Source organism: Ammodytes marinus, assembly GCF_949987685.1.
Source record: "Ammodytes marinus genome assembly, chromosome: 7".
In the NCBI taxonomy this organism is placed as follows: Eukaryota; Metazoa; Chordata; class Actinopteri; order Uranoscopiformes; family Ammodytidae; genus Ammodytes; species Ammodytes marinus.
In genome coordinates, this window is record NC_137211.1 from 25961170 (window position 1) to 26033258 (window position 72089).

The 72089-nt window shown below is 42.3% G+C and overlaps 2 protein-coding genes across 2 annotated transcripts; one reads left to right on the forward strand and one right to left on the reverse strand.

Annotated features, from left to right (window-relative positions):
* Positions 1–24430: 24430 nt before the first annotated feature.
* dnajc16 (DnaJ (Hsp40) homolog, subfamily C, member 16) lies at positions 24431–32267 on the reverse strand. The gene is made up of 15 exons (XM_080030869.1): positions 32139–32267; positions 31560–31746; positions 31406–31472; positions 30577–30901; positions 30263–30447; positions 29538–29642; positions 29261–29419; positions 28998–29128; positions 28364–28547; positions 27256–27435; positions 27073–27149; positions 26841–26921; positions 26591–26680; positions 25981–26151; positions 24431–25867 (listed from the first exon to the last, which is right to left on the reverse strand). The coding sequence occupies exons 2-15, from the start codon at positions 31733–31735 to the stop codon at positions 25411–25413; spliced, it is 2388 nt and encodes a 795-aa protein (XP_079886995.1). The 5' UTR covers positions 31736–31746; positions 32139–32267; the 3' UTR covers positions 24431–25410.
* A 325-nt stretch (positions 32268–32592) lies between these two features.
* On the forward strand, positions 32593–36563 carry casp9 (caspase 9, apoptosis-related cysteine peptidase). The gene is made up of 10 exons (XM_080030872.1): positions 32593–32872; positions 32962–33178; positions 33276–33359; positions 33463–33518; positions 33804–33980; positions 34082–34171; positions 34553–34700; positions 35102–35296; positions 35475–35584; positions 35698–36563. The coding sequence occupies exons 1-10, from the start codon at positions 32741–32743 to the stop codon at positions 35812–35814; spliced, it is 1326 nt and encodes a 441-aa protein (XP_079886998.1). The 5' UTR covers positions 32593–32740; the 3' UTR covers positions 35815–36563.
* The last annotated feature ends 35526 nt before the right edge of the window (positions 36564–72089 follow it).

Genomic DNA, 72089 nt, shown 5'->3' on the forward strand with positions numbered 1-72089 from the left:
TTCACCGAGTGGCCACTAGGGGCAGGTTTCAAAACATGTAATTTCTTATCAACTCATTTTAAATTGGCCATTTTCACAGCATTATTGAACCCATTTAAGGCCTGGCACAACAAAAAAAACATTAGTCTGTATGTTTAGGTCATATCTAAGTTGGTCTTTGAATGCGATTGACCGCATGTTTTCAACCAGACGAGCAGGAGCTGGAGAGTCACGGTGTCCAGGTGGCACCTTCCTGGCCGGTTACGTACAAGACAGCTGGAATGAGTGGAAAGTGGTTTGCCCGGCTGCATTGGACATTGAGGATGTCGAAGAGGTATACATCGTCGCTGTCATGACGGTGGGGATACTTGCTTTGGGATTTTGTTTGTATGTTCTGAATCGCAGACTGAAGAAAATCACTGATGCACAAGCTGAATGGAGAGATGGCAGACATACGTCGAAAGTTATGGATGGAACACAAGCGGCAATTACCGCTGTTCGGGAGGAGATAGCAAAAATGGGATCCGATATAGCAGCTATCAAAGGAGACATCGCAAAGAAGGCTTCAGAGGAAAGAGAGGTTAACGATGAGTAATCAATTTATTGGGAAAATGGAAAGCAGGTCTGTTGTACACTGTCAGTGAATAAGGAGAACTAAAATTGTCTGTGTATTGGACTGCAGCTTCTTAAAAAAACAAAATTGTGTTTTATCTGTATCAGTAGCTGTGTACCTGTATCTGATGACAATGGGGGCGGGACCTGATAAGCCTTTGGCTTCTCCTGCTACCCTTCGGACCATAACACAAAGAAATATGTATGAATACGTCGACGAGAAAATTGTGTATCGTGTGTCCGAAAGAATAAATAACTCCAAATCTGACAAGATGGTGACACGCATAGGCCAGAACGATTGGATGCAGTTGGAATAACTTATCAGCCCGGATGCTACATCCATTTTGTATACCATCTGACCAACAGAAAATTGGTAGGATGGCCTTGAGGGAAAAGGAGCCGACGTAAGCAGAAGGTTGCTGGTTCGAGTCCCGGCAGGAGGGTACTACTACTCTACCATGGTACCCCAACTCATCATTGATCTAAATTGCATTTCATTTGAAAATTAAGGACCCAGAGTCTGAAGGAAGAGTGGAGACGCACACAATCCAAGTTGCGTGAAATCAAGTTTCCCGGCCTTTCCAAAATGGAGTACAGAGAACCCCTTTCAACTCAGCAGTAAATACATTTCCAGACCAGTGTGATATAAAATGCATTTTATTTCTCTACGGGCTGTCATGGTAGGCTGGTCAATGAGGCCCATTAGTGGAGACACCGGAGATATCTGAAATGAGATTATACATTTGAAATGAGTGAGTTTAACCGTTAAGTGCCATTTATCAGAAGTGAACTCAGAACATTTAGGCCTTAATCACTTATATGCAGAACTGTCCCTTACCGGTTCAATCCAGGCTGTATGCTCTAGTTGAGTTTGTGGCCAAATATTCCTCTGCTTCTATAGTTGAGATGGGTCCTAGTCACTCTAAAAAAGACAAACACCATGAGAACCAATCATATTTTTGAATAGATTGTGTCAAGTAAACTCACCCCGTTGAATCCCCTGAAGTGGTTGCAGCTGTAGTCTGGGAAGCAAAACCTTGGCCAAAATTGCTCATGCGCTGGTAGCGAGCAGAGGGGGACCTTGAATAAAAAGGCTCAGGGTCCTTAACCACTTGGGGATGAGGTTCGGGATCCTTGAGCACCTGGGGACGAGGCTCAGGGTTCAAGTCAGGATACCGGGGATCATAATAAGGCTCCCTCGAGTGGCGCTCAGGAAGAGGCTCGCGGTCCCAGAAAGTCACCTGGAGATGAGGCTCCGAGTCCTTGACCACCTGGGGATGAGGCTCCGTCTCCTTGACCACCTGGGGAGCAGGCCCGGTCTCCTTGACCACCTGGGGAAGAGGTTCAGAGTCCTTGACCACATCCGGATGAGGCTCGGGATCCTTCAACACCTGGGAATGAGGCTCTGGCTCATAGAGGGGAACGTGGGGCTGAGGCTCAGGGTCCGTCACTGGAAACGAGGGCTCGGAATCCCAGACAGGAAACTGGAGATGAGGCTCTTGGTCCTTGACCACTTGGGGATGAGGTTCGGGATCCTTGACCACTTGGGGACGAGGCTCAGGGTTCAAGTCAGGATACCGGGGATCATAATAAGGCTCCCTCGAGTGGCGCTCAGGAAGAGGCTCGCGGTCCCAGAAAGTCACCTGGAGATGAGGCTCCAAGTCCTTGACCACCTGGGGATGAGGCTCCGTCTCCTTGACCACCTGGGGATGAGGCCCCGTCTCCTTGACCACCTGGGGAAGAGGTTCAGAGTCCTTGACCACATCCGGATGAGGCTCGGGATCCTTCAACACCTGGGGATGAGGCTCTGGCTCATAGAAGGGAACGTGGGGCTGAGGCTCAGGGTCCGTCACTGGAAACGAGGGCTTGGAATCCCAGACAGGAAACTGGAGATGAGGCTCTTGGTCCTTGACCACCTGGGGATGAGGCTCAGGGTCAAAGAGGGGAAACTGGGAATACACAGGGGGCTCCACGGGCACAGGGGAATCGTCAGACACAGCGGGCTCCACGGGCACAGGGGAATCGTCGGACACAGCGGGCTCCACGGGCACAGGGGAATCGTCGGACACAGCGGGCTTATGCACAGAGTCCTTGACGGGCACCTGGGGATGAGGCTCTGTGCCCCAGAGGGGAATCTGAGAATATGGTTTATGCTCCAAGAGGGGATGAGGCACCGGCTTCTGGACGGGATACTGCGGATAAGGCACAGGGCGCTGGACGGGATACTGCGGATAAGGCACAGGGCGCTGGACGGGATACTGCGGATAAGGCACAGGGCGCTGGACGGGATACTGCGGATAAGGCACAGGGCGCTGGACGGGCACATGGAGATCAGGTAAAGGCTCCTGGAAGGAATACTGGGGATGAAGTACAGGGTGCTCGACAGGCACCTGGGGATGAGGTACAGGGTACTGAATGGGATAATGGAGATAAGGATCAGGATGCTGGATGGGATACTGGACATGAGGGTTGTGGTAAACGCCAAGATCCCAAACATCAAGTACATATCCAGGATAGGATATGCTATGAGCTGATAAATAAATCAAAATTGTTTAGTTAACTTTATTATTTGAAAAATAAAAGATCAAGGACTTAAACATATTGTAAGCCAGAATTCAAAAGTTTAGACAAGTAACCAACAGACCTACCTTCAACTGCTACCTGCAGCTCTCCAAGAAGCAGCCATAGCAACACCACACTAAAAAAACAGAATACCATGTTAAAACAAGAATCCAAGAAATGTAGGCATTGTTAATAGGTCAAGTTGAGCCAAGACAGAGCAATTGAAAGTTACCGTAGAGCAAGTCTCATGGCTTCAGCCATATATGATCAAAAGCAGACTGCAATGCTGCAGTCAGACTTCAACTGACCAAACAAACCACACCTGTGTCCTCCTTCCACAGTGGTGCAGTGATTGGGAGCTGGCAGTGCAATTATTTAACTTTCAATGACAGCCAATCACAGCTCTCGCTTCCTAATAGGTTGATTGGAAACAGGCGGAAGTTACAGGGCTGGGTTAATCATGAAGGGTATTGCATCAATTAAATGTTTTCCCGCGTTCCAATATCCATACTTTCTGCTATTAAGTATGGTATTAAAAAGATTTAGGATGTCCCAATTATTGTGGTCAGATATAGTATGCTTAAAAAACCCATATGTCTACTACATCAGGCCGAGAATTTAAATGTTGAAAACAGCTTGCTATTTGGGCGATTCTGACACACAATCTAGTGCGCACCGGAAGTATCGTCACATCGATGGAGCCTCCGTATTAAAACAACCAGGATGTGATGAATATAAAAGAAAGAGTATGCAATTTTGGAACGCAGGGTGTGTCAGCTTTTATTCTCTGTTCAGCTAAAGTGCAAGACAGCATTAATAGTATAGTCATTCTTTTCATTCTAAACAGACAAACTTGCAATCATTACTGCTATATAAAATGTTATGAAAATGCATGTTCCATTTAGATCTTCAGACTGTTCATTTCAAGTAAGTAGAGAATTATCATTAATTATACATTTTCAATTTAATCAAATGAACACCAACCATATTTTTAGAACCACAAACTCCCCATGCCTTGTCAGATAAAATAAAACAATTATGAAAACATATTTGTATCTATAAGGATTGTTGAAAAAATCATTCAACTTTACAACATTAAATTGTATCCTGTTCTCTGCCTTGATTTTGATGTCAGGTGGTTCCCTCTAGTGGCAGATGAAACACTTTTCTGACCTCTTTGGATTCCTTAACAATCTCTTTTTGAAAGTTATCAAAAATACACAACACAACACAAAACAGACAATTGATGAATACTATGCAGCTGCTTCAGTTGGCAGTTTGATGACTGCCACATAATTGGTGTTTTATTCCCAAATGACCAAAAAGGTATCAAACTATGGTTTTGAGTTACTCTAAGGGCTGTGATCAACTGTGTAAACAGTGAAACAAGTGTCACATAAATAAACCGCTTACTTCACCTTTAACTTGAAAACCTGCAGGTCAAGTGACTTGCCTGAGGGCACTTCAGCACTTTTGTCAGGAAGAAGCAATATCTTGTTCAATTTGACCAGTTGTCTATGGCTAATATTGATGTTTTTTTTATATCTTCATCATTACCATTGCATTTGACTAACACGAAAGATTCAAAGGTTTTTATCCGTCACATACACATCAGGATGCACGGTGGAATGTTTGTGTGGCATGTACTGTACTACTGTGCTCAATTAAAATAGAATAAAATAGAAAACAAAACAACTGAACTACTCAAATGTGCACAGAAATACAACTGAGTTCAGGGTGGAATCATATAATAATTATATACATGCATCACAAATCCATTTCTCCAACAAATCACAGCTGAGCTTTAAATCACTACACAGCCCCTCAAGCTTCCCTCTTTGAGCTAGTGTCTGTACGATGGAAGTGACATACATTTGATATTGTGACATTAAAGTGCAAGTATAACTTGAGTCGGACTGACTAACCATTGACAACTAAGCATTAACTATCAACCAAATTGGTTAAGCATTAAGTTTCTAACCAAAACTTCTAACGTTGGTTCATTTCAAGTAGCCTATACTCACTAAATATGTGGTAGTTGTGGAATGAGGAAGATTAAGCTATCAACATAAGGTTGTCTATATAGCCAACATTATTTCTCCTTCCTTTATAATAAATTTGTACTAGCCTGATAAAAGTTGTAACCATAAGGCCTGTTTAGCTATGATATTGTAAAAAAATAACATATATGTATGAATATGTCAAAGAGAAAATTGTGTATCCGAAAGAATAAATAAATATCTCCAAATCTGACAAGATGGTGACACGCATAGGCCAGAACGATTGGATGCAGTTGGAATAACTTATCAGCCCGGATGCTACATCCATTTTGTATACCATCTGACCAACAGAAAATTGGTAGGATGGCCTTGAGGGAAAATGAGCCGACGTAAGCAGAAGGTTGCTGGTTCGAGTCCCGGCAGGAGGGTACTACTACTCTACCATTCTGTCCTTGAGTTAGGACCCCCTCTGGTGTGAGAGGGGATATCCGATAAGATCAATTTCAAGGCAGCTTTGTGTGAAGAGAAATAAAGCGACGTAACTTAACATGGTACCCCAACTCATCATTGATCTAAATTGCATTTCATTTGAAAATGAAGGACCCAGAGTCTGAAGGAAGAGTGGAGACGCACACAATCCAAGTTGCGTGAAATCAAGTTTCCCGGCCTTTCCAAAATGGAGTACAGAGAACCCCTTTCAACTCAGCAGTAAATACATTTCCAGACCAGTGTGATATAAAATGCATTTTATTTCTCTACAGGCTGTCATGGTAGGCTGGTCAACGAGGCCCATTAGTGGAGACACCGGAGATATCTGAAATGAGATTATACATTTGAAATGAGTGAGTTTAACCGTTAAGTGCCATTTATCAGAAGTGAACTCAGAACATTTAGGCCTTAATCACTTATATGCAGAACTGTCCCTTACCGGTTCAATCCAGGCTGTATGCTCTAGTTGAGTTTGTGGCCAAATATTCCTCTGCTTCTATAGTTGAGATGGGTCCTAGTCACGCTAAAAAAAGACAAACACCATGAGAACCAATCATATTTTTGAATAGATTGTGTCAAGTATACTCACCCCGTTGAATCCCCTGAAGTGGTTGCAGCTGTAGTCTGGGAAGCAAAACCTTGGCCAAAATTGCTCATGCGCTGGTAGCGAGCAGAGGGGGACCTTGAATAAAAAGGCTCAGGGTCCTTAACCACTTGGGGATGAGGTTCGGGATCCTTGACCACCTGGGGACGAGGCTCAGGGTTCAAGTCAGGATACCGGGGATCATAATAAGAATCCCTCGAGTGGCGCTCAGGAAGAGGCTCGCGGTCCCAGAAAGTCACCTGGAGATGAGGCTCGGAGTCCTTGACCACCTGGGGATGAGGCTCCGTCTCCTTGACCACCTGGGGAAGAGGTTCAGAGTCCTTGACCACATCCGGATGAGGCTCGGGATCCTTCAACACCTGGGGATGAGGCTCTGGCTCATAGAGGGGACCGTGGGGCTGAGGCTCAGGGTCCGTCACTGGAAACAAGGGCTCGGAATCCCAGACAGGAAACTGGAGATGAGGCTCTTGGTCCTTGACCACTTGGGGATGAGGTTCGGGATCCTTGACCACTTGGGGACGAGGCTCAGGGTTCAAGTCAGGATACCGGGGATCATAATAAGGCTCCCTCGAGTGGCGCTCAGGAAGAGGCTCGCGGTCCCAGAAAGTCACCTGGAGATGAGGCTCGGAGTCCTTGACCACCTGGGGATGAGGCTCCGTCTCCTTGACCACCTGGGGAGCAGGCCTGGTCTCCTTGACCACCTGGGGAAGAGGTTCAGAGTCCTTGACCACATCCGGATGAGGCTCGGGATCCTTCAATACCTCGGGATGAGGCTCTGGCTCATAGAGGGGAACGTGGGGCTGAGGCTCAGGGTCCGTCACTGGAAACGAGGGCTTGGAATCCCAGACAGGAAACTGGAGATGAGGCTCTTGGTCCTTGACCACTTGGGGATGAGGCTCAGGGTCAAAGAGGGGTAAATGGGAATACACAAGGGGCTCCACGGGCACAGGGGAATCGTCGGACATAGCGGGCTGCACGGGCACAGGGGAATCGTCGGACACAGCGGGCTCCATGGGCACAGGGGAATCGTCGGACACAGCGGGCTCCACGGGCACAGGGGAATCGTCGGACACAGCGGGCTCCACGGGCACAGGGGAATCGTCGGACACAGCGGGCTTATGCACAGAGTCCTTGACGGGCACCTGGGGATGAGGCTCTGTGCCCCAGAGGGGAATCGGAGAATATGGTTTATGCTCCAAGAGGGGATGAGGCACCGGCTTCTGGACGGGATACTGCGGATAAGGCACAGGGCGCTGGACGGGATACTGCGGATAAGGCACAGGGCGCTGGACGGGCACATGGAGATCAGGTAAAGGCTCCTGGAAGGAATACTGGGGATGAAGTACAGGGTGCTCGACAGGCACCTGGGGATGAGGTACAGGGTACTGAATGGGATAATGGAGATAAGGATCAGGATGCTGGATGGGATACTGGACATGAGGGTTGTGGTAAACGCCAAGATCCCAAACATCAAGTAGATATCCAGGATAGGATATGCTATGAGCTGATAAATAAATCAAAATTGTTTAGTTAACTTTATTATTTGAAAAATAAAAGATCAAGGACTTAAACATATTGTAAGCCAGAATTCAAAAGTTTAGACAAGTAACCAACAGACCTACCTTCAACTGCTACCTGCAGCTCTCCAAGAAGCAGCCATAGCAACACCACACTAAAAAAAACAGAATACCATGTTAAAACAAGAATCCAAGAAATGTAGGCATTGTTAATAGGTCAAGTTGAGCCAAGACAGAGCAATTGAAAGTTACCGTAGAGCAAGTCTCATGGCTTCAGCCATATATGATCAAAAGCAGACTGCAATGCTGCAGTCAGACTTCAACTGACCAAACAAACCACAACTGTGTCCTCCTTCCACAGTGGTGCAGTGATTGGGAGCTGGCAGTGCAATTATTTAACTTTAAATGACAGCCAATCACGGCTCTCGCTTCCTAATAGGTTGATTGGAAACAGGCGGAAGTTACAGGGCTGGGTTAATCATGAAGGGTATTGCATCAATTACATTTTTTCCCGCGTTCCAATATCCATACTTTCTGCTATTTAGTATGGTATTAAAAAGATTTAGGATGTCCCAATTCTTGTGGTCAGATATAGTATGCTTAAAAAACCCAGATGTCTACTACATCAGGCCGAGAATTTAAATGTTGAAAACAGCATGCTATTTGGGCGATTCTGACACACAATCTAGTGCGCACCGGAAGTATCGTCACATCGATGGAGCCTCCGTATTAAAACAACCAGGATGTGATGAATATAAAAGAAAGAGTATGCAATTTTGGAACGCAGGGTGTGTCAGCTTTTATTCTCTGTTCAGCTAAAGTGCAAGACAGCATTAATAGTATAGTCATTCTTTTCATTCTAAACAGACAAACTTGCAATCATTACTGCTATATAAAATGTTGTGAAAATGCATGTTCCATTTAGATCTTCAGACTGTTCATTTCAAGTAAGTAGAGAATTATCATTAATTATACATTTTCAATTTAATCAAATGAACACCAACCATATTTTTAGAACCACAAACTCCCCATGCCTTGTCAGATAAAATAAAACAATTATGAAAACATATTTGTATCTATAAGGATTGTTGAAAAAATCATTCAACTTTACAACATTAAATTGTATCCTGTTCTCTGCCTTGATTTTGATGTCAGGTGGTTCCCTCTAGTGGCAGATGAAACACTTTTCTGACCTCTTTGGATTCCTTAACAATCTCTTTTTGAAAGTTATCAAAAATACACAACACAACACAAAACAGACAATTGATGAATAATATGCAGCTGCTTCAGTTGGCAGTTTGATGACTGCCACATAATTGGTGTTTTATTCCCAAATGACCAAAAAGGTATCAAACTATGGTTTTGAGTTACTCTAAGGGCTGTGATCAAATGATCAACTGTGTAAACAGTGAAACAAGTGTCACATAAATAAACCGCTTACTTCACCTTTAACTTGAAAACCTGCAGGTCAAGTGACTTGCCTGAGGGCACTTCAGTACTTTTGTCAGGAAGAAGCAATATCTTGTTCAATTTGACCAGTTGTCTATGGCTAATATTGATGTTTTTTTTATATCTTCATCATTACCATTGCATTTGACTAACACGAAAGATTCAAAGGTTTTTATCCGTCACATACACATCAGGATGCACGGTGGAATGTTTGTGTGGCATGTACTGTACTACTGTGCTCAATTAAAATAGAATAAAATAGAATACAAAACAACTGAACTACTCAAATGTGCACAGAAATACAACTGAGTTCAGGGTGGAATCATATAATAATTATATACATGCATCACAAATCCATTTCTCTAACAAATCACAGCTGAGCTTTAAATCACTACACAGCCCCTCAAGCTTCCCTCTTTGAGCTAGTGTCTGTATGTACGATGGAAGTGACATACATTTGATGTTGTGACATTAAAGTGCAAGTATAACTTGAGTCGGACTGACTAACCATTGACAACTAAGCATTAACTATCAACCAAATTGGTTAAGCATTAAGTTTCTAACCAAAACTTCTAACGTTGGTTCATTTCAAGTAGCCTATACTCACTAAATATGTGGTAGTTGTGGAATGAGGAAGATTAAGCTATCAACATAAGGTTGTCTATATAGCCAACATTATTTCTCCTTCCTTTATAATAAATGTGTACTAGCCTGATAAAAGTTGTAACCACAAGGCCTGTTTAGCTATGATATTGTAAAAAATACAACAATAATAACAACAACAACAACAACAATAATAATAATAAAATCTTGTACAAGATTAACCCTTATGCCCCGTTAAAAAAAAGTTACACTGGGACCGCTTCGTACATTTTGTGTATTTTGACCTTTAAACTGCATTAAAATGATGAAAGATCAATATTTTTTCACAATTTTTTTTTCCATTTTTTTCATGAAGGGGTTGTTATTCAATTCATGTTGTGATTTAATAAATCACAAATAAAAATTAACCCTTTAGATGCCATTTTTGATCATATACCACTAACCGCTTTTTTGAAAAATACACATAAATTCAATATTCAAATATTTTTTTTAACTTTGATTATTATTAGTATCACCGGCTCACCCATCTGAATGATAGGTGAGAAAATTATATTTGGTGCATTATTACTTTTTGTTTAATGTCAGATTGAATAAAAAAGTTACACTGGGACCGCTTCGTACATTTTGTGTATTTTGACCTTTAAACTGCATTAAAATGATGAAAGATCAATATTTTTTCACAATTTTTTTTTCCATTTTTTTCATGAAGGGGTTGTTATTCAATTCATGTTGTGATTTAATTAATCACAATTAAAAATTAACCCTTTAGATGCCAGTTTCGATCATATACCACCAACCGCTTTTTTGAAAAATACACTAAAATTCAATATTCAAATATTTTTTTTAACTTTGATTATTATTAGTATCACCGGCTCACCCATCTGAATGATAGGTGAGAAAATTATATTTGGTGCATTATTACTTTTTGTTTAATGTCAGATTGAATAAAAAAGTTACACTGGGACCGCTTCGTACATTTTGTGTATTTTGACCTTTAAACTGCATTAAAATGATGAAAGATCAATATTTTTTCACCATTTTTTTTTCCATATTTTTCATGAAGGGGTTGTTGTTCAATCTATGTCATGATTTAATTAATCACAATTAAAAATTAACCCTTTAGATGCCAGTTTCGATCATATACCACCAACCGCTTTTTTGAAAAATGCACTAAAATTCAATATTCAAATATTTTTTTTAACTTTGATTATTATTAGTATCACCGGCTCACCCATCTGAACAATAGGTGAGAAAATTGAATTTGGGGCATTATTACTTTTTGAATAATGTCAAATTGAATAAAAAAAGTTAGATTTCTACCATTGACTTGCATTATAAGAAAACTTTTTGGCAACCCGCCTTTAAATTAAAGTGAAACATTTTTTTTGCCTCTGATTTCCCATATTACTGCAGAAAACACAATGCAATTGGGTAAAATGAAAGAGAATAGTAAAATTTACCCATTTTATCACCTCTTTTATCATCAAAATATGAATTTTTATGATGAAAACCACTCACTAAAACTACAAAATAACAGCTTTTTTTTTTTTTTTTTGTGTGTGAGTGTGTGTGTATGTGTCTGTGTGTGTGTGTGTGTGCATGTGTAAGTGCATGTGTGTGTGTGAAAGTGTGCTTGTGTGTGTGTATGAGAGGAGAGAAATTACAAGGGGTACAGATTTGCTGCCCTAATATCGTATGACACATGCAAACACACACACCCCCCCACACACACACACATACACACACAATCTTATTTTGTCATGGACATGCAGACAACAGTCCCCCCCATCCATATCCAAACACATTTGACATTTTTCTTTAGATTTGTTGTCGCAGTGGCCAGTATTCCTGAAATTTTTTAAAATTATGAAAAATCCTATTTTTTTTCAGGTTTGTGTCATGAGGCAAGTTCTCCCCCAGTAATACACCATACGAAATTCATAAAGCAACTAGATAATAGTTAAAACCTAAAATGTGATGCCTTACCTTCAAAATGAATGCAAAACATTATATAAATTCTGATTTTATCTTGGCATGGCCAAGGAATCAAAAATACTGGTTTTATGGCTTTCTATGAGTTTACGAAATGGCATCTTTTTAGACAAGGATTTCAGTGTATGTGATTTGAGTACACACAGACACACTCCTGGATTTTTTTTTTTAACTTCAACCATTCTGACTAAAAGATGTGTTCACTAACTACACATCAAAACTATTTTATTGTATTTTTTAATTTTTTTAACTGGTTTGCAGCCATGAATTACACAAGGATGCCAATTTGTTGTAAAGGGTCACCATAGAGGTCAGTGGGGGGGGGGCTAAAACGGGGCATTTTTTTTATTGACCTTATTTTTACATAACCTTATCAAGTTTACTACAGAGAAATGGGAAATTACAGTCAAAAATATTTTTCACTTTAATTTTAAGGGGGGTGTCAAAAAATGTCGTTATAATGGAAGTCAATGGTACACAAAATGTACGAAGCGGTCCCAGTGTAACAAAAACATCTCACACAGTCAAAATGAAGTGGAAATGGATGAAACTCAGAATATCAAAACTTCATTGTAAAACACACCTCCTTACCAAATTTTATGGCTAGGGGACAATCACAGCCAAAATTATCTCAAAAATGCAACCCCAGATACACAAATCTCCACCAGCGGGGCATAAGGGTTAATCCCGCTGTAAGCCTATTTATTTAATTTTTTTCAGCTAATCATTAAATCCCAACAGGACAACTCGTACTTTTTGTAACCATTCTTCTGATTCTTCCTTTAAAATTCAACCAGCAGCAGCTATGAAGTGAGACATTACCTCTGACACACAGCAGGGACATCTCAGCGGGGTTTTCTGCAACAGTTCCTCCAAAGCCGATGAGCTTTCAGTGAGTTTGCAGCTCAGTTGCCTGTTGCACGGCAGTCACCTAGACTTCTCCTAATTGACGTTTGTTTTCCGCTTCATCACACCGTGTAAAGAAAAAAATATACAGATGAGAGACAGGTGGACAATCCAGGGGGTCCCGAGGGTTTCATGAATGACTGTCACTCACTGGCAAAGACCGACTGCCTACCAGCTGAAATCTGGTGGAGCGGGGCGGCTCTAATGCCACATTCTACGACTGCAGCGAATGTAGGAATTTAGAGTACTCATCACATGCATAGATACAGACTCGCATGATGTGGTAAAAAAAAAAAAAACACTGGACATATGTTTTGAATCTATCTTATTACCCAGGGGGCAAAACCCTCTTTTTTTGGAAAACAGACATAAAGCTGTGGAGGTTCTTTAAGAAGCAGTGTTGGACAGGAATGTTTTTAGACCTGATTTAGAAGATTGTAAGGTGCTAGACAACCTCAGATATTCTGGTAGCTTGTTCCAGGCATGAGGGGCGTGAGAACAAAACACTGCTTCTTAGTTCTTGCAAAGGGAACAGCAAGCAGACCAGCGTCTCAGGAATTGAGGGGTATGGTAGGTTCATATACCACTGAAGGAGGTCAGCAATATATTTTGGTCCGACACGTCCAACAGAATTTTAAAATATTTTTTTCACACACTGCATTCTCTCACTGCAGAGACAATCACCTGGTCAGGTCAATATGGAGAGAGTGATGAAATCAAAGGCAACATCCTCACCTGTAACAACGATCCAACTGGGTGGAGACTCACCACGACCTGTGATGTTACACTTGTACAGGCCTTCATCAGACTTGGAAACATTGTGAATGGTCATGTGACCTTTAGACTCATTCCTGATGAGAGAGCCATCTCTGTAGAAAAGAGCTGTGAGATTGGAGGGATTGTTCTCCATTTGACAGTGCAGACTGACATCATCTCCCTCCATCACAGGGTGAGCGGGACTCAGCAGGATCACTGATCCACCTTAACACAGAGAAAGCAATCAAGCGTAAGGAGGAGAGACCCTTTGATTCAGTTAAAAACACAACTTTAAAGGTGAGCAGTTCTGAAAAACCCTTGTTGTCAGTCAAAATTTGCCTGGAAATCCAGACACACATATAGAATGATGTAGAGGCTGGCGATGAGTAATAGACCTTCCCAACTCAAGGGGTGGGACCAACGCGTGCATTTCAAATACCACTGCACGCAATTGGATAGCACTGCAACCAATCAGAGCAATAAACAAGGTGACTTATTAAGCCTCGTTTGTTTAGCGAACAGCTAGGGCTAACTGGTAAATGTAACTTTTGCTGTGGTCTGTTGGCAAAACAGCAAATTCATATGTCTTGCTAATGAAAGATATGAGTGCCGTCTGCCAAAAAGTTAAGACTTTAGACTTTAGACTTTATTGTCCCCAAGGGGAAATTCTTTTTCACATCACATGTACATTTATGGGCTGCACGCCGACAGACAATAGACAGAAACAAAGTAAACATACATACAGGATATACAGACAGTGAGACGAGACGTAGACAGACGTAGACAGACGTGGCGTGCAGCCGGGCGAGGTGCGGTGAGTGATGTCGCAGCAGAGCATGCGCCAAGAGCCCATAAGTGTCGAGTCCAAAGCCATTTTAAACAACGTATCCGCAGCCATCTTTGTTGTTTACTATCACAACTTTAACAGCGCATGCGCAGCTCTGTCGTTATCCGCTTACGGCCGCCCATATCAGATAGTACTTTGGTAATTCCAAAGTATCCGTTAGTCAATGGACTCCTGTGGTTCGTCCCCAGACCATTTGGCTGAGCAAATTAAAATTTGCCTGCGGCAGGTCTGGATTCCCAGGCTAAGTCGAAATAACTTTTTGTCAAAATCAGTAAGCATTTCCTCAGAATCCACTACCTGTTCATACTGAAAGGAAATCTGGTGTTGATACACAGCCTAGGCTCTGTAAACAGATGTGTAATCAAAAGGGGCCCGGCCCACTGTAGCTAGCAACATGCCCTATAACAGAGCCTATGGCTGTGTATGGTTGGGTTGCAACCAACACTGCAAACACAGTATGTACAGGTAGCAGATCATGAGGAGATATTCACTAATGTGTCTTGACAAAATGTATCCAGAATTGCTGACTCCAAAACAACAAAGCAAATTAAATCCAGTCCAGATTCTTCTTTATAAAACGGGTGGCTTAAATCCAGCGATCTGATGGTGGTTCCTAACTGTTGTATAATGAGCATATACATAACTGCTATGACGTCCAATCAGTTTGCAGAGTTCCATATCACGCCGCGCCTGGAAGTAGAAATGACCCCTTAAAAGTAGCAGTTGTAGTAGCCTTGGAAACGGAGACAGGAAGGTAAACTTTCTCACATGGAAATCTAACTTGACCATGGAGGAGTGGATTTACCAACTGGGAAATATAACCTTCGACCTCCGGGGGGGGTCTTACAACCGATGAGTGGCTTCGGCAGCTTTCTCTGTAAGAAAACCTAAACAAATCACGGCACACAGAGCTAAGAAAAGAGTAAGTCGACCAACTGGAGAAAGAGCGAAACGAGCTGAACACCGTCAAGCAAACTAGGTGGGCAGTAAAATGCTTTGAAGAGTGGTGTGCTGCCAAAGATGTGGGTTTAAACTATGCCACAATCTCAAAGGAGCGTTTAAATGTCATTTTGAGAGATTTCTATGCCACGGTCAGAAACGGGAAAGGCGAACAGTATGGATTAAGCATTTACATAGGTTTCCGGGCAGGGATCAACCGCTACATTAACGATTCACAGCTCAGTTTTTCCTTGTGTCTCATCAGAAACCCAGACTTCACTACAAGCAACAATGTTTTCACTGGCGTGGGGAAAACGCTGAGGAAGAAGGGACTAGACACCACAGTCCACCACTCGGTGATATGTGAAGCGGACTTTAACGAAATGAAACAAGCACTTGATCCTGGCACTCCGAGGGGCTTGTAAACAAAGTTTGGTTCAAAGTTCAACTACACTGCGGGCGGAGGGGAAACAAGGGCAATCAACAGCTGAAACCGTCCTCTTTCGCTGTGAAATCTGATGAAAATGGTCTAAAATATGCCACCCTCACATCTAATGAGCATATGAAGAACCACAATGATCCCCAAGGTAAAAACAAGGAGAGTACAAGAGGGTTCATGTAGCAACTGCCAGGCGACCCTCTTTGCCCCGTCTTGTCTCTTCTAAAATACATCTCTCATCTACCTCCAAACGCAGAAGTCTTTTATCTCCACCGAGAAAAAAGATTTCATACGGTGCTGATGAAGTTTGGTAAGTAAAATAAATGATGACCATATTTTTTCAAGGCTATAACTACATTATGATAGCTACTAAAAACACATTTACTGTGGTACAGGTACACTCGAGGGCCAATGGGTGTAAATCACCTCGCTACACTGTTGCCGAGAATATGCAAGCAGGCCGGAACACAGAGATACACTAACCACAGCTTCCAAAGCACCACTATCCAGATGCTTTCAGGCGCAGGTCTAGCAACGAGGGAGATCATGGCCGTGAGTGGACACAGGTCTGAAACCTCTCTCCAGAGCTACTGGAAACCGAAACTTGGGGACTGGAGAAAGTGGAGCAACATCATTGCCGCCGCACCACACACTGGTCAATGGTTGCACTATCAACGGCAATTTACAAATTAATAAAAATGAAAAGCCAAATAATACAACCTTGTTTAGTGTCTAAGTTAAAATGTTAATTATTGTAAATAAAATGTCAAAGAATAGAACCATATTTTTACTAGTGTGTGTGTGGAGTCATTTTGCCATAATTTTAACAGTTTTATAAAAGCAATAGCAAAGTTCACTGAAGCCTAAACGTATGTTGATTGATGGAGAGGTTTGAAATGTTGTTACTCCGGGAGTGAGCAAAGCATTCGAGAGAGGCCCAGGACACAGTGAGTAAACTGCTCGATAGTAGGCTAATTTGCCGGCGAACCACGCTACCGTCTCTAGCCTAGCCTTCTCTCTGAGGGACTCTAAAGTGTGTTGCATAGAAACCGGCCATTGGCAGCCAGGAGGGACATTTTTGTATTCTTTAAAAAAAATGCTTTTTTGACTATGTCTTTTTTTTTAAATGTAGTGTGTCTATGACTTTCATTTCGCCATACTTGTAGCCATTTATAAAAGCAATGGATCACTTCAATCTGTGAAATGTGCTCATTATACCACAGTTAAGGGGCGTTGTTCGGCCCAACATTAAAAGCATTTCACTGGCTTCACATTAGCATTTCACTGGACAAACGTGAGTTGGCTTTTATTTTTGAAGTAACAGGAAGGTAGCCACTGACACAGGCAGGCAGCATCTTCACAGAACCCACTTAGCCCAGCAGCGCTCCAGTCACTAGCAACTAGCAAGACTGCCATCTCCACGCAGCTATTGGTTAAATGGCAGATTATACACGCATTTAAAAAAAAAGGAGGCTGACTGTCAATAACAATGCGAGGAAACGTCTCGGGACGTGTAAAAAGTCATGGAAATGTGTGACTGGTCCCACAAAGCGGGACATCTGGTCACCGTAGACTTTGGTGATGTTTTAACAATTTGAACCACAGAAACATAACGTCATCTTAATAGAAACCCTAATGTTGTTCATGAATTATTCTGTAGAGAAGCAGACATGCAGAAATATGATATAATTTTTATTTTTTTATTTCAGGCAGGAGAGGGGTGAGAGATAGTGAAAGGGACAGAAACAGGATTGGAGAGGAAATAATAGGGCGATATAGAAGGAAGTGTAGGTAAGAGAGTGGAAAGGCGAGGGAGATGGAGATGGGTGTGGAAAGAGGGATGGGTTAAGGGTTGGAGTGTGAGGTCTGGAAGAGGAGGGAACAACTGTTGTCCAACCTGAGCCGAACAACCAGCAGCCTCCTCCACCTTCGTGTCGCCTTCACACTACTCCTTCTTGCGTAACCTGCTCCAAAATCCCTCCTTCTTCAAACTCTTCTCCACAACTTTTTCTTTCTTGACGTTATCCTCCTCTTTTTCTTTTATCATAATTTCATCCTTCTTCTCCTTTTCTTTTCTTTTCATCTTTTCTTTTTTACAATTATTTTCTTCCACCACCTTCTGTTCAGTCTTTGTCCTCCGAACGCGAGACCAGAAGCTTCTGTCCTTCTCCCGTAAATGGAGCTCCTTCGGGTCTTTCTTCTCTTCCTCCACCTGTAAAACCTTCGTCAACAAGCTCTGTACCTTTCCTAGCAGTTTGTTCTTTTCTTCCTGGAACTGTTTTACTTTGGTCTCCAAGCTCAGATGTGTCTCCTCCAGGACTTTCTTCTCCTCCTCCACCTGTTTTACACTAATCTCCAAGCTATGTACTTTCTCTTGGAGTTCTGTATTCTCTTGCTCCGCTTGTATAACCTTGGTCTCCAACTTTTTGAGGATTTTTCTCCTCAATATCTGTTATCTTTTGCTCCACCTGTTTTGCTATATTCTCGTAGCTTAGATCTTTCTCCTAAAGTCTCTTCTTCTCCTCTTCCAGGCATTGTAGACATGTCTCCAAGCCCAGTACGTTCTTTCTTCTCTTCCTCAAACTTTTTCATTTTCGACTCGCCTAGAGCATGCACCCCCAACCACATAAGAAGCCCATGAGTGGATGAATGAAAAGAAAATCAAAGGATGGCCGACTTGCCAAAACTTATTTTGTGTTAATGATAAAGTTGCTTAGCAGTTAGCATACAAAGTGTACCTCTGCATTCATATGTTTGTTGATTACACAGTATAGTGGAACTTCTGATCTATGACAACAAGGAGAAGGCATTCATGTTGCCGCACTTGTTTTTGCGCATCTCCATCGGCTGTTATTTCCATTATACTGCAGAAAAACTTACTAGGTGGATTCATGAAACATGCAGAGAAGACCATTAGTGTTGTAAGATGTACAATATCTACACAGACTGATTGATTAACTGTGTGATCTCTTACCAGTAACTGTGATGTTGACGGTGTCACTGGTTGCTCCCACACTGGACTCACACCAGTAAACTCCACTGTCCCATGTCACTGTCAGACTGATGGTACAGGAAGCACCAGCTGACGTTCCCCAGTCACTTCCACACTGAGTCCTGGTGTCATCACTGGTGTTCCTCTTTACCATCCATCCAGCAGTGCTTGTGTTCTTTTCACAGCTCAGAGAGACAGACTGCCATTCAAAAAACTGAGAGCGATTGGGACTCACAGTCAGAGAGGCTGTAGAAAAGCATGGAGGAGGGGATGTGGTGGGGAAGATGCAAAGAAAACATTCTCACTGAAAAGTAAAAATCAAGCCATATGGTCCTGTATATCTAGCATTAACACACATATGGTTAGGTATACAGGAAGTCAACAGCGGTCTCTGATGTTCTTGTGGCTGAAGGAAGAGGACATAGTGGGTTAACCTTTCAAATGTAAATATATTTCTTACTGGCAGAGAGTTCTGGGTACTAAATAAATAAACCGCTCATATTCACCTTTAACACATAAAGCAGCAATGTCTTCAAGTTTTCTTTCAGGGTTAAGTTAAAAAGGGAGATGTTTACTCACCTTGGTTGGCTGTGCAGCACAGCGGTGAGGTCAGAACTAATAGAGAAATGACAATGGTTGGTTTGAGATTTTACATGCAACAAGACAGCTGACTCATACCTGACTGTTGAACCCTATAGTATACAGAGATTATTTGTGATACCCTGAATCACACAGTATTTACACCAGATGGGGAATTGGGGAATCAAACCTTCACTGTGCTCGTCAGTAATTGAAGTCCTTGTTCTTGGTGAAATTACAGAATATGGTAATAGACTTTGAGCAGGACAGAAACAAAAAGCCTACCAATGGGGCGCTGTAAGGGTGAGGGGGATGTAAAAAAAAAAAATTAAAGAAACACTTTAAAATATGTGGACAGGTAAGGATGTTTCTATGGACACAATTCAATATGATCCCCATGAATCAACACATCTCCCCTACAGACAGAAATCCAGTGCGATGGGGCTTAGGGCTAAATGCGTCCAATGAATAATTTCAGTATCAATAATCAATTTGATTCCATCAATCGATTCATTGTTAAGTCAATAAATCAGCAGGAAATATTTAAAAATGTCCAGTTCATCAGGCATATTCTCTCCATTTTCCCGTTAAAGATCTGTTAAGTTTATCTTACTTAACATGTCCATCCAGAATGTATCTCTCATTCCCAATACATGTAGGCTATTATACATTATTATGACTTTGCAGTAAAAAGTACAATATTTCCCCCTGAAATGTAGTTGAATAGAATTTGGCACAAAATGGAAACAGTTAAATACAATAGTCTACCAGTACTCTAAAATATCATGTCACTGAGTATGTTGATTCCTATGTTATACTGTACAGGTACAAGACAATAGGTCTATGAAATAAATCATGCACAATCTTGGAGGTGTTTCAAGTTTTCAACACACACTCATATACAATGTAAATTAATTTCCATACACATCTCCACCCACACAAAAGAAAAGAGTGTAGCCTACTTACAGAGCAGCCACAGTACAATTGTTTCCTCCATCCTAACACTTGATTGTGGCACCACACAACAGTATGCAAACAAGGAACACTATGCAAACAAGGAAAAGGTCTACCTTTGTAAAGTGACTTTTTATAAATGAGATTACAGAACAATAATCTGTCTCTTCCTGTAGGTTTCAGTGGTGTATTTGAGAGGAAGTGAAAGGGTGGGGGGTTTGGACGTTCGTGTCTGACAGCTTCTATCTGTTTCAACCACTGAAATGTGGTTGGAATTGGTCAGAAAGACAATAGAATACAACTCATAGCTGCACGCCAACAGTCTGCAAAGCAGTGTGGTGTTACAGTAAAGCAGGTTTTCTTATAGGACTGTTCTGTATCTGGCTTGATCTGGCTACATTCATTATTCCCTAATTCCTGAACAGTCTCCATGACCCTGCAGCTGAGAACCATAGCATGATGTCACCACCATGGTTTTGTGGTCTATTTGCAGGGCCTTTTCTTAATGTGTAATAACTTGTAATGTATATTTCGTCTTTCTTCTTCTGTTTTGTCTATTGGCATGTATTTTCTTAAGTTGCAGTGTGTTGGGCTCTCAGGGCCATCGAAACAGTGGAAAATAGATCAGATGCGGACTGATACACTGCACTTCATTGATGTGAGTTGGTAATAGATGGCCCAAATTCTCTTGAGAAAACTGGAAAAATAAACGGCTGTCTGTGAGTGCTGTGTAGCACATCAGTCCGCAAATCAGCAGTGAAAAAATCCTAAATTTAGCGAACAATTGAACATATGTTTTATTTTTTTAGGTGAGCATTTATATACATGGGAAAAAGCTTTTGTCAGCTGGCCCCCTCTGCAACAGTACAATGCTGACTTCAGCTACAGCGACTTCTTGTCCAAACTCTTTAAAATGACCACGCTGACTGCCATCTCCATAAGGTGACAGACTAACTATGCACAAGTACCTCATACAAACCCACTTCAATAATACTGAACTATCCCTTTAAATCACACAAATGAAGACCTATGTTTGAAGCCTTTTTTTTCGTAAAATAGCTGTTCCTTTCCATTATGGATCCATTCCTGCCCTTCTAATTCACAGTAGCCTATGCCGAGTGCATACTGGCTAGTTTTCCTAGATAGGCCTATTTAAAGACAACAGAATAGTGACACACAATTGTCATGACTGATCATGCCTTTAACTGCAAACAATTGTTTGGTCGCAATAGTATTTCCTAATCAGTGACAAAAAAGGTTGAAGATTTAAAAAACATTACGTTATTACAGCGGACAAAAGGTGTTTTAGAATGACTGTGTGATTTGAATACTAGAGCTGTAGACGGCTATATTGGCAATACAGCAGAGTGCACTTCCTCCCACGGGCGGCAGTATTTGCATGACAATTGTACACCTGTGATGACACACCTGGCTCACTTGGCAGCACATGGATAGAAGTTTCTAGATTGTTGGAGAGAGTATAGCTTTGATCATAAGCACACGTTAGCTCATTACATGAAGACATGTTGGCTTCGGTGGTTTGCAGAAATAATAGGCGTTTCGGATGCTTCTTTCTCTTTATAATAACGGTTATGGCTTGTGAGGCGGCGCCTGCGGAACTTGGCTCCGGTGAGTTGTTTTGAGAGAGAAGAATGGATGAGTTATGGTGTTATGTTGTGATGCAATCGTGTGATTCATTGATACAGGACACCTTTTCCAAGTTAGGCTGTCTGCCAAAACAACTTTACAACTTGTGGAAATGTCTAGTTCAGCCTATTCTCGACATTGACTTTCCTATTATTCTCGACATTGTAGCCTATTTTTACTTTATCCTTAACATTTCAACTGAAGTGCATTTTGAAGAAAAGAAGCTTCCTCTCTTTTTTTCTCTCTCCTGTGGACCTCATAACCTAAGCCTATGCTCTACTGAAGTGTTTTGATGTAGGCTATAGTAAGCTAGACAGGATTTCAAGATTCTGCTTTTAACTTATTACATATATTACATAGATCCACACCGACTATATCATAGTTGTCTTGTAGTATTTCTGTCTAATAATGTTTTAGATGAAGTAATTTCGCTTGTTGTGTTGTTTTTGTTTGCTTGAGTTGTAGGCCTACAGCCCTTTTAGGCATTTTATGTGTGGAAATGGGCTATTATACATTTTGATTGATTAATTTTGAATAAAATTGATTTATTTATTGTATTCATTGCTGTGGGTTTTCTCCTCTGTCCTTCAGTCTTAGCTCACCTGGGAGAGAATGTCAGCCTGTCATGTGGGGATCTCACAGACACACCCGGCATCATTGGGGTAATGTGGACCAGATCTGATCTACCAGAGGGGTTCTATGTGTTATTTTGGCGGGACAACCGCCCAGATCGGACCAAACAAGATCCAGCGTTTGAGGGTCGAGTGAGCCGGGGAGAAGGATGGGCCTTAAATATGACAAATGTGAGCAGCAGCGACAACGGAACATACAAGTGCCAACTTTTCCTAAAAGGTGGTGAAAAGAAAAGCGTGTTCATCAACTTTGCTGTTGGTAGCCAAGGTGAGTTTTAGTTTTACCATCATCTTCTGTGTCAGCACTTATGTTTTATGGGAGTAGGCTGTCAGACAGTGTCACTGAGATAACCTGCACAGATAGGACCCAAGGGGGGCTTAATCCCCTGCCCTTTTGACCCCAGAGTCCAAAATGCCCTTAATAAAAAAATAATACAAATACGAATAGAGACAGAAATGTACAGGAGGCTAGTGTACAGGAAAAATATGCCTTATCAATTTAAAGTATATTGCATGCCCAACTCTCAAATTAACTTTGAAGCGTGTCCTGACTTGTCAGGCATCCCTTCAGTCCCACTGTAGTTATTTTTTTTTGTATTGCAACACATTTGTTTTCAAGTTACGTTCATTGGAGATGATATCACTCAGGTTGGCACTGTTTTAAATATCAAACTAATTTGTAGAGCATGAACCGTGCCACATTTAGGAAGTGAACACACTAGAAAGGTAGGATATGTTTGAATTCCATTATACTGTATTACAACCTTCCTTTTTTTCTCAAACAAAGCACTGATGTAATGTGACTGAATAGTCTTAACAACTGAACACTGACTGCAGTGCTTTCATGTGAAATGTTCAAATCTGTGGTGTAGGCTACTTGTTAAATAATGTAGAATATAAATAAACAGATGTGTTTTGAGCAAAGTGTGTGATTATGGATGGCAGCGGTGTGACAACATCAGGGTGGGAATAGTGTGTCGGTGGGGTTTGTGCCCTTTTGTTCTTGCTTGAGGCCCTTCCCCCCAAAAATGCCAGTGCAAGGCCATGTCAGTAACATTCAGTCACTCATTAACATATGCCATCTTGCCAAAACCAAGATATTTTGTCATACACAACCAAGAGATTCAGCAGGCACAACCACTTGAACAGGTTATATGACCCTGTCATATAACCTGTTCTTTGAATTTGACCACCATCCACTCTTCCAAACCATCAGATTATCTGCTCTGCATCAGGGGGTTGTAAAACAAGGATGTCTCACCCTCTCAATACTTTATCAGTGAATGCACAGGGTCTGGCTGGTGCAGATTTCAACTTCATTCACTTACTTACACATGTCTACAGTGCTCTTCAGTGATGGAGTTTTAATAATGAGGAAATGTAGCTTTTCCTGCAGTCAGTCAATCAGTTGTAAACTAACAGCTATGTTTTCTGTTCCTCAGGTGGAATAAACAGCACAGACGGAGGAAACAAAACATCTGGAGGAAATGCCAAAGCTGGAATTGCAATTGGGGTTGCTGTGTTTATTGTAGGTTTTTCTATTGTAACTGGTTTGATCATTTGTGCCAAAATGAACAACATAAATATTTGTGCACGTTTGACAAGCAATATACGTAGAATATGTCATAACCTGTATGGTCCTGTAAATACAGCTGAAAGATAAACTTGTATTAATCTGCAATAAAACAACTCTTTTAATGATTTGTGTTGTTTTTAGTAGCACATTCTCAACAATGCTTTACCGTGGAAGTGCTGTACTGGAAAGTTAGGTTGGAAACTACAGTGCAAAGCCATGTCCTGCTTAATAAGCTGATAAGGAAGGCACACTCTTCACAATTTTTTTATTTTCTTTTTTAATAAACAAACATAAAGCATTATATCACAACCAACAAGAAGATCAATGAACTACTAAAGACCAAATGAAACATCCGACAGTAGCAGACAGAAAAAAAAAGACAAATTGTAATAAATCCATGTAAAACATTCACCGTATCATTCAAGTTACATACCCTTTAAAATACAAGTCCTATAGATATGATTATGTACAATATTTACATCACAGAGTACCAACAACATGATATTGATGCCATTCTTACACTTTTAAGAGTCAACAAAACAAATGAATGAACCAAGCAAGCACACGCTAGGTTTGACTTATCCTTCCTGTCTGCATAACATAATGATAATGTACCAGCTAATCGAGGCCATTTGGTAAACACTCAGAAAATAAAACAGACAGCCTGTTCTTTGTGTTTTGCTACATGAAGCTACTGGCTAACGGAGGTTTGTAAATAGACCATGGCTGCTAAGTTATTCTTGCTTGTAGTGAAGTACATTTTAAACCACAACCCCAACAGTTAACATGTAACTTAAACTATCATTGTTAAGCAATCACATGATCAGGAAAAACATAGATAAACCATTGATATCCACGGTCAACGCTTTGTCATTACAGCAGTACGCTATAGTGCACGAGCAAGTCAGCATTCAGGGGGAAAATAAATACATTGTCTGTGGTGCATACATAGACATATACAGTGTTGGGAGACATGCATCTCTATTCACAGTATTCCTGACCTTCTTCAGTGTGTTTTAAAATAGGAATGATGGAGTACATGTGGCCTTTGGGATTTTTGTGTTCTGTTCACAAGGCTGTAGCAGCGGCATTGACCTCAAAATCCAATATGACAGCCAACAGTTGAAATCAGCATGCGATGAGTGTCACAGCGGTAGACTAAAGGACATGTCCCACAGAAGTTACACTGAAGCTAAGTTTGTTATATGGTCCCAACTTTAAAAAAAAAGACATCTGTTACTAATAAATATCTCAAGTGCAAAAAAAAAAAAAAACGTCAGTCAAACACGAGGGGAGGCAAGTACCTAAAAAGTTATTTTATAGCTATAGCCTCCGTCTATTTATTACCGGTGGCGATCTTGTCTAGCGCCGGCCAAGAGGGGATGTAGTAGCGAGGCAAAGTGCCCTCCATGAGCCTTTCCATCCACAGGCCCAGGCGGTCCAGTTTGTGGTGGATCTGCAGGGTGGACAGGCTGCGCGATCGCTTGGATTTGCGTGGCTGCGGCGGCGGCGGGTGGCGGTCGTTGGCCCTGCCTCTGCCCCCCGAGGTGGCCCCCCCTTCATCCTCTGATGACTTGCTGTCCAGCTCCTCCCCGGTGTAGACGGGCTTGAACAGACACAGGTACTTCTTGTAGCCGTTGAGTGCCAGCACGAAGCCCGTGTAGTCCGTCTTGTGGTCCTCGTCGTCGTCGTCCGCGTCTATCTGCGTGGCGTCCTGGGCGTATTCCAGCAGAGTGTTGGTCCACTGGCCGTGCTTGTCCATATTCAGGAAGGAGAAATGCAGCGTCAGGCTCCTTTGGGGGGGAAAAAAAGAGGTTAATGTATCTACTATCTGTTAATGTGAATCAATACACAACAAAAAAAAGCCCTCCTATAATGGACTTTATAAAGTGAATGCTTGACTTGCCCGGTGAAGGAGTAGACCTCTTTGGCAAACTTGCTGAGCAGGATGTTCTTGGAGGCGTCAGTGAGCACCAGCACTATGTTCATGTGTCCTGGCCTCAGCTTCACCAGGTTGCTCATGTACGTGATGTCCGTCAGCTCCGTCACCTCCACGAAACTCTTCTTGGGAGGTCGACTAAACAAAGCAAACAAAACAGCAAAAATAAACAGGCTTTTAAAACATGCGGATACAGACTGCACTAGATAATAAGGGTGGGCAAGTGTAAATATTTCCAAACTGGTTTTGATATTTTGCAAAAAATACCAGACCGGACCAGTATACTTTTACCATTAGGTGTTGCATGTCACTCTGCCGACAGCACTCTTTAAATTTAGCTTCATCCAGGTTTTTCGGCTCTCCTCTGTTGTCATCTTCAAACCCCCAAATGCTGCCGTATTGGCGCCGTTTTCGTCTTCTTTAAAACTAAGGACTCTGCCATCACGTCTCCTCTTCACAAGCCAAAATAATGACTTTCCTAGTGAACTAAAGTGGCCCTGACCATGTGCAGCGCCGGAAACTGACCCAAGCCTACAAGATTAAAATATATAAAATCAAATATTTAATGTATTCTTGCCTTGAAGTACTCCCGGCCCCTGGTGACCCATTTTCTGCTTTTGTCCCATCTTTTGCCTTTGTTTTACTCGGTTTATCGTCACTTGAGTCACTGCAAACAGACACAAAGAAGAAGTAGAATAACAAAATTAATAGCATTATTCCTTTTGTACTATATATTGTCTTACGCTCATCACAGGAAAAAGGTGATGTTTACAATTGTTTCAGTTTTGTTAGCCTATTAAAACGTGTGTACGGTAAAGCCACCAAACCTGAAGGCCTGGATGACCACGGTTCCAAACAAGATGAACAAGGCGGAGAAGATGAGGGACAGGAGAGGCATCATCTCGCGCCTGCAAATCGTCACAGATGTCTTAGTGCAACAGCACACACTCTATCTACATCTCAATGGATTGTCATTATTTTGGAGAGATACTGCACATTGAATTGTTTAAATGAATCTTAAACTACACTTTGGTAGAAGATGTAAAGACGTCTACTCACCAGTTGTTGTGCAGAATATCATCGAGCACTTCGGAGAGGTAATCGTAAGACGCATAGATCCATCGGATGACAAACATCTATGGAGGGAGGTTATTGCATTTTAGTGACATGACTGAACTGGTGGTGGATATTGAAGAGACAGTGTATTGTTGCTCGATGGGACTAGCATAGCAGAGAACGCACAGAGGCAAACTCGTTGTTGAGCTCGGGCAGCATGGCGTCGTGGATGAGGATGGACGGGTCTTTGTGAAGCCTCTCCAGCTCCTCCACCAGACGCTGCTTGTCTTCCTCGCTGCCGCTCCAGGCGCCCACCGGCTTGTACAGGGCCTTCCCCGCAGCATTACGCCTCTCCAGGATCACCACCTGACAAACACAGCACTCTGGCTTTGAATACCTACTTCACTTGTGGAAATGTGAAGGTGTATTGAACTCTGAGATCCCATGTAGTAGAAATAAGCAAACAGTTTAGAAATCGATTCATCCTAGCCTGAGAAAAGGCAGAAAGAGTGTTTTATGGTCTCACTGTCTAGCCCTACATGTTCCCATGCATGACATCACACATGGTGAAATGTAGAGTTAGGATTAACAGGACAGCTGGGCCAAGGGAAGACTGAGGGAAGAAAAACCTAATTTGTTATATTATAATAGCGATTTTATAATGATAGAACGCTGCTTCCATATGGGTGAAGTATTCCTTTAACCATTTGAAAAGACGTGTTTGTGTTTGTCGTCTTACTTTTGCTAAGTGTAAATTTGTCAGATTTATTTCTTTTTTTTGGGAGGGAGGGGGTCTCTTTCTAACACATTTCAACAGCTAAGTATATTGACAGTGAAGAATAATCCTTACAGTAAAGGGTGGAGTCAGTGATACTGGAGAATGCTTGTTGTCAATTACCCTTTATGTCAAAATCAGAGAACATGTCCTCACGATCGCTACCTGTCCGTATCCAGTGTTAATTCACATGCCTAGGCTGTGTAAGCGGGTATGTGAAAAAAGGGGGCCACCGTAGCTAGCAACATGTTATTGGTCACTGACTTTTTATGTTTCTTGGACGGGATGTAACTGTAAACGTAACTCGTTGCTCTGTACTTGTGACATACAAATACATTCTGATTCTGATTCTCTGATTTCGACAAGATTTTGGCTCCACCTTTCAAATCCTCACTTCATATAATACACTACACAAATATGGTGAACGAATTCATACGTTTCATCTCTTCATTCTTCCTACATTTGCCTCAGATTCACGGTGCAGCAGTCAGCTACCTTGTTGGACATGTGTGGGGGTACCTGTGGTGGTGTCTGTGCACTGTCCTTGCTCTGCATGAGGATGCCACAGAGAGGCTGCTGCAGCCGATGGTACACGTAGGCAAACCTCACAACGTCCTTGTTGCTGGTGGCGGCGAACGAGAAAAACGCCGTGTTCCCAAACGAAAAGGTCTCGTCGTCGCCCGTGATCAGCAGGACACAGAATCTAAAGGGAGGAAACGCCCGAGTCAAACTACTCATCTAAAAATACCTCAAATCAGATTAGGAAATGGGAAACAAAGACATTAAAAAGGTGGAGGCAGTGATTCAGGAGAATGCTTGTTGACTAAATCCCTTTTTGTAAAAAAATCAGTATCGCCCTCACGACCCGCGACCTGTACGTACTGTGTGTGCGTTGGAAAACAAATACAGTATTAATACACTGCCTAGGCTCTGTAAACTGCCATGTTGTTAGCTATAGTGGGCCCCCCTTTGTTCACATACCCGTTTACAGAGCCTGGGCTGTGTAGTAATGCCTGTATTAATAAAAAAAAAAATCAGTGCACAAAAAGTACAAACAGGTAGCTGACTCCACCTTTAATTCAGTATGCTTTCGTATTTTGATAGTCTTAAATCTTATCTGTTGTGAACAGATGCCAGTCAGCCTCTCTCTTACTTCCTGCGTCTGTGGAACTGTTTGACAGGACAGAGCTCGTCAAAGAGCTTCTGATTGACCAGCCGCGGCACCAGGAGGAACTTGTTGTTGGTCATGAACTCGTCGACAATTTGCTTTTTCATTCCTTTTGCCTGCAACAACAACAACAACAACACATATCATAAAGAGGCAGGTGTCATACCAATGAACACAACACAACACCAGTGTGCAGTGTATAGCCAGTATAGATCCCAGTGGAACTAATATGTGCTGCTGTGATGTACCTGTATAATGTCAGCAGGATTGTCAGTGTTCTCTTTGAAGACCAGCATGGTTGGAGCGTACGTGTTGATGTTGAACTGTTTCTGCAGGTTGGCGGTCTCTGTGAGGCCCTGGTCCACATAGCCAAACTGCAAGTAGTCCTTATAAGCGAAGGCCGTCAGCTACGGAGATGCAAAGATGAATTATTATTGACATGTTTGGTGCAATGAGTGATGTAATTAGTCTCAGTGGCACATTTCACATTTAATAAACAATAAACTGCAAGGCGAGAGAGCCTACTTTGTACAGTAGAGGAACTACAGGCACTTGGTCGAACAGAAGTACATGTGGCTTGTTGAGCTCATGCCAGCTGTTCAAGAACTGCAGGTCATTCTTGTCTGTGACCTGAAATGGAGAAAACATTGTTTGACTCATTGTGAATGTATGCCAACAATCAATCTTCTCCATATCCTTTGCATACGTCTTCACTTACGATACCTCTTAGGGCGCTTTCACACCCTATAGTCCGCTTATAGTTCGCTTCCTTGGTTCACATCAGATGTAAGAATGGTATGGTCCGAATCAGTTGGTGAAGTGAGTCAACATGTAGTGAGAGTGCATGAGCCACGCGTTGATTTCACTTTTTGGTCAGAATTGTCTGGGGGCGGGAGCAATAACTTAGTTCCTGCAACTGCCTCACAATTGGTCAGAATTTCCATGCGGGAAAACTACAGAAAGAAACTACAGGAAGTAGAACACCTTCCTCATCCCATAACGCAAAGCTTAGCTGGCTACTGGAGCTCATATGGTGCAAAAATAAAAGTGCTTCTTGCAGTTCTCACCAAAAAAGAACAGCACCAGGCCACCTCTTCAACAAGGTCTCGGTACACTTTTTTTGTGCACTTTTGGTGCTAAGTGGCAACCCTACCAAAACAAGGCAGGTATGAAAGTGCCCTTACATATCAATGTTTAAGACTTCATTACTGCAATGCCCAGCACATGCAATCTTTATCCCAGATATTTACCCTCTCCACAAGCCTCTGAGGAAGCAGGTCTTCCACAAACTGCCTGAGGTGCTCCTTGGCTACAGCGTAGTGGAAGAACGTCACTTTGCCGTTGATGACTCCAAGTATGGACGGTGTGCGATGAGCGCCGAGGTGATTGGCTAACCGTCTCTCATAGCCGACGTCCACCACACCTATTCCGACACCTGCCAAGACAAGACATATGCACACACACACACACACACACACACACACACACACACACACACAAACACTGTTAAACCCTTGCTGGCTGCCGGATCATTTGGTGGGTGAATCAACAATCCGTCCCAAACCTAGAGCCTCCATCTCCAGCACCACTTCTTTCCAGACAGGCTCGATGTGGATGCAGCTGAAGCACCAGTCGGACGTGATCTTTATGAGGTAGGGCCTCTTGTAGCTGTCAGGCACCAGGTCGTTGACGTACTGGTTAAAGTGCAGCGTGTACTTGCCGTCGGCAAAGTCTCTGGGGTTTTTGCTGTTGAAGGGAAAGTTGAAGAAGGACTCGTCGAAGTAAAAGTTCTCGTGGCGATTGCCGTAGCGACTGCCGCCATACGGCTGGGTGTCATCGGTTTGCCCGTAGCGGTCGTAGTTGGCCCGTTTGTCTTCACTGGACAGGATCTAGGGTTCAGAATAAAGGTCAATATGGCAGACATCTTGGTCTCATGTATGAGCACACTAGCTTGGCAAGACTAGCCTGAGCTTCAGATTTGGTTCTCTCCCGCAGATCAGTCTGGACTTTCTCCAATCTCCGTGGGAAGGAGCCCGGCCCTGTCTGTTATAGTGGAAGGCAGCCCCTGATTGGTTCATGTAGTTGTTAATCTAGCCTCAAGTCAGACTGATCCCTCCACACTTTCCACTCTCCCTGTTAGTGGAAAACAGTCCCTGATTGGTTCATGTAGTCATTGACGTGAACATGGAACGACAAATAAGCTTGAGAAATAGGGCTGGTCTCACGAAGCTAGATTGGAGAAAGGGCAGACTGATCTGCGGAGCCCCCAAGATCGGGCTGTTCTCAAAAGGCTATGTGTACACAGCTTATACATAAATACCACGTGAAATCTGCTTGAAAAAACAACAGCTGAATTGTCAATGGATGAATTTCACGTTGAGAAAGTGTCTTACCTCATAAGATTTGGTAATCTTGATGAACATGTCCTCAGCACCTGGATTTTTGTTTTTGTCAGGGTGCCTTGAGAAGAAGATGCTCGTTAGTTTATGAACTATATGAGGTTAAAGAAGAAAAAAATTACAGTCAGGGTCAAGTGATCATATTTACCATTCTTTTGCAAGGCGCTTATAGACCTTCTTGATCTCAGCCTGACTCGCACTCCTGGTGACCCCTAAGATTTTGTATGGGTCCATCTCAGGCCCGGCATGGGTTACACCTGTCAGCAGCAAGGAGATGACCACACACACTACAGCCAGCGGCACACGCCCCTTTGACCCCGCCATCGCAGTTAGACCTGAAACACAGCAGGAGGATGTTCACATCTCAAATCCTGACACAGAAATAAAAAGAATACTAGGGTTAGCCCTGTGATGCACAGTGAGTAAGACAGGCGGTTAGCTAGATGCTGAAAATGGCATTACAACACATTTAGCAGGCTAACTGGTCCACTATCGACAGAAGCCAGTCGAAACAGTGTTGCGTCGGCGGACAATATTCATATGACAATAATATATCACTGCTGACATGACACGGGGAAGTGACATTAGCATGTTTCATAACGGATATAATCGTCCATGGAGTTTTTTTCCCCCATCACGTTTAGTTGCGTTGCTACCTTTACACAGTCTATGGTTGCTACAGGGGGCTAGCGGGGCTTTAACGCAACAGCTATGCATTCACAGTCACCTGAAGTGGATGCGGTCAGCCGGGTACTGGGCTACATATTCGACGAAGGTTTAAATATTGTCCAGCTTATGGTTTAACGCTGAAAAAGACAGCGAAATTGTGTAAAGGGTGTGTTCCGCAGCATCCCCGGTTCCTCCGGTAGCGAGCTGACAACCAGCTGCTGCTGCGAAACCAGGGGGGGCGGGAGAGGTAGGAGGCGGCAGCCAACGTCGAAACGCGAAAGTCATTTCGGGAGATTGAGTATTTGGTGACAGCTGGGTCTTCGTTTGTGTGGTGAGGTTAAGGTGTACTGCTCGCTGTGCCGCGGTTACTTTGGTGTGAATGCATTGTAGTATTCGGGCGCCAGGCAGCGGTGTGCAGTAACACAAATCAAACGCACTCTGCTTTTTCCCCTACTTTCTCAGCGGACCAATCACAGACAGAGCTGATGTAAACACGGAAATGGCCAAAGCAACAGAGCACTAACAGGAGAAATGAAGAGGGAAACGACCCATACTTGTACGGGAACGAGCTATAATTACCCATATTTGTAAGCTACGGACTGACTCAGCTGTTAAAACACCCCCGTCTCCCTGGCTGAGGTAATAACCAGTCAGTATTACATGGAGGAAAGACACAGGAAGATCCTTCAGCGCCATAGGAGCGAACTGGTGACGAGCTTGGACCCGTCTAACCTTTACGATGGCCTTCTTGAAAAGGGAGTTTTCACCCAAGACATGATCGACGAGATACAGGTAAGGCAGTGAGATTCAGGTTCAGTGTCTGTAAAGCAGTGTTGTTACACACCTGTCAAGTCAACGTCTCATCCTTATATTCCCACCAGAGCTCTGGCACCAGGCGTAACCAGGCCAGAGAGCTACTGCGGGACTTGGAGAGCCGTGGGAGTCGGGCATTTCCTTTATTTCTGCAGTGCCTTCAGGAGACAGGTCAGCACGGCTTGGCACAGCTCCTACAGGATGGAGCTCCAACTGCTCCGCTACAGCCTGCGCCGCCGCGTCAACCTCCAGTTGTTCGCCCCATCGTCCAGCCTCTCCCAATCAGTGAGTGTGTCATATGTGTGTCATTACTTTATTTCACAATAATAAGCAAACCGTCTGGTCTTGTGTTATCAACAGTTGCCTCTTGTCTCCTGAATAGGTTCTCCGATGGATGTCGATAAGCAACGAAAAGATGATGTCCCTGTCCGTCCAATACAGAGACACAGCCCTACTCACAGTCCATGTAAGCTATGTTATGATTCTGTACTTTGGTCTGGCTGTGTGAGACTATCATATGAATAACAGTCTGGTAAGTTCCCTGATGCTTATTGATGCTTAAACCACAGCACCTGAGCAGGAGCACATAAGGCGGCAAGGAAGAACCCGGCGGGATAGTATTCAGGTAAGCACCATTTATTTATGATGAGCTTTACAGCCAACAGAAAGACAAAGCTCCCTCTAGTCTAGACGTAGACTTTCAATGCTTTTGTATATACTGTATATATTTCAGCTTCTTTCTGGGTTTCCTTTGTGTGTGTGTGTGTGTGTGTGTGTGTGTGTGTGTGTGTGTGTGTGTGTGTGTGTGTGTGTGTGTGTGTGTGTGTGTGTGTGTGTGTGTGTGTGTGTGTGTGTGTGTGTGTGTGTGTGTGTGTGTGTGTGTGTGTGTGTGTGTGTGTGTGTGACACAGTGCTATAAAATGGATGCCAGCACGTGTGGGCATTGCCTGATCATAAACAATGTAGAGTTTGAGCCTGGGAGCGGCCTGAGCGATCGGAAAGGGTCCAACATAGACTGCGAAAAACTGGAGAGGAGATTCAAGATGCTCAACTTTATTGTGGCCGTTAAGACAAACCTGAAACAAAAAGTGAGTACAATGGTCCTTCTGCTTCCCATGTCTGAAACAACACAGTCTTTAACCCTTGAGCTCTTTGCTGTCAAGCTAACGGGTGTGTCTCCACATTTCAGCATATCAAACGCGAGCTGTCGGTTTTATCTAAGGTGGACCATTCGCAGTATGACTGCTGTGTGGTTGTCATGCTGTCCCATGGCGCGGAGGTAAGACGTGTCCTGTGTTTTTCTTTTTCCTAAAAGTTGCTGCATCACCTTCAGATTATAGTAGATTTCCATCTTACTGAATTTGATGGATAGATATAGATAGATGGATAATTGCCATTTTAAATATCTGTACATATTTGTAATAGCAAATATTACAAATTCTTCTGTGTCTATTTTTGGTTTATTAGAGTTAATTTATTTTATTTTTCTATTCCATGCCAATTAAGACCCCTTGAATTGAAAATAAAATTATTGAATAGATAGATAGATAGATAGATAGATAGATAGATAGATACTGACACCTAATAAATGCCCCTCTAATCCACTCAAATGTATATTCACAGACCAACATCTAATGTTTGCTCACATTCATGTTAAAAGGTGAGTCACAACCGCTTCCCCGGTGCCGTGTACGGCGTGGACGGACATCACGTCCCTGTGCAGCACATCACAAACTACCTGAACGGCCAGCACTGTCCCTCTCTGCAGGGCAAGCCCAAACTCTTCTTCATCCAGGCCTGTGGAGGAGGTAACTTACAATGTGTGAACGTAACGGTTGAATGTGCTCAATGCGTGCGGCTGTGGCGAAGCGGGCAGGGCGGTCATCCACTGGAGTGCAGGGTCAGTGGTTCGATCCCCCGCCACATGTCGAAGTGTCCTTGGGCAAGACATTGAACCCCGAATTGCCCCGATAGTGAGCCTGCACCCTGCGTGGTAGCTGCTGCTTTCGGTGAATGTGTGTGTGATTGTGTGGGTGAATGTGTACAAAACAATGTAAAGCGCCTTGAGTCTGTGAAAAACCAGGGAAAAGCGCAGTACATATAAGTGGAGTCCATTCACAATTGACCATACAATATCGATAATAACGAGTTCCCACTTACAACATATGAGTGTTCTCATGGGGAAAGCTTTTGTTTTGTCTTTTTTTAGGTGAAAAGGACACAGGCTTTGAGGTGTCCCCTGATGAGCATGAGCCATCCATTACTGGTGGGGAGGATGACCAGACGGACGCCATCCCCATGTCATCCAGCAGTGACTCTCTGAGCAACATGTCCGACGAGACTGACGCCAGAGCTACGCTGCCCACCCCCAGTGACATTCTGGTGTCCTACTCTACTTCTCCAGGTATGTTTGTTTGTTTGTTTGTTGACGAAAAAAATTAATACACACAATTAAATTCAAACTGCCCATACACCAAGGCGTTGTTATTTCGACTTCATTAATTGCAAGTCTGAGCTCCATTTGGACCTGACTTGCTGCGTATGTCTCCCTAATGCTGCTTTGGGACGTTTGACAAAATCAGGTTACGTTTCTTGGAGGGACACGCTGGCGGGCTCCTGGTACGTGGAGATACTGGACCGCGTTCTCCAGGAAAACGCTGCAGCTGATGACTTGGGCTCAATGTTGATGATAGTAAGCTTCGGTTATTATGCCAGAAATATTAGCTGGGTCTCTTTACTATTTAAAGTATTTTCTTTTATTTAAATATAGACGGCTCTAATCATTGACTGTGCTTTTTTTTCCAGGTTAACAATGAAGTGTCCCAAAACTCTGCAAAGGGGCTCTACAAGCAAATGCCTGGTTCCTTTAACTTCCTCCGCAAACTGCTCTATTTTCAAACCCGGGAGAAAATAGCGCAATAGCGGAGAAATACATTTCTTAACACTGTAATTTATTGGGATTATGAATACCTGGAGATATTGTGGTTGTTTTTCTACCGACACAGTGATTCTATAATGGAACGTTTCTGTTGTTTTTGATTTCGTTATTTTTTAATGAACTTTTTTGGATACAAGTGTCAACTTGGAAAGTAAATAATGTACTTTTGATATTTGTTTGTATGATATTTTCTGTGTGTTATCGACACATAGCAGCTGTCAATTTTCAAAATAGACAATCAACATAAGAGACTTTCCTGACTCTAATTTTCATCTATCTCAAATATACTGATTGTATTAAATTTTTTAAAAAAGGGGATTCTTGTACACTTATTTTGTGAAAATGGGGCTAGAGGCATAGGAAGACTGACTGGATATGAGCCAAATGTTTCAGTAAATTTAAATTAAATGACTTTAATTTGACACACACAGAGTTGGCCAGTGATTGAGTTATTCTACTGACATCTTCACCACGGTATAGCCTGTCCGAATCTAATATTGAGCACTAACTGCAAGCACAGAAACAATACTATGTGTCAGTTTGCCTTGTGATCATAGGCAGTTCCTAAACATAAAGCTGCATTTAAACCTCTCTAAAAGACATGAACATTGTCCATATAACTTCTGTATCACATCATGTTGTAGTTATCTGTTGGCATTATACACATGGTTGTGTTGATGCATGTTTCCTGTATAAGTTAAAGAGCATTAAACTGATAATAACGGCAAGTTAAAGGGGGAGTCAGCGATTATGGAGAGGGCTTCTTGTCAAAATGTATTTCCAAATCAGTGAATAAAACATGTGATACCTGTGCGTATTGTGTGTGCAACGGAAAGAATCTGTGTTAATATACATTACATTACATTTAGCTGACGCTTTGATCCAAAGAAAGCAACTTCCAATAAGTGCATTCAACCAGGAAGGTACAAAACAGCAAGAATCATGCAAGCACATCAGCTTTAAGTAAACCAACCTACAGAGTGCTGCATGAAAGTGCTACATGTACAGTAGATATAACAGTTAAGTGCAAAAATACTAATTATTAATTTTCTAATGTGCAGTCTGAAAAGATGTGTTTTAAGTGTGAGGTGGAACATGTGTAGGCTTTCAGCTGTTCTGATGTCAATGGGGAAATCATTCCACCATTTTGGAGCCAGGACAGCAAACAGTCTGGATTTTTTTAATACACAGCCTATGCTTTAAAAATGTAAATATTGATGTTAACAAAGAGGCTCTTCATAGCTAGCAGCTAGAGCCTATAGGTTGTGTATTGTGATTGTCAGGGATTATCCACTTATTTTGACAAAAAAAAAACGAGTTTAACAATAAGCATTTTTCCAGAATCGCTGACACCACCTTTTAAACAGGAGCATACTTTACTGCACACTAATCTCCAAACGCCAGTAGATGGTGTTTGTGAGTCACAGATATACCAACTACTATGATACGTGTAGTTCCCTCCACTGCCACAAGGGGGTCTTCATAAAATTAGAAATGGTTCCATGTATTTGAGTGACCTTATACAAGGCTATCAGGGACCCCATCCTATCCTTAGAGATTCACAACGGCATTTCTAGGTTATTCTTAATCATATACTTCATACTGTTTTGACAAGCTTTAAGCATATGAGAATTTTTTTTAACACAACTATTCATGGTTCTTTTTTATGTTATCATCATTAGTATTCCTTTCTCTTACTCCTCATGGTGGTCTGTTACAAATTCATATTGTTTATAAAACATTTTTGTAAATCAGCTGTGATCTGGGTCCTCCTGAAGTTGTTTTTCCTACTTCTAAAACCAACTCCTTTCGTCAATATCAATGAAGTCACTCTATAAAGGGGCAATGTAAACAGGCTATGTATAGGAGCTCTTTTAGATTTAAGCACTGCTTTCAATACAATACAGCACATGTTTGAATGAGGAAGATCTCTAGCCAGTTGTGCCCTGGCCCTACTATGAGGCCTTTCCACAGTCCCCATGAAAGATCAACTAATAGGCAAATACAGTAAAAACCTAATGCCAGTAATAAAACAGAGAAAAACAATTGAAAACTCTGCCATTGGTTTAATATTGAAAAAAATACATGAACTTTTCCTAAATGTAAGCAAAGCCCCACTCTTTTTCTTAATAAAGTGCTTTCATTGCCAACACCAGAGATTTACCGGGACACACAGGATGCAAACTAGGCTCCCCCTGTTAAAGTTTGCCTGTCAACATGACCCACGCGCCAATGACATTTCTCCCGAAACCTATCAGGTAAAACTATTTAGTGCAACAAAAAAAACTTGACTGCGACAGCCTTGTGCTCTGACACACATACTACAGTTAAAGTGACCAGACATAATAGTAACTGCAGCTGCTATTGATAGTGGATGTTGTTGTCTCATCACCCGGTGTCCTTGCGCTTCCCTGTGTGTGTGTCTATGTGTCCTCACGGCATTGTCACATTGTTTTTCATTTTTTGCAAATGATCAGTTCGCCCTTCAATTGGAGCGCTTGGCATCATGTTCATGGTTGTTTTGCACAGTTAGACGTGGACTGCTCTTCAGCCAAATGAATAAATACTCAGTGTGTCTGTTCCCACCAGGCAGTATCGCTGGTCACCCACCACTGCATCCTGTTAAACCATGCTGCGCCTCAGCACAACACTCTGTGAGTATAATGATGACCATTGGTAGCATAATAAAGTGATGACTTTGTTAAACTTTAAGATAGTGAATTAAATGTTTTTTTTTTTTTTTTTACTTGGATAGCTTTCTAACGGTCCACTTTACTTTTCAGTGTTTGCAGCAGCCTGCCTTGCTTTAAGTGCAGGTAAATATATATTTGTGTGTGTGTGTGTGTGTGTGTGTGTGTGTGTGTGTGTGTGTGTGTGTGTGTGTGTGTGTGTGTGTGTGTGTGTGTGTGTGTGTGTGGTTTGAGGATGCTTCAAATAAATTTTGCTTGACATGTGCCTTTGTGTTAAACTAATACTTCCTCATCTGTTTTTACTTGTTCCCTCAGAAACTACCTTTACAGTTACCACCTGTGGAGGCGGAAATGTCCATCGCTTGCTGTGTGGTATGGCTAAATTATCTCTAACTCCCTGTACACAAAAGTGCTAAAATGTATTTTGGCAGCACTCAAGAGCTGTTTTTTTTCCATTTTTCTTTTTTTTTAAAGACCAGTGGTGGACAGTAACAAAGTCAATTTGCTTGAATACTGAGATATATTTACCGCAAACAAACTACATATCTGCTTCAAGAATTATCCCAACCTGAGAAAGCATGTTGAGTTGTATAATGTTATTTTTCTCTCCATCAGAACGTTTTAAATTAAGTTTTGAATGTTTGTCATGATTGTAGGTTTACATGGTGAACAATGATAGTAGTGTTTTAACATAATAAATATGTGTCGCTTCACTTCTCAACTTGATCCCCTTTTCTAGTTGGAACCCGAGTCCTACGTCCTTTGCCTATATCTAGCAACTATGTACACTTAATTTGACTATTTTTATTTTTAAAAGCCCACCATTTACCCTGTCATTTATTTTTTCAATTCTGTGTATTTTCTTCCTTGTGATTTCTACCTCGTTCCTGTGTAACAGATGCTGGATTAGTTATCGGGGTTCAGACAGCAGTGTACGGCCGCCAAGACAAAACAACCTGTAGTGAGGGAAGACCAAAAAAGAAGATTTCCCACACACAATGCACGGCTTCTGGTACCCTGACTCAGCTCAAAGCCAGGTATACACGCTTGTGTTTATTTATCTGTTTCTTGGGTAGCTTGCCTGATCACGTACAGTATGTTCAATTAAGTGCAGTGGCATGGCTCACCTTAAGTTATTTCCCAATAGTCTGTGTAAGAAAGGGGACGGATTGGGAACTGCACCCAGGATGCATTGGAAACACTTTTGATCACAGCCAATGTGCGCCATGCCAGGCCAGCCAAGAAACTAGACATTTGATGTCAGATGATTAAAAACGTCACATATACTAATTTTCAGCGTCAAAATTTGTCATTTGGATTTCTACTAGAAACGGTTTTAATTGGTATAGTTTCCACCAAAAATAATCAACTTTATATTTCTCACAGTGCCATTGCTGAATCTCCTCTTCTCAGCCTCTGTCTGAAACTCTTCATTTTAGAGCCTGTCTCTTTAAGCCCTGCCTTCCAAAAAGCCCGGTCCGTCTGATTGGCTCTGAATCTAACTGCCATTTAGATAAATAATAAATTGAAATTGAATTTTATAAATTGAATTTTTCAAAAGATTGAAGGAAGATTGTACAACACTGCAGTATGTTACAGTTTTTTTTTGTGCTCCATGTCTTTTCCCTGCAGCTGTGACGGAAAAACTTTGTGTGAGGTGAATGTAAGGGAATTCCAACACCCTGATCCCTGCCGTGGCACCTATAAATATCTGGAGTCAACTCACTTCTGTCACCCAGCAGGTTGGTCACATGTCTGCATGGAACTAAAGCATCGCTGTAAACACTGATGTGGCTTCATTCACAGGCTTCTATTTATCAATCAAACTTTATTTATATAGCACTTTTCATACAATCAAATGTAACACAAAGTGCTTAATACAACTCCTCCCCCCACCCCCCACCCAGAGATATGCATACATGCAAAAACATTCCCCCTCCCACCCATCCATACCCCAAAATAAGAAATTCATTAAAAACAGGAAGGAAACTGCGCTGAGGAAACGCCATCATCAGAGAGAAAACACTAGACTGTAAAACTAAAACAATTCAAAATAAAGAGATAAAATAAATAAGAGCTCTTTATAGCGATTAATAAAAACATTAAAAATAAAAATGATAGATAAAAAATAAATAAAATTACATAGGATAGAAATTAAATTAAAATTAGTGATAATAATAATCAATAAATAAAATAACTAATAAAAATTGTTATAAAAAGTAAATAAAAGCAGGCTACATAGGGGAAGGTGGGGTGATTTGTGCAACTTTTTACTCAAAGTGATTTTAAAGTGAGGCCTTGACAGTTATGTCTCCAACTCAAATATGTACATATATTTCAGGATGTTGTGCATCCCTGGCAATAAAAACTTTGGATCTGGAATAAACTGTTTAAGAAATATAGCTTTCGGAAAAAAAGTTGTCTTGACGCACAAATCACCCCACGTAGTGGGGTGATTTGTGCGTCATTGTGTCACAATGACAAAGTCACCATCATCATCTTTCTGGCCATCTGAACTCTCATCAGTGGTGTCGTTAAGTGGAATTGAGATGTCACTCTCTTCTGAGCTACTGTAGACAATCACTTTCTTTTGGTGACCAGCGTATACAGCCATGCCACTGGCACAACTCTCAGAAATGTACTTTGCACTAGTTGCTCCGTGCTTGTGGAACCAACTGCCACCTGACAAATGTGATTCCCCCTACATTTCTGCCTTTAAATCAAGGCTCAAAACCCATATGTACACCCTGGTGTTTCCTCCCCATTAACTATCTTACCTCTGCACTACTATCTGTGTTTATGTGGATGTATGGGCTTTACGTCTTTTATTTTGGTTATTGTTATTGTACCTTCATTGTTTACCTACTGAATGCACTATGTACAGCACTTTGGACAGTGCAAACTGTCATAAATGTGCTTTTATAAATACATTTTACTTACTTACTTACTTATAACTCACCCAGGCCCTTGCGCACAAATCACCCCATCCCCAGAATTTTGGATAATAGGCATGATGCAGCAGTTTAGGGCTGACATCGTGCTAACTGTATAGACTCAAAGTGTAGCATACCAAAGCACTAAACATGTGTCAAATGTTTTCAAACGTGTCTATAATTGTTCAGACACAATAATCAAAAAACCTTGATCATGGAAATTTTACTTTGAAAGGCAAAACACAGTTTTTTGAGCTTAAATGTGCTTATATCTTATTCCTTGTGTCTCCCTTCTTTACAGGATGAGTCAAATGGATGGCTCTTCTTAAATATGTGGTCACATTTCCAATTTCTTCCACGGTTTTCTAGAAACAAGGGGTTTTGCATCTTCCAAAATGCACAAATCACCCCACCTTCCCCTATATATATATATAAATAAAATAGGCTATAAAAGATATAAAATAATGAAATAAATAATGAAATAGCTGAATAAAAAGTTGCTTAATTAAAAAGCCTGACTAAAAATGTAAGTTTTTAGTTTGCCCTTAAAAATATCAACACTCTCTGCGGCCCTCAGGTTATCAGGCAGGGTGTTCCACAGACGTGGGGCGTAGTAAGAGAAGGATGCCTCTCCGTGAGTTGTTGCGTGAACTTTTGGAATAATTAAAAGACCACTGCCAGAAGACCTGAGGGTTCGAGAGGGTTCATATGATAAAAGCACATCTGATGAATAACTAGGACTAAGACCATTAAGAGCTTTATAAACCAATAAAAGGATCTTAAAATCAATTCTGAAGGACACAGGTAGCCAATGCAGAGACTTTAAAATGGGAGTAATGTGTGCCCCTCTTTCTGGTCCTCGTTAGCAACCGTGCAGCTGAGTTTTGGAGTAATTGTAGTTTAGCAATACTTTTCTTGGGAAGACCAGAAAGTAGGGCATTACAATAGTCCATTCTGCAGGTAATAAAAGAATGCATTAATGTCTCTGTGTTGGCTTGAGAGAGAAATGGGCGCACTCTGGCAATGTTCTTAAGATGATAAAAAGCTGTTTTTGTGATGTTTCTTATGTGTTGGTCAAAGCTAAGATCCGAATCAAAAATAACACCCAGGTTTTTAACTTGTTGGCTGGGTTTAAGTGCCAGGGTTTGAAGTTTGGCGTTCATTTTTTCTCTCTGTGCTACAGGACCAATAATTAAAACCACAGTTTTGTCCTGGTTGAGCTGTAGAAAGTTCTCTGCCATCCATGACTTGATATCTAAAATACAATTAAAAAGAGCATCGATTGGCTCTGGGTCATCAGGGGACACGGCAATGTACAGTTGAGTATCATCAGCATAACTAAGGAAATGTATGCCATGCCTCCTGATGACATCTCCAAGTGGCAACATGTAGATATTAAAAAGAGTTGGGCCTAAAATCGAACCTTGAGGAACGCCACAGTCCATTGTGTACTTATTTGATGAGCATTCCTCCAAGGTAACATAACATTTTCTGTCATTAAGATAGGATCTAAACCAGTTAAAAACAGTACCAGAGACACCAATCTGCTTGTAAAGTCTGTCTAAAAGAATTGAGTGGTCCACTGTGTCAAATGCAGCAGTAAGATCCAGCAATACCAGCACAGAAAGTTTTTTATTATCTAAATTGCACCTGAGGTCGTTGAGCACCTTGATCAGAGCCGTCTCTGTGCTGTGCCTGGCTCAAAAGCCAGACTGGTACTTTTCAAAATTGTTGTGCGAGTTCATTAAATAATTTAACTGATTAAAAACAAGCTTCTCTAAAATGTTGCTTAAAAATGTCAGATTGGATACTGGTCTGTAGTTACTGGGAAGTGAGGGGTCTAAATGTATTCTCTTCAGAAGAGGCTTGACCATGGCAGTCTTTAAAGCTGTGGGGAAAATGCCCATCTGAAGAGAGTAGTTTATAATATTAAGAACATCCTTTTCTAAAAATGTAAAAAAGGATGTGGGAATAGGGTCTAAAAGGCAGGTTGCTGTTTTTAATTGTGAACCAACTTTCCCCAGCATCTCAGCATCAACCAGGACAAACGTCTCTAGTGTTTCCTCATGTAAAAACAAAGATTCCTTGTGATTAAAATTCACATGGGTAGTCTGACATAAATTGGATCTAATCGTTTCTATTTTGCTACTGAAGTGAGCTGCAAACTCTTCACATTCTTTTTTGGTTGACATACTTTCCGTCTTAATAAAAAACAGGGTTAATTAAATGATCAATGGTTGTAAATAAGATTTTGGGGTTGTTCCGGTTATCAGTGATCAATTTTGAGAAGTATGTTTGTCTGGCTTGTTTCATGGCTTTATTGTAAATAGTGAGTTGTTCACGGAAAATTTGGTAATGGATTATTAGTTTATTTTTTCTCCATTTTCTTTCTGCTTTCCGACAGTTTTTCTTGAGTTGCTTGGTGTGTTGGTTTCTCCAGGGTGCCGTTAGGTTAGCTGTGACCTTTTTCAGCTTTAGTGGAGCTACTGCATCAAGAGTTGCTCTAAGTTTACTGTTAAAACTATCTACAATAAAATCACAAGAAGAGGGTAAAACAACTACAGGAGTGTCATTTAAAAGCTCATTAAAATGTGCAGCCACTTCAGTAGTAAGATAGCGTTTCCTCACAGTTCGTTCTGGTATATCCAGTTTTTTAAAACCATTGACAGTAAAAAAGATACAAAAATGATCTGAGATGCCTACATCAACAACTGAGGATATCTGTGCAGTCAGACCATGTGTTATTACTATGTCTAATGTGTGGCCTCTGTTGTGTGTAGGCTGTGTGACATGTTGAGTAAAATTCATACAGTTCAGTAAATTTAAAAAATCTAAAGCTAAAATGTCTGATTGATTATCTACATGCAAGTTAAAATCACCTAACATAATAATTATGTCATAGTTAGTGTGGATGATTGACAGTAGTTCAGAAAAATCTGAATACAAAGAAGGGCATCGTTTTGGTGGTCTGTAAACACACATACACAGTATAGAAGGACTGCTAAAAACAATAGAATGGTACTCAAAAATATGTGTATGTGTCAAATGTGATGTGTTTAAAACCAATGGATGTTCTGAGTATGGTTGCTGTACCCCCTCCTTTTTTATCTGTCCTGGAGGAGTATGCAAAATTGAAATTTGGTGGTGTGGTTTCAATGAGAGTGGCAGGTCCATCCGTGCTAAGCCATGTCTCAGTTAAAAACATACAGTCAATACTATTGTCTAAAATCAAGTCATTAATAAGAAAAGTTATCTCACATTTAAAAAGGGCCATATTCAGAGCTACTGGTGTGGTCTTTTTGGGTTGTTGTTTTTTAGTAGCTATTGTGTTGTGCATGTAAAGGGATCTTAGATTTGTGGAATTTACTCCATTGGTTCGTTTAATGTAGTCTCTCCAGAGGCCTCCATGGAGGGGCTAGTGGATCGGAACAGACTGGCTGGAGGCGGGAAACATGAAACACGGGGTGAATCCTCATGGACCGGGGAAGCAAGAGGCTAACAGTGACAGGGTTTATCCTTCGAATGATCCTGAAGGGACCAATGAAACGTGGCGTCAATTGGCGAGACTCTACCCGCAGTGGGAGATCCCTTGTGGAGAGCCACACCCTCTGACCCACCCGATAGTTTGGGGCTGGGCGGCAATGCTGTTGCGACGTCTTGTTTTCGGGCGCAAATTTTGCAAGCTGCCACAAACTCGCTCACATCTCTCCCCATCCGGGGCCACCAGAATCTCTTTTTGAGAAAACCAATAGTGCGACGAACACCAGGGTGATTTGTGAGGTGTGTGGAGTGGCCCCACCTAAGCACTTGTGATCGCACTCGTGCCGGAACATACCGACAGCCTTGGGGCCCCCCTCCTGGGTCAGGCTCCTGCTATTGAGCCCCCTGAACCACTGTGTCAATCTCCCCGGTCAGTGGGGCATGTATGCGGGTAAGGGGCACAATGGGCTCTGGAGAACTGTCTCTATCTGAACACTGGAATCGTAGAGATAAGGCATTTAGCCTCTGATTTTTCGAACGTGGACAGCCCTTATGTTTACTAATGACTTCACTAAGTTGACCTACTGAACTGTGAGATTTTGAGACTGCGGCACTTGTGGCAGGAGGGGGCTCACATTCAAAAGGTTGGAGTTGAACAGAGTCTGATTCCATCATGTGAGATGCACAGTTTGGACCCCAGCTCATCACCCTCCCAGTCCTCTAATTGATGTGAGGGTTGTGTTCCTTGAGCCATGGGTGTCCCAGAATGAGGGGTAACTGAGGTGTATCAATAAGAAAAAACTTAATCTCTTCCGTGTGATTGCCGATGCGAATGAAAATCGGGCAGGTGACCTTCTCAACCCTACCCCTACCCAATGGTTGCCCATCCACTGCAGTAATTGCGAGTGGACAAGGAAGATCATAAATGGGTAAATTGAGCTTTCGGGCCAGGGTTGAGTCCATAAAACTACCTGCTGCTCCTGAATCAACAAATGCCGAGAAGGTGCGCCAGTGTCCATCCCAAAATAACTCAAAGGACAAAGGGGTGTGACTACTGGCCACGGGAGGGGAATTATTAAGACTCTGCAAGACTTCCCCAAGGTCTGACACGCCTACCCTGATTCCCTGCTTATTGTGTTTCTGCGTTGAGGGGCACTGGCGAATGAAGTGACCCACACTCCCACAGTATAGACACACGCCACTGCTCATACGCCTCCGTCTTTCCACGGAAGTAAGCCGTGTGTGTCCTATTTGCATGGGTTCCTGATCATCATTGTTAAGGGACCCTTCAGGCAGGGTAGGTCTTTCACAAGGGATACTAAACTCAGATTGCCTGCCTATGGACCTCTAAGCTGTCACTAGCAGCACTAGTGGGGTCCGCTGTGCCCTGCATTGGGCTGCTCATTCTGTGAGGACTGGGGGGAGGGGAGGGGAGGGGAGGGGTTTGGGACACAGGTACGGACCAAGGGGTTTCTAAAAGTTATCCCCAGAGGGATAACCACTGAATCGCTAAAGCGAAGAAGGGGAGGGGGAGAAAGCAAAAGGCCACACAGGCTACTTTAAAATACCAAACTAAAGTGAGAACAAAACCATCACTGCCAAGCAGCTGAACGGACAGACAAACACTTAAACAATTATTTTCTCTTAAACTCAGAGGGCACTAGGATACAACCTCTCACTACCTCTTAAGGTGAGACAATGAGCAGCACAGAGCACTGGGGTCTCAGGGCATATATAATCTCTTCACACCTGGGTTCAATCAGCCAATCAGTGCACACACACCTGATTGCAGTGAGGAAATCAGTCACCATTCTCACGGAGGCGAAATATTCCGTGGACTCACAGGGCTGAAATCTACCGTTTCCTCACAGTGAGTGATTATGACAGGAATTTTTGAGTGGTCAGTGTATTCCGCAGTGGGATTTCTGCAGTGGGAGCTAGTGATACTATGGGGTGTAGTGGAGAGTGTACCTGGATATGTTGACAGTCAATCACAATTATGTTTTGCTCGTTGGTTGTCAAATAGACAGGAAATATAGACACACTTGACCTGTCACATTGATGAGAGATTCCTTGCCTTAGCACTGTCGTGAACCGGATGTTAAGAAATGCAGGTTTCATGTGATCTGTTTTTATTTTCACAGTTCGAGTTGTGGCGTGTGAGGACTCTTTTGCAAACCTGCATTGTGGTAAGATCATTTTTTTTTTTTTAATAAAATCTCTATATGCTGGGTGTATAAACATGCATGTATATTTTGATGGCACTTCAGCATGAGCACTCCTAGCATATAGCCAGCTTCTCATTACCTTATTTTTTTGTTGCCAGAGAACGACAAGGTTATATCTATCATCCGAGCCAATTATGGACGCTTGGACAGGACCACATGTGCCGTTGGAGTGGCTGCTCGTAACGTCAGAAAAAATGACTGCGTAGACCCTGCCCATGCATTTTTAAAGTACAGTTGCCCACGTTTTGTCAACTCGCAGCTCAGTTTTAAGGCTGTGCGAATAAAAGTCATTGTGTAATCAACTCTCAGATTTGATGTACCCCTGAACACATTCAAGCCTGTATTAACTCATGTCCTTCTACCTCTAGGCACTGCAATGGGAAAACATCCTGTGAAGTCAAAGCCAGCAAAACTTTGTTAGGAGATCCCTGCAAAGGCACTTACAAGTACCTGGATGCGACATACAAATGTACATTTGTAAGTATCTTGAAGGCCAGTGAGCACAGTTTCATCCAGCCGATGGAAGTCTGTGGTCAAAATGTGGAAAGGAAAACAAGATGTGGTATACTGTGTTGGGCTAGGGGGGATGCAGATATACTGTATAGCCATGTTACTGCACAAATAGATCTTCCAGTAATACAAAAAAAAAACATACAACTTGGCTTTATTACAGGTGGAGTCAGCGATTCTGGAGAACGCTTGTTGTAAAAATCACTTTGTCAAAATCAGTGAAGATCTGTGTGCTGAAAATATCCAGTGTTAAAACCATACATACTATGATGTACACATCCAATGATCTGTACACTCGCATGTTGATAGCTACGGTTGGCCCCCTTTGTTTACTCTTTGTCTGCATACCATTTTAGAGAGCCTAGGCTGTCTATTAACACCAGATTTATTTTCAACACACACACACACACACACACACAGTACGGACAGGTGGTCCTTACAATCCACTACCTGCAGATCATAAAGAGATGTTCACTGATTTTGACAAATAGTGATAGTGATTTTGAAAGACATTCTCCAGAATTGCTGACCTTTTTTTAATCCAAAGGTATTCAGTTTTTAGTGATTGTACATTGACTGTGATATGCTTTTAATCATACCCCAGATACACCACCAATCCACTAAGTCAATCTTTTATCTATCTTTTGCAGGCGCCTACATACGGATATCTTCAGATGGGCCTGCATACTGGAATCATCATATATTCAGCATGAACAAGTATCAAATAAAAAGCATTACATCGCTATCAAGTGCCTTGGCCGTTTGTTATTAAGTGTAATCATCTAGCTATTCTGCTTAAAACCCTAAAACATTAACGTGTGATTTTCACCAGCGCAATTGTGTTCACATGATTTTCATTGTGTTGCTGCTGTCTGAGTTGCGTGGGTCCTTGGGTATGTTTTAGTCTGCCCAGTGACATCATCGAAAGTAGGCTTGTTTCCCTGCTTCCATCCCTGTTTTTTTTCCACATATATGCATGATTTTCACCCAACTCTAGTCATAAGCAGTAAAATATTTTACATTATTTTTCGGTTTGATTTTACCCAATGTTAGTGTTTGTGTATCAAATAAGGCAATCTTCTTACTTAAAACTTGTGTTTGTAGGGTCCCCCAATGATACCTTTTTTGTTTGTTTTATGAGACGTTGTATAGGGGGAAATAAAAGAAGAGTACTTATGTAAATTTGCCATGTATTGTTGTACTTTAATGTATTTTGATGAGAAGTATTTTTGATTGGTAGGCTATATCATACAGTGGGTAAATTACAAAAACATATAAATAAATGTGCACACACAAAGCTCATGGAATAAAAATAAATAAATAAATTGCATGGCATTAAACAAAAATAGACATCAGCCTATCATCCATCACTATGACATTTGTCACTTGATTGACATACAGGACAACCAATCTAACGTCTGATCTTTTCGGACACACGGGTCAGCACACATGCAAGTTATTAAACAGCGGCAGTAACTGCAAAATTCCCGCAAGCTAGCGAGTTGCCCAGTTAGCCTAACTTATTTCTACTAAACTTAAAAAGGGTATAAAAAGCTGACATTGAGCTCAAGTCCAGGGGCCTCTACGGATACTGGTATCAATGGGCTGTGGCTGGGCTGTGGGAGGGGCTTATTTTCATAGGGCCCGGACCCAGCTATCCCCGAGCACTACACTAAAATGCCAACTTCACATTTAATCCAGATTACTGGGGGCAGTTAATTTCAACATCAACATAAGTGTAGCCTCTTTTTTTCCCACATGTGAATTGGGATTCAAGTGGCCTTAAATAATCCCCTTGGCCAAGTCTGATCTAAGTGATTCTCACCTTGACCCCGTTTCCACTTGTCTTTAACATGTGGTTTTTGTGAACTGATCACATGAATACAGCTCTAACTACAGGTGAAAACACTCTCAAGACGCATGGAGATCTGATCACAAAAACCACATTCGGAGGTGGTTTACGTTGCTTGTGTCCGATGTGACAACATTCAAATGGTAGTGGAAACAGCAATGTGACTTTTGTCCACATTAGGGACCTCCTACTCAATTGCTGCCTAAGAGTTTTTACTTTTATATAATATTTATGATATTTACCCGCATTTGGCGAATGTAGAGCCCTCTAAGCAGCAGTGTTGTGCATCGCTCCTCCTTGTCTAAATGAGACAGTAGCCTATCTCGTCAACATGGGTTCATGCAGTTATGCATGTAAAAGTTATATTGTACATATAAAGAATGATCAATATATGTTTAAATAAATTAATGTTTAGCATTTTTACACTTGGTAATTTAAAAAGTAGCTCACAAGCTGAAAATATGTGGTCACCCCTGAGCTAGTTAATTGACTAAATCCTCTAGGTCCTTTTTTAGTTTTAGTAGTAAAATATAATATTTTTTTACAAATATCATGTATTTCAGGCATGGGAGACCATAAGGATGAGGAAAAACAATGTTTTGTTTTTGTTCTATTTTTCGTTAGGGGTATCTCAAAGATTTAGGTTAATTTGCACAAGGCTACAAAGAGCAAATGAGGTAGAGGAAGGGCCATTGGTAGGTGGACAGGCGCCACCTTGTGGTAGTGAGGAGTTGGTTGATTGGAAGGTAAAAAAATGGGGGAAAGCGGGTTACATACAACCCTACATAGGTAATACAATTATTGTTCTCAATATAAACTTCAGTTTGTTTAAAGGTGCTGTAAGCTGAATGGTTATTTTAGCTAACTTCCTGTCAGTTACTGCAGTTAGCAGTCCCCTCGCTCGCCCCTACGTCACCACATAATGCACTGCGGTCTTCAAGCAGCGAGTTATCTACAGATAGTATAGCATCATCTCAGATCCACAAGTGTGAATTTAGACAGCCCGAGATTCAGACCCTCCTAGGGGGGTCCGGGGTTATGCCCCCCCGGGAGACTTTTTTTTACCTTTTTAAAGTGAAATGCATGAATCTGGTGCACTTTGAGAGGAAAATTAAGAGGCTAAATCTGAGAAATTTTGTGTGAACAAATAATTTGGAGACACTGGGTCAGATGAATTAGAAGCTATTGAAGAAGGACACATGGATTTTCCATAAACATATTAATATAAAATAAAATATTATGGAGGGTCCTCTAGGTTGGGCTTGGAGCTCATTTGCAGAACTCTGTTGTCCAGCTACTGTATCTTTTTTTCCACAGACAAGGCTGAAATAGGCTATAGACTATACACAGTGCATGGGCAACTGAGGGCAGCCCCATTTCCAATTGTTTTTAAATAAACTCAATACACACTGTGCATGGATGTGAACGTGACATGATCAGATAATTTCGGATTACTTTCCAGATGAACTGATTACATTTTTAGGCTTTTAATTATCTAGACCAAAACATTTTATTATTTTTTTTGTATGATAACTCACATTTGCATAATATGATGTTAATATCAAACACACAAACTAAAATATATATATATATATATATATATATATATATATATATATTTTTTTTTTTGAGGGGGCCCCCCTGGCGGTCGGGGGCCCTAAGCGACCGCTTAGTTCGCTTATGCCTCGGGCCGGCTCTGCCCGGCAGTGAGACCATGAGTGAAAACGGGTGTCGGTTTGTAGCGTTCTCTCTTGTGATTGGATATCAATTTCGGGATCCCCCGAAAAGTTTATTAGCCGATTACATGCAGAGCAGCTGACTGAGAAATTGGCTTTATGAAACGCACACATTATGAAAGTGATCCCTGTATAAATAAAGAGCGATTTAACACTTATATTAAAATTGGTGAAGTAAGCGGTTTATTTATGTTAATTAGTGTTAAATCGCTGTTTATTCATAGTGATCACTTTCATAATGTGCGCGTTTCATACAGCCGATTTCTCAGTCGGCTGCTTGCATGTAATCGGCAAATAAACTTTTCGGGGATCCCGAAACTGATAACCAATCAGAAGAGAGAACGCTACAAACCGGCACCCGTCTCACTGCCGGTGCACGTGCAGAGCGACAGACGGGTGAATGTGTGTGCGCCTACATTGGCGGAGCAGGTAAAAATCCTTTCCAATGTCTGTTTTGATGGTTTTTATCATGTTTAATTACACTTACTTATCTGAGATGATGCTAGATAACTCGCTGCTTGAAGACCGCAGTGCATTAACGTGGTGACGTGGGGACGAGGGAGGGGACTGCTAACTGCAGTCAGTGACAGGAAGTTAGCTAAACTGACCATTCCGCTTACTGAACCTTTAACTTATTTTTGTAATTGAAAATATCTGCTTTCAAAGCATTTTGTATTTTTAAGTGGGGTAGGACTTTAGGTGTCATTTATACATTGTCAAACCCTCTCTAGAAACAGCTGTCACGAGGCAATCCCTGGCAGGATATAGCAGACATCCAGTATGCCTGTCTGTGTGCATGCCTGTGGGTGAGATGGGACATCTGTTGATCCACTGCTGTTGGTTGTCTACGCGGTTAAAGGCACATATTGCATAATCCTACTGAAGTTTACAGTATGATGGATGAGTGGAACTCCAGTGTGTGCCAACACTGTTGCTCAAGTATACTCATTTTCATACAAGCCCAAAATGCAGTGTTTTGGAAGTTCTGGCTCTAAATAGATGACCCCAAAAAGTTTGCAATCTCTGACATTGTATGAATAGATGAGACAGCGTCCCTTGATATATTGTGCACTTTACACAGAGGGGTGAAGAGCCTTCAAATATGTTGTGTAATCTAGTGGGGGGAAGTGCAATAGTTGGACCACTTTAAATTCAATCAAAGCATCCCTGGTGTTAATAGAACTATTGTGAATATTTTTAATACAGGTTGCCCACATTTAGTCAGTGATTTCTATACACAATTCGCTCTGCCAGTTTTGATGATGGGCTGTTCAAATTCTGCAAGATGTTGTCAAAATGAGACGCAGCACCTTTAGATAATGGCTTAATCTTCAGAAGACTGTCAGCACTATTAACTCTTATTAAGCATACACCATAAACACAACTCTATGAGTAAGCAGACAAACACATGGGTAAGTCAATACATTTTTACTCATTAAAATGTAACAAGAAATACTGTGCTTATCAGAGGTTTCACGAAAGTACACTCAAAATGTGTTGACTTTCAAAACGTTGTCAATGTAGGAAAAAGATGATACTTGTTACAATATCTCATAAAGATTTAACCAGCATAAACAAATTCACAAGTGCATTCACTTTTACACAGTAAAACCTAAAGCCGGCATATAATAAAACAAAACAGCAGATTTTTCAACTAGGTTACATAATTTATTTTTCAGATTTGTACATTTCCTGGTGCTCTTTCCTCTGATCACACATGGTGGCAGTCACTGCTCATTCTAACCCTGCTGAATAATCTGGATACAGGTAATTGCGTCCTGGGTAAAACAGTGGGAAGACCAGTCCTGATTATTTGGACTAATTTACACACACACACACACACACACACACACACACACACACACACACACACACACACACACACACACACACACACACACACACACACACACACACACACACACACACACACACACACACACACACACACACACACACACACACACACACACACACACACACACACACACACACACACACACACACACACACACACTATATATAAATACTGTATATTTGCATTATCACTTCTCTTAATCCCAAATTGATTTTAAATTACATGAAAAGTGATGTTGATGGGTATGACATATTTTCTTGAGGGCTATTGGCTCTAAATAACTCCCCATTACAAATTGACCTCCTGTATAGTGCAAGTAGTTTCAGGTGACTTGACTCTGCATTTTGAAGTGGCTAGTTCAAGTGTCAGGGTCAAAGAGCCTTGTACTGCTTGGTGCATGTGTGGACAGAGACTCAGAGTGTCTGGATCAGCTGGCCGGTGTGACAGGGGTCAACTGACGTGTTGGAAAAGGAAGAAGTGTAGCGTAGTTTATCAGGATTCCTCTGCCCATAGAGAAACACGCACACACACACACACACACACACACACACACACACGTCTACGGGCTGACTCCATGCTTCCCTTCTTCCCACAAGCTTTGATTTCTTTTCTAGTGTGCTTCTCTTCTGAAGATGTACATTTTTTTGTTTTTATTGTTGTGTTTGTATTATTTTAACATGTTCAATACCTTGACTAACTTACTAGAACAGACTAGTGGATAAGTCAGCTGGTTTTATTATTATTGTTGAGTCAAATATAATATATTTTATTAATCATTCTGATGGCCGTCGACAAGAGCGAAAGCACTTTGATCATTGTGTTTGAAGGGAAAGCATGTTCCACACCAGCCTTGTGTCTGAAACCAGCGTATGTCTCTCATGCCATGCTGTTAATGTGTGACTTCTTTCCTACACCCTGTCACTGTAAATCTCAGTCTGGCTCAAGCAGTTGGTAACTGCCTGGAGCACACAGGTGCAGAGACCGCAGCTCATGTTGCTCACTCGTCACCCTCAGCTTCCTGTCCTTTCACTCTGTAGTGCCTTTATTACTGCTGCTATTACCAATGCTACTACCACAGCTATTAATAGGCCTACTGCTTACTAATAATATATTTTGGCACCTGATTTTGATTTAGTGTTTGGTCTTAGGTCGTGTTCACACCTAAAAGTCCGCTTTTTTCTCTCCTTCTCAAACAGTCTATGTTCTTGAGCACTGTCTGAGCACAATCGCATTGTTTAGCGACCACGGAAGTATTATTTACTTACCTCCTGATGATTCTCTATATGTGATCTTTAAATAACACTTCGTTGTTGTGATGTTATAGTGGTTAACAAGTTCAAAATGAAGATCCCTCCTCCCATCTGTTTCACTGCGCCTCTTTTCAGCTGCCCACCTTCCTTCTCCTGCTAATAAAACGCTTGAGGTGGCGTTTGAAAAATATAAAAATACATAATTTTCAATTTGTAGTACATGGTATAAGATACTTAAGACAGCCTTTGACTGATGTCTTAAAAAAATTCAGAAACAGATTCCTCTTCCCCAATTGTATTGGAGTGAACAGTGATATCTGCTTCTGGGCCCAGGAACTGCCAAAACTGCAATGCCAGGCTTGGCCACTGAGCACTACTGGATTGCGGAAGCAGGCGCTATTCCTGGGGGCCTGGTGCTCACCAGTTAAGAGCGGATACATTGTTTTGTTTTTTTAGATCAAGGTTAGCGCAAAAGGCCTTGTTTATACCAGACTGTAATTGTTTCACACACACACACACACACACACACACACACACACACACACACACACACACACACACACACACACACACACACACACACACACACACACACACACACACACACACACACACACACACACACACACACACACACACACACACACACACACACACACAGATACTCTCTCTCTCTCTCTTTCTCTCTTTAGTAACAACAGATTGACTCCTCTGTTATGTACTCTGGCCATTACTAAAGTCAGGCTGTTGGCTTGCAAACTTGGCATTGTTGCAGCAACCTGTACTCTTCACTTATCATTCAGTAGCTGGATTCACTTACTTATTCACTAAACTTCTTCAGTCTAACTTTGGAAACCTTCTTTCGAACACAATTAACACAATACATTATGTTACTAAATAATGGTTTGTAATGCAACAGGTTAAGCAGCTAAATTAACCTCGTTAGGTGGCGGAGGACACTTTAATTGCCAGTCAGCTAAAGCCATAGTGCGTAACTTTTTCATAGTAATGAATTTTGGTTACAGTCAAGCCATTGCCAAACAAGTTGACACAAAGTTGATTAAGTCTATCAGCTCCACACAACTCTCTCTCTCTGTATTTCTCAGTATGGCAGCGCTTACAAAATGGGGTCGCCCCCCCCCTCTACCCCCCCGAACACTGGTGCAGGAGCTCAGATCCCAAGATGCGAGATGCGCCCGAGAACTGTGTCAGTTGTTGATTCTACCGCTAAGAAAAAACCTGGAGGTACAGCAGAAGGTATAGAAAACATGCATGATCACCAAAGGCCTACCTCATGATGCAACGACAGTGTTTTGGCATGTACACATAATTCCTTATGGCGGTTGAGCTAAGCTTTAATGAAGAAATACATTATTTTGTCTGTTCTTTCATTTCTCTTTTAAGATTATTTTTGGGCGATTTTTCGAACATTTTATTGACAGTTCTTTTTTTTTTTTTTTTTAACCTTTATTTATACAGGTAAATCCCATTGAGACCGGAGACTCTTTTTCAAGGGAGACCTGTTTTCCTTTCCCACGTTACCATTCACACACACATTCATACACCGATAGCAGGCTAACTATCGACATTCACACGAGGCAAGGTGGGTGAAGTGTCTTGCCCAAGGACACAACAACCATGACACAAGTGGCAGGGCGGGGATCGAACCTCCAACCCTTTGATCATCAGCCGACCCGCTCTACCACCTGAGCCACAGTCGCCCCACAGTGCGGAGGGATAGAGTTGAAATGGGCCAGAGAGTGGAACAACATGCAGATAATGACCTGGGACAGATTGGAACAGGGGTCTGCTGCTACGAGGACTTTGGGTTGGACTCTCTAACCACTACACTACAGGCACCTTTTTCCATCATGATTTTGATTGAGAAGAAATGAACACTGCTGTTAGGGTTACGACACTGCTACTACTATTACTAATGCAGAAGAAAAGCAGAGGGTTAGCAATGTGTCAGCTGTAGATGATACTTGACAACGTGTGGTGTGGAAGTTAAAAAAAAAATTGCGAAATGGTAGTAACGAGCGTCAGTGCTCTTATATAATGAAGGGAGGCCGAGGCTTTGATTCCTCCAACAGACCCGGGGCGACCTGCTGTGAGCAAAGGCAAAAGCACGCCAGAGAGCAGGCTGTAAAACAGAGCAACATCCACAGCCAACACTCTGCTGTGACTCTGCTGTCACTGAGCCCCTAACAAAACAATCACGTTTCACAGCTGTTCATCAATTAGAATTTAAAAGAACAATTTTTTTTTAACATTGTTGGAATGTCAGTGTGTCTGTGTTTTTATGTGCTTTCTACTTTTCTATGGATTGTTTTGTACGGGTTAATTTCTCACTTTTCATAATCCTTAAATCTACTCAAGACTCAAGACGTATACTTTATTTATCTGCACCTCTTAGAATTGTTTTCCTTCCTACAACTTTTTGGAATGTTTGTTTCTGTTTGTTCCCTGGAATTATTTGACGCACTTGTTGAACTGAATTGTTGTATTACATTGTCTTGTACTGTCACCCCAAAACGAATGAAAAATGAAAGACCATTACTTAACTTGGTCACAGAACAAAAACAATGAAGCCGTTGTGGTTCTCACCTACCACATAGAACACCGGGACAGATAGGTGCAACGGTGCATAGCATTGGCTTTGTGTGTGTGTGTGTGTGTGTGTGTGTGTGTGTGTGTGTGTGTGTGTGTGGCCTGCTGAACATATCTGCTTTTGTTTGGAAGTGAGCTTGTTTGAGTTCAAGCGTTAGTACACACAATGACGTAAAAGAACCACTTTTTGTTTGCTGTCTGTGGTGACTCACACTTTGGAAAAACCTCAAAGCAAGTTCATCCCATGAGAAGAGAGAGAGAGAGCGAGAGCGAGAGAGAGAGAGTGAGAGAGGGAGAGAGAGAGAGGGAGAGGGGAATATTTATTGTGTGAATGAGAGTGAAATTTCTTCTCGCCAAGTAGCATTCATCGTGCCAGCAGGACCTTGGGGCAGTGACGTTAATGAAATCAATGGCTGCTTACACACTCTGTTACTTACAGATGGTAAATCCAGATCTCTAGCAGATTCAAAACATCACATAGACTGAATATTCATGTGTTTTATCAGTGTCATACTGCATTCACCAGTAGTGAAGACCAACTTAAAGCCACTACGAGTAACATTGCACGTTGGCGGCCCCTTTGGACAAAAGCGGTAGTATTTTTACGTCGCCCGCTGTCGCAAAGCTGTTTTCTAGCTTGTGCCAGGCGTGCGAGTGTGAACTGAGAAGGGCGCAATATAGTGCATGTCCGTGTGTTGAAAGTGTGAGGACTCTTTTCGGCTCCGTGAGAGTGGTTTTGACACTGCATCAACTAATGCCAGTCAGTGCTACACACACCTGATTGCAATGAGTTGATGCAGCAGTGTCACCTAACTACTCTCTCTCACGGAGCTGAAAGATTACGTGTCCTCACAGAAAGCGAATGAACGAGAGACGGCAGTTAGTATGGATCACGATGAGGTAATGTGTTTGTGTTGTTAATGACTATTTCAGATAATGATTATCTGATGATGGTGAAGCAAACTTTTTGTTACTACCAACCGCTCATTCATTTAGGAGTAAACACTGCAGTCTAGTTCGCTCTCGTGAAATTGTATACACGTTGCTTGGCAACGCCCTCGTCCCGCCCGTAGCCTATATCACTCTCCCTTTTAGCTGTTCTTCATTGCATTCTCTTTTTTTTCTTTGATGGTTCAGCCCCGTTATCAGTCATTATGACGACAAAAAACTGTCTCAAACAAGGCTCCCGCTCCCCTTCTCTCACCTGGAGGGATAGGCTTCTCAATTCGCGTTGCTGCACCACACTGAAATCTGCGACCAATACGGATATGTGACCAAAGAGCCTGCACGTGCGAACCGAAAATCGGACTGGGTGTGCGACCAGACCAAACGCAGTAATAAAAACTTTATAAAAACGTCTTTCTTTGCACTGATGGTCTCGTTTGCTGTTAAAGGTAATTTATGATTATGAGAGGAAACATGAGGCTGTTTAAAAGATATTTAAATGTTACTCTGAGCTGCTTTAAGTCTTTGCACTTAAGTCCCAAGACATTTAAGTTGTAAAATACGTTACAATGGGCTTTTTACTTCAATATCGAACAATGTGGGATGTGAAATGGTCCACCCGCATGTTTTGCAAAGTGCAATTTGATTCTTGTTGACCACATGGAACGTAGCGTTAGTTCAGGCAGGGTACGGACGTCAAGCCGGCTGTCATCTCTGCACGTCAGCTGACAGCCATAATCCGCCCCTAGCACACCATTGGCCGTACACTCAAAGTGGCGCCTTATTTAAGCTGCTCTAGCCTGCCTACTGGTGCTGCTTCCTCTGCAAGCTCTTGCTATACTTTACTCATGCAAACGACTCGGCTGTCAGTGCATTTGTGGTTACTTACACTGCTGCTCGTCATGTCAAATCCCATCTTCGACGAAGATCCATGGGTGGTTGACAACTCCATGGATTCTCAGCAGCATATATCCGAACCAGAGGAAGCCATCGTCACGGAGAGCACCTTTTCCATTCGTAAGAGCTCCCGTCTGGCAGGAAAAAAATCCCCATTCTCCCGGCATCGGAGAATGGCCAGTGCCCAAGCTCCTGGAAGTCCTATTCCGGAGTAACATCACGGCTCCAGTGGGAGCTTCACACGAGCAGCTGTTTTCGCTGTTCGCACAGCACCTCAGCGCCAAACTCCTCCCGGCAGTTCCTCAAGCAGTTCCTTCCACACCATCTGTCCGCCGGAAAGCCGCAGAGAAGAGGATTGCTCCCCAAGCAGCGTATTTCCAACCCCGGCCGCCGCCCAGCCGCTGAAGAGAGCACGAGTCCCTGCCTCCACTCCAACCACGGTTCCAGCCCCAGCGGCCAGCTCCACTCCTTGCGGAGACGACCTCGTCCTTTCAGCCCTATCCAGCATGCATTCATTGCTCGAAAAAATGAATTCCCGTATCATAGCATTGGAGTCCGGTCCGTCAACTTCAGCGAGTCGATTTCCAGATCCCGGCTTGCTTTCCTCGTGCGCTGCGGCTGAAGCGACCACAGCAGCTACGGCATCCGGGTCGCCGTTGGATGACGTCACTCCAGCTGGCAGAGATGGCATCACTATCCCGCGGAGAACGCTGGGAAGTGCAGTCCCAATCTCCGTCGGGGTCCCCTTCTTTCCTCCGGCCGCTGCCATATCTCACAATCTCCGAGCACAAATCCTGGTAATGACATCAACCTCGTTAAAATATTGCTGTGCTCGGAGCCGAGCGACAGGCGCATTGTCGAGTGTGGGGATGTGTCGATGATTCTGAAAGAGTGTGACCCTCGGCTTTCAAAAACTATAACCCTGGCTGGATTCGTTGTGGCTTTCGGGGTCTTTCGGGATGTCACTTGTGAAGGGTTTCCATCCCGTAGAGCTGAACTAGACACATATATGGCCATGATCGCAGAACTCGCCTACGGTGGAACACTTTTCTATGATTACCACAAATCCTTCTCCTCCAAAGCTGCAATGTTCATCCAGAGGTTCAACCAGAGGTTGGACTGGTCCGTAGTCGACTTGGCGCTAATTAGCAGGCATTTCACGGGGCGGCTAGCTCTCTCATGTTCGATCTGTGGTTCCTTCACGCATTCAAAAAATCTGTGCCCAAAGTCTGTCCAGCAAGGCAATTGCAAATCCTTTCCAGGCCCCCATGTCAAAGATGCCGCATGCTATGCCTATGTGTCATAATTTCAATGACGCTGTATGTAAGTTCATTAATTGTAGATATATTCATGCTTGCAGCTACTGCGGAGACGGGCATCCGAAATCGGTGTGTCCAAGACGAGCCCGCCTCCAGAAATCAGTAAAGAAAAAATAAAGCCGTCGTCTCCGGTCAAATCGTTGTTTTGTTAACTATTTGCTTACAGGACTGGTTCAGGGGTTCCTAGCGGGGTTGATTTGGTTGCCAAAAGTGTCATTCACATGTAATAATCTGCAATCTGCCCTTAAGGAGCCCGAGATCGTCGAGGCGCTACTTGACAAAGAGGTGAAGAAAGGCTTCATGATCGGTCCGTTCCATAAATCTCCGTTCCCAACAACCCGCATTAACCCTCTAGGCATAGCTACCCGCAAATATTCCGGTAAAAAGCGTTTAATTATTGATTCATCTCCTCATAACAATGCCAAAGCCGACAGCATTAACAGTTTAATTCCCTCTGCACCTTTCTCCCTGTGCTATTCATCCATAGATGACGCAATCAAATTGATCAAACAAGCACACAGAGGTGCATGGTTAGCCAAAGCTGACATCTCTGATGCTTTCAAGGTTATGCCTTTACACCCGTCACAATGGCCTCTCTTCGGAGTTAAATGGGCAGAGAAAATATATTTTTCCGTGAGGCTCACGTTCGGGTGTCGCAGCAGCCCTAAGATATTCGACACCTTATCAGAGGCACTCTGCTGGATTCTACTTAACAACTGCAAACTCCCCTTCATCCTTCATCTCCTAGATGATTTTTTTCTGGTCAATTTTCCAAATTCAGAACCAGATCGATGCATTTCTGCCCTTAAACTTATGTTTGGGAAATTGGGTATCCCTTTGTCCGAAGAGAAAACGCTCGGCACATTTAAGCGCATAGAGTTTCTAGGCATCACTCTAGATAGCAAACTTGTGCAAGCCTCACTGCCTCCCGATAAATTAAATCTCGTCAGAGAAATCATGAAAGGAGCGCAGGAGGCAGTAGCCATTTCTAAGAGGGAATTGTTGTCTCTACTTGGTCACCTTAACTTTGCCATACGAGTCATTCCCCAGGGTCGCTCCTTCATGTCCAGGCTCCTCGATCTCGCTAAATCCGCTAATACACTCCAAGACATGGTAAGCTTAGACTCAGGCTGCAGGTCCGAGCTCCGGTTTTGGTCTCTCCTGTGCAGTGAATGGAACGGTATCTCTTTTTTTTTACAAGGAGTCTACAACAGGCAGTGGTTTGCCGACACATGGCCAGCAGAACTATCATCTTTGCCATCTAGCACTACTTCCACCGCTCTGATGGAGATGTATCCGATCGTCTGTATTGTGTGGGGTAATCGGTGGTCAAGGAAGAGAATTCTGTTTTTCTGCGACAATGAAGCCACGGTCAATATTATCAACAAAGGATGACAAAACAGATTTGTTAGACGGCTAACATGGCTATCCGTGATGGGCAATTACATTATTAGAGCTGCTCACATTCCAGGCTTGGATAATAAAGTAGCTGATGCGCTGTCCCGGTTTGAATTTCAGAAATTCCGCCAACTGTGCCCGGAAGCCGAGCCATCCAGCCTCAGCTGCCCGCCGTTCAGCCACACGGTGCTAGATTAGAGATCCTTCAAAACGACATGTTCTCTGCTGCACATTACATGCGATCTGGGTTGGCAAAAACTACATTAAAAATCTATGATTCTGCATGGTCCTACTTTTCTTCTTTTTGTGCTACTTTCCTCGCACCGGTTTTACCTGTCGATGTCTCAATGGTATGTGCCTTCATAGTTCATTGCTTCGAATCCCCAAAAAATGCAGCCGTCTTCCATTAAGGGACTCATCGCAGGTATTAGATTTCATCTGCGCTGTTTGGATCCATCCACCCCCAGCCTGCTTGGGAATCCATCAATTCATCTCCTACTAAATGGCCTTAAAAAAGAAAAACCTACAGGCAGTGATATTCGGCTTCCCTTCACCCTTCCACTGTTAAAAAACGTGATCACGCATCTAAGGGACGGGTGTTTCGGTTATTACATAGACCTACACTCAACAAAAATATAAACGCAACACTTTTGTTTTTGCTCCCATTTTTCATGAGATGGACTTAAAGTTCTAAAATTCATTCCAGATACACAATTGTACCATTTCTCTCAAACATTGTTCACAAATCTGTCTAAATGTGTGATAGTGAGCACCTCTGCTTTGCTGAGATAATCCATTCCACCTCACAGGTGTGCCACATCAAGATGCTGATCTGACATCATGATTAGTGCACAGGTGTGCCTTAGACTGTCCACAATAAAAGGCCACTCTGAAATGTGCATTTTTTTGCTTTATTGGGGGTCTGGGGACTCAGAACCAGTCAGTATCTGGTGTGACCACCATTTGCCTCATGCAGTGCAACACATCTTCTTCGCATAGAGTTTATCAGATTGTCAATTGTGGCCTGTGGAATGTTGGTCCACTCCTCTTCAATGGCTGTGCGAAGTTGCTGGAGACGGCTTATGGTGGAGAAATTAACATGCAATGCACGAGCAACAGATCTGGTTGACATTCCTGCTGTCAGCATGCCAATTGCACGCTCCCTCAATGCTTGTGGCATCTGTGGCATTTTGCTGTGAGACAAAACTGCACATTTCAGGGTGGCCTTTTATTGTGGACAGTCTAAGGCACACCTGTGCACTAATCATGATGTCAGATCAGCATCTTGATGTGGCACATCTCATGAAAAATGGGAGCATAAACAAAAGTGTTGCGTTTATATTTTTGTTGAGTGTACTTTTAGAAACTGTATTGCACAAAGCTTTTTATGGTTTTCTTAGAGGTGGCGAGTTCACAACTCGCACAAATTATTTTGATCCTTCGCAAGATCTCACTGTTTCCGATGTAACAATTAATCCTCACCACTTTTTTCTACTGCTTAAACATTCTATATCCGATAGGGACGGGAAAGGAAGCCACTCAGGAGCCACTCTTTGTAATGGAGGAGGGGGAACCCATGACGAGAGCCTGGTTCGCCTCCCGCCTTCGCCTCCTCTGCCAATCCTGCGGGCTCCAGCCAGAGCGCTACACTCCCCATTCTCTGCGAATAGGAGCAGCGACAACTGCAGCATCCGTAACTCCCGTGTCCACGCTCAAGGTTAATGGGCCGATGGTCATCGTCTGCCTACGAACGCTACCTCCGGCCCGAGGCTCAAGACATCTATACAACATATATATATATATATATATATATATATATATATATATATATATATATAAAGTCCTAGATATAGGCTATAATAAATACATTTTGGCATTTGATACTCGCTTATTATTATTCAACATGTTAGCTAATAATTATGAATCAAGCATTTGCATAGATTAAGTAGGATTCAAATGTATTTTAACGTATCTGGCTTCCTACGATTGCTCAGTCAGTGTCTCGATATTAGTCTCCACCCTGTTATTCAATAACTGTATCATTTTGTATAGATTTAAATAGCCTCACTAAGGTATTTTATCTATCTGGCTTCCTACTGAGGGCTCAGTCAGTGCCTCCTGTCGCCACTCTACGTTGTCATGGGGGGCAGGGGGCTGCTGTGCCTGACCCCAGCTCCGGGAGGCTCATGTAAGCAGAGGGGATGTGCGTCCCCTCCAGAAGGCTTGTTTGTCCACGGAAGGGCAGATAGGTGTGCTCTCTCTGCTCTGGCTTTCATGTGCACTCCTGGCGGGTCAGGGGGGTTGCACGGTTTAAGCAGGATTTTCAAAGTATTCAACATTTCTGGCTTCCTACTGAGGGCTCAGTCAGCGCCTCATGTCGCCACTCAACGTTGTCATGGGGGGCAGGGGGCATGCCGTGCTCTTTAGTATGAACAACTCTTAGAAAGTCACTACCCCCAATATTAAATGATTTCTTCAGCAGTTTTTATGGGGGATTCTTTTAGTGACCCCTCCCCCCCACACACACACACACACACACAACAGTTCCACAAGTCCCACAACATATACACTTAATTTACAATTCCATTGACACAAAGGACTCTCTTCTGAATCTCTTGGTCAGAACTGGCCTTTGAGATGAGCTGGTTGTGATTTTCTCATCTCCTTGTGGTTCTGGAGCGTGATGTGGGATCCTTATACTGAATGAATGGTTTCTCTTGGAAATGTCCAAGGCTGGTCTGACATTCATATAAAATTGGGGAAAACTAACCAGATAACACACACACACACATGTGCTCTCTCTCTCTCTCTCTCTCTCTCTCTCTCTCTCTCTCTCTCTCTCTCTCTCTCTCTCTCTCTCTCTCTCTCTCTCTCTCTCTCTCTCTCTCTCTCTCTCTCTCTCTCTCTCTCTCTCTCTCTCTCTCTCTCTCTCTCTCTCTCTCTCTCTCTCTCTCTCTCTCTCTCTCTCTCTCTCTCTCTCTCTCTCTCTCTCTCTCTCTCTCACACACACACATACACAAGCACACACATAAGGGGCAGAGAAAAGTCCCACCACAGAAGAAAACTGTAACACTAACCAGGAAATGTTGGACGATGATGACAGTTTCTGGAAAACACATTTTCTGACTGGCCATGCATTCTCTTCTTACATAATTTGTGCATTGTAATAAGCATCAGTTTGTGTGTGTGTGTGTGTGTGTGTGTGTGTGTGTGTGTGTGTGAGTGACCGAGTCAAACAACACTTAAACCCCTGGCTGTGGTCCTTATTAACTTGAAGCAGGCAAGCATAGAGCCTCATGGTTTTCTGCCAAGTGCAGCCTAATCAGTCCTATAATTGGTCTGAGGCGTCAACAGTGGATAATAGAACTACAGTCAACTCTGAAGTGTTTCTCTCTAACTCATACGCGCTCAGATAAGTAAGCACAAATACACACACTGTGCCATGCAAGCACAGACACAACCATGTGTGTGTGTGTGTGTGTGTGTCTCTCTCTCTCTCTTTCTCCCTCGCTGATGGATTCTTAGCATGTGGTAGTGTTTAAAGCCCTGTCTTCAAGAGGAAAACTCAGGCACACTTTCAAATCCGCACAATTCTCAACGTTTTCCCCCAATGTAGATGTGTTGAATCTTTCCACCATTGCCCTGCTCTGAAGTCTTCTCCACAGAGTCTCCATGTCTGTACATTCCTGTTACAGAGAAAGCAGATACTATCCCAGGAGAGGTATTGTTTTATAACCACCTGTATATATCCAAAGCCTCAATATTGAAAGCGCTGATCCCAGGAAAAATAGAAACAGTAAACCCACATGATAGAAACTAACAGACACAGAGTGGAGAGTGTTGAAAACGTGATACCGTCCACTCTAGCTCCTGTGTACCAGATCTGCACTTTTCTCTGCTGTACTTTGAAATCATTTGAACAGAGCGTTTCTCCAACAACGTTCTGTGGTCGATAAACTGTATTCATGTGACATGTGTTTATGTTCATTCACAATTCACATGTATGCGCACATGCACAGGAAGATACTGAAGAAGACACTGACGTTGAAGCAGTTTGTTTTGTATGTATTATGTAGATTGCAGGGATAGAGACATCTAAAAAGGATAAATGGGATTCGTGATTTGGAATGCAGCCATGGCTTGTTTTCTTCTTTAAAGCAGCCAAACACATCTATTTTTTCATATATTTATTTTCTTGTACACTTACTTGGATTACAAGAAAGGCAAAGGAGGAAATCATTTTTTCTATTTCTCCAATGGTCTCCTTGTTCCAAACAAACGAAAATCAGTCAATGCGTTGCACCCTCTGGAGTAGTCTCAGTGTGATACGCCCTTAGCATATCTACCAGGTGTGTCTAATCAGCAGTTAAATCAGGGCTGTGGTTTTCTGTTTCTATATCTCCATCACCGGCACACACACACACACACTGTGTTGCTCTAAAAAAATAAAAATAAAATAAAACAGCTTGGCCATCTACAATTCTCGTTTTCATGTTGTTTTATATATCCAAGGCTAATGTAAAATCACTGTGGATAGGGCTGGCAGTTCCAGCGCCAAGTCACAAATGACTTGTGCAGTGTAAACACAAGAGCGTGCGAGAGGCAGCAGTTTGTCATGTATGATGTGAACATGGCATTAGTGTCTCTCGATAAGATGAAAACAATTTTTCTGTCAAACATTTTTTTGGACCCCTTGCTAAACCCCTTTTTAATGGACTTCCAGTTAAGTATGGTAAGAGTCTTGTCTACTGATTGGAGCAGCTAATGGACCCAAATTGACGGTCAAGGCAAAGTTCTCAAAGCTCTGCTTGAAAGGCTTGCAGTATGGCTGCTCCCTTCCCCATTTAATCAGACTGTTTTTTTCCCCCAAAAGAACACACATTAAAAAGGAAAACAACCGTTGACTTTACCCAGAGCTAGCTAAAACCCTGAAGCCTCCATTAACAAGGAGCTCCAGTATTTAATCTCCACTAATTCCTTTAATATGTTTATGAATATTAATCATACTTTAAGAAGAGGGCTCACCCATGAAAATTGCCTGTAAATACATTAAAAAAAGCCATAATAACATCAAGGACACAGTCTCTTTCTTTTGTAGAATTTAAGTTATTTATTTTATTTTATCTTGTGTTTAAGTTAAGAGTGGTTTGGAAGTGAACCACTTTTTTAAAGGGGTCAGGCTGGAAGTAGGAAACACAAGATGGCCTATCTGTTACCGTGAACACACCGAACGCCCCTTTCCAATTCAAACACACACTTGGCAGTACACAGCGCTGCGGCAATTAGATAAAAATCATTCAATTTGATCCAGTGAATGGGCCGAGTGTGTGTGGCTTGCTCCAAAGGGCTTCGCTAACATGGCAGATGGGAAGATACTAGCTGTGAGAGAGAAACAGGGAAATCGGGAGAGTGATAAAAAGGGGATGACTGTGTCAGTTAATTTGTTGAGAATATGCAATCATCTTTCAACTCCATGCTACCTCCAAATATGCTCTTTTAAGACCCAGCAGCAAGCTCAAGACTGATATCTGAAGAGGGATTTGTACCAGGCTCATTCCCACAAAGTACTGCTGTGTGTGTCTGCCAGGTTTCTGACAGTGTGTGTGTATGTGTGTGTAATTTCAAAGTTGCAGTATCTGATTTGGACAGCATGCAGGAAATTAAGCCCAATTACAGGCCAAAGCCTTGGCGCTCTCCTAAAATCCAAAGCGAATCATTCAAATCTGTGTTTACAGATCATGCTGTGTACGCAAATCGAATGTATGTGATTAATGAGTGTTTTGCATATGACTGTATGGAGATAAATGTAAAAGAAAAATATCACGCCAGAGCGCATTCACACTGGCCCTGACAAGGACCTTTTTTATGACAGGAAAATAAATCACCCACTAGTCCACCAGTGGCTTATAACTGCTGCCATATACGTAAAACAGCTTCAGGTTGAGATATTTAGTTTCCAGGGTCCTGTGTGGAACAGAGCCCATGCCAACAGCAATAATAACATAAATGGACTTGAGTTTGTTGGTCAGCTGGGCACTGAGCTGAGAGGGCTGGCAGAGCTGGCTGGAAATGTGACTGGGGAGGTCACAGGTTCAAATCTGAGGAACTTGTATGATGGAGAACACACGCACACAGTTTTTTCAGCTAGCAGAAGGTGTGTGTAAGAATTGGTGTGTGTGTGTGTGTGTGTGTGTGTGTGTGTGTGTGTGTGTGTGTGTGTGTGTGTGTGTGTGTGTGTGTGTGTGTGTGTGTGTGTGTGTGTGTGTGTGTGTGTGTGTGTGTGTGTGTGTGTGTGTGTGTGTGTGTGTGTGTGTGTGTGTGTGTGTGTGTGTGTGTGTGGTTGAAGAAAATGAATGTATTTGCATGGTTCTTTCTTAAAGAATAACTTGTTGAAGTGACTGTTTAACTTCATCAGAAATTGGCTCTCCAGGTTCTTGCATTGAAGTTCTGATCTTTTAGCAGTGAACAGGATCCACGCATGGCTAAAAAAAAGTCACTCAAAGGCTGCAGAAGTTGGAAGGCTTCATGTGTTGATTTTGAGAGACACTTTCTTGATTTGAGGAAAATAATGCAATGGGCTCCATACCTCCAGTGGATGGGGATGCAATGTTATGGGAACGTTAAGGGTACCTTCCTTGTTGTTTTCTTTTGTTTACCAGAGCTGATTATTGACATGCAGTTATGTTTATGAGTGTAATGTTAGTGAATACACTTCCCTGAAACCTTAGCACCAGGATGTGACGTCATGCAGGAGCGACAGACTGTTTGACCCATATTTTGTAATGTACCCTGCGTTCCAAATTGCATACTCTTTTTTTTTTAATTCTGCATACTATGTCTGACCATAAAAAGAATCTTGTTAGCATGCAGTAGGCATACAATTCGGACATACTTTTACTAATGTATTTCATCAAAACATTGCGCCTAGATCTTGGCTCTTGGTTTTAAATCTGTCTCATCCCTGGTTGTTTTCAGATGGAGGCTCCTTTGATGTGACGTCACTTTCGGCACGCATTGGATTGTGGGTCAGAATCGCCTAAATAGCATGCTGATTTCAAAAGTAGACAGTAATAGAATGTTTGGTAGAGGAGGCTGGTTCTTGACGTTTCCTCAGCCACCTTTCATAGAGTCAGAGCCATAACCGTGGAGCAATTACTTTTTTGTATAGTTAAGGGAAAGCTGTTAAATGTAAGGTTTGGTGGTTCAATCCCACAATGGGATGTTTTCTGCTTAATTAACCTGTAAACACAATGTAGCACAATAAGGGGTTGGGGTAAAGAAAGTTGCAAAGTAACATTGCGACGATGTGAAATAGTGCCACCTCTTAATAATAAAAAAAAACATGAACATGCTGAAAGTTTCCCGTTTCTCCCCCCTCCTAATATATATCCCAAACACATTTTATGAACTTTTCTCAATGTGGCCGAGAGTCCTGGACAAGAATCAGATGTTGGTTAGTGGCTTCCCATTCCTTGGAAACTAGCACGGTGGATAATCAAACCCTAGCTATTTGGATGTGTGTGATCATTCCTCAAATGCATAGAGATTTTGGCAGACGTGGTCTGAAAAGATCAGTCAGTGCAAAATCCTACTCAACTGTCAAAGTTGTTTTACATATCAATGTGATGGTTGCGAGCATTCTGTTCACAGTACTATTTCAGCAGCAATTCAAAACTGGCTTCACAAAGTCCTATTTACTCTGAGATAATCTATAGATACAGTATTTGTTTTGAAGCAGTGCAACTATTATCTGAGCTCCAAGATACTTTTGGGAAATCATGGGCCCCAAGTGGGTAACTTTCCAAGCCTGGATCGGTGCTTGTACTGCAGTGCAAGGAATGCAGTGGTTGTTTTAAGATTACAATGGCTTGGCAGGACTCTGCTGTGGTCAACCACTTGGTCCCAGACACCCTCAGACATGCCCTGCAGGATGCCTCCAACAACAGGCCCCAGAGAGGCAATCAGAACTGTATGATAGGAAACACTGCTTGAGATGTTCCTGAGTGCAGCAAGGCATCCCAGAACGTTTTAACTGTGCGAGATAATATATCAAATGATACAATAAAGCAATGTATTACGTTCTATATCAAATTGCGGAAACACTGTGATCTCAGGAACGATATCAACTGGGATCCTGAAGCAGTTATTAAGAGATTAGGCTGGCAATATTCTATCTATTTGTAATTGTCGACATATCCTATGGAAGACAAAAAACACAACAGCAATGAGTTAGTCTATCCAAAAATACTATCTGATTCTCCAGGTCAGTCATGTTAACTCTTCTCTGCTCAACACATTGATCTTTAAAACACAAGTCACAAAAGTATACTTTGATTGTCCTGAAATAAATAAATAAATTGGCTGGGCACAGTAACATAAGTTAAAAGTGCATTGTGTGTGGGCTATCAGTGAGTCCAGTCAATGAGTGAGAGGTGTTGCTTTCGGATTTTTTTTCCATTCAGTTTCCTCTAAGTCTCCAAATAGTTGACTTGAACATTAACCATGCTCTCTGGATGTGCTTAGTGCGGGCTCCACTGTTTGGATCCACACACCTGATCCTTCACTCCTATCCAAAGACCTACTTTCTTCGTCTCCATATTGCTAGGAGGACTGACAGTGCAGTAGATGTTTGTATAGAACAGACCGAGCAAACCAACAAGTGCTTTGTTTGAAGCATATTGATGCCTAAATAGTGTAAGTAATTGCATTGTTTAAACTGAGTAGAAGCGAATATATAGTCTGCAAGAAATCTACAATAATGTTGCAATTGTGAGCACACCTGTAGAACTCTATCTTCAGTTTCACTCTCTTGTATTTATATATCTTAAGCTACATGGGATTCCTGCTGCCTGCGGGACATTCTGCAGATACCATCGACGCTCAAAGCATTTCCAACCACAATGAGAAACAAAGAATTTAAAAGAACCGTCTCCTCAGCATTTTCATGAACGCTTCTCTGTATGAGAAGTTAATCTGAAGATGTCCCCCCCCCCTCCCTGTATCATTTATTTTGTTTGTTTAGCCTCCTTCACATTGCTGTACCTCCTCCAGCTATTCCTTCTCCTGGTACAATAAAAGCTCTGTTTACCCAGAGGAGTCTAAGATGTTCAGAAGTCTAATTTCAGATTCCAGCGGAAATGATTTGTTGCCTGTTAATTGAAACACAAGGATTCTCTTGTCCTCTCGTCTCCTGTCTTTCTCTCTTGGCCTGCTGTTGAATTGTTGGCGTGGGTTACAAAATACAGAGCGGATGAATGATTGATGAAACCCTGACTAGTGAGACATAGACACTCATTCTCTCCCGGCAAAGCAAACTGAAGGAAAGTAGTAAGCAAAGGACTGCATTTCCAAACATCTCTCAATATCTCTCAGCAATCATTGCCAGGGAGCATTCTGGGTAAGCCATGTCTAGACAAACCATCTCGTCACATACTCCAACAAATTGAATATAGCTACATAAAGAAGGCAGATCTAATCGTTGAGCGATAACAACAAAGGCCAGAGCCAGGTTTCCCCAGTATAAATTAGCAACTGATACTCCATTAGTAGGACAAAGACACACTCTTTGGCTTAAATTAGGCTAACGTTTGGAATCAAAGTGTTGGAAAGTTCAAATTGGTATGCCTATCCTCTCCAACCAAATCTTGATGACTCGGGCAATTTAAGAGGAACAATAATGTTCATTGTTTTAAAACTGTAGGCCACAAGGACACCACCCCAAGGTTCTCCTATATTCTCTACATTGTCATAATGTCATCCTCCTATTATGTGTTCAAATTACAGGGGGGCTTATAGTTCCCACAAAATGCTACAATGAGATGTAAGAAAAGCGTAGCACACTGAAAGACAATTGGAGTAAACAATTCATTTTATGGCACAAGCAGATACACACCAGACAGAACCAACTAAAATGGTTCCAAAGAGTGAGCGCTGTTGATATCTCTTTGCATTAAGCAGTTGAAGCAGGAGGATGGATAAAGCAATTAGAATGGTCATGAAGCGGAGAAAGGAGATCAGAAATGTTTAGTTACTGGGGGCAAGGTCACACTGGGCCTATATACTGTATGTAATAGGCAGGATCCTGTAGTCTATTTTGTATTTCACATGAAGCCGCAGTTTGGTTTCACATTGCAGTTTTGCCAGAGCACTAAAGACCTTTTCATGACATACCCAAGTCTGTGTTTATCACCTACATGGGCTGCGTCTCCCTTTATTGGACATTGATTGGTTTGAAGATGGGTGTGCATCTGACGTAGGTGTTTCTATTTGGCAGTATAGCCTTCATCAGTTTCAATGAATGAATGAAGAAAAATGTGCCCGTCTCCAGTCAGCAACCCCCCGCCCCTATAGCTCAGCTGTCAGCGGCTCATTTCTCCTCTGTGTGACTGGCAATAGCTGGCCAAGACTTCCGGTATGCCCTCAAAGTGAACACAAACTGAACCATGGTTCAGTATAATCCGGACCAAGACCACCTCTTTAGGTTTGACCAATGTCTGCCGGTTTAGTCTGGACCGAGGTCCACCGGAGGTTTCACACCTGTACTTAAAAGATCT

Bases quoted from the DNA above. Each gene is read 5' to 3' on its own strand.
- casp9 (XM_080030872.1), top strand. From the start codon at position 32,741: ATGGAGGAAAGACACAGGAAGATCCTTCAGCGCCATAGGAGCGAACTG. The intron at 33,179-33,275 runs GTGAGTGTGTCA...TCTCCTGAATAG, and splicing joins CGTCCAGCCTCTCCCAATCA to GTTCTCCGATGGATGTCGAT. The intron at 34,701-35,101 runs GTAACTTACAAT...GTCTTTTTTTAG, and splicing joins CATCCAGGCCTGTGGAGGAG to GTGAAAAGGACACAGGCTTT.
- dnajc16 (XM_080030869.1), bottom strand. From the start codon at position 31,735: ATGGCGGGGTCAAAGGGGCGTGTGCCGCTGGCTGTAGTGTGTGTGGTC. The intron at 29,420-29,537 runs GTAGGCTCTCTC...GCATCTCCGTAG, and splicing joins TAGTTCCTCTACTGTACAAA to CTGACGGCCTTCGCTTATAA. The intron at 26,922-27,072 runs GTGAGTAGACGT...GACGATTTGCAG, and splicing joins GATATTCTGCACAACAACTG to GCGCGAGATGATGCCTCTCC.